We start from the raw sequence: 72089 nt of genomic DNA on the forward strand, positions 1-72089 counted from the left end.
GAAGAACCACAAAGATACATTTGTTCTGTACCTAATTTACTTTAACCTTCCTACCCACAATACTTCAGGAGCTTTATACTTTAAAAGCACTTTCTACCACCCCTCTTCTACTTTAAATAGCTTTTGAAGATCCTCAAACAATTTTGGGGCGCACCATAAAAAGACAGATCACTTCATATCACGTTTGAATATACTTAATGAAAAATACAGAAGCAAGTTTGTCGATATTTCTGAGAACTAAGCACAGTATTTCTCTGCTTTAAAACCTAAATCTTGCTGTTAATTTCTAGATACAACATAGCAGCACATGCTTTTAATTTTAACTTCTAAAACCAGATCAGGTAACTCTCATACTAGAACATTGAACCTGCAGCGTTCCTGAGGCAGGGAAGGGAAGGCTAAGAATGGCATAGAAAGGGACAGAACTTTAGGTGACTAGTCAGAGAAACAGATACGCTGTTGTAAAACTGCTATCCACTTACTCCTGGAGTGTGTTACTGATAATAGTCAGTATCAACTCCTTCACAAGAAGGAAAAGATGAATAACAGACAATTAGAACTACTGTACAGCTACAGGTTTTGTTGGAAATGTCTGCATTAGGGTATAAAATTAAGAGGTAAAAAAAATCTACCTATAATGTGAGCATTGGTGTGGAGTAGAAAGACAAGTAACAAGTGGCGCCATAAACAAGCTCAAAAAACCCGTATGATTTGCCTTCTCCTAAAGCTTGATGATAAGGCCAATAATTCTTTAAATATAAAAATGAGCCTAAGTGTAGATTTAATCCAACATTAAGGAATAAATCTTGCTTGAATAAAGAAGCCATGCAATGTAAATAAACAAAGCTAAGTGCCTGTTAGTTGAGTAATACTAATAAACCTCCATTTTGGAATGCCTTCTAACCAATCCATCAGTATAACTATTTTTACATTGGAGCTTTTTACATAGTTTTTATTTAGACTGCAAGAGTAACCACAGACCCCAGTTAAGGCCTTACCATGCTAGATGCTATTCAGCAATGCAGACATGCACAATTCCTACCCTGAGAAGCACTGACTATTAAAAAAAAGTCCTTTAAAGAAATACGGTGCTTTCATTGTCATGATTACTTTAGTATTTCTCTATACTGCAAAATTGTTTTAAAAAAATCCACAACAGAAAATAAAACAGGCTGGTATTAAAAAAATCCTATTCTAAAAAAAATCTGTATTTTTATAACCCAATCTCCATCAACCCCAAGACTGAAAAAAAAAAAAAAAAAAGACTAGGCTTTGGACCTAGGATTATTTAAAATTTCCCATTAAACTCTTCCAGCATTTATGCCATTTTCACCAAAGCTCCCTATACTAGCTTCGTATTCCATGCAAACTGATTAAAAATAAGCATATGAGTCTTATTAATATTACACAGTACAACCCTGCAGAAGTGTTGCTGGGTATGTACAGTGTATATCAAAATCTGGTATTCTGCTTTAATAGTATCTATCATCACTTATAAGCCTGTATTATTTTTACTATTATACATGAAGGCAGCTGATACAGAAAATAGAGCTGTGACAGCATGAAAAAAACTTCATTCAAATAAGAATAATTTCTTCTGATAGCATTTTTCCTGGTGGACAAACAGTGACTAATATAATACTTCAACATCATCCATATTACCTTAAAAAGATACCTCTTAAAATTCCACCTTTCAGGAAAGAATATGGGTTCCAGTTATCACAGGGGGGGAAAAAGAGGAAACTGGTAACATGCTAATTTAAACAAAAAACAGTATCAGAATTCCACAAAATTTTGTGCATCTTAATTTGGAAGTACAACAGAGCTTGTTTCTTGAGAGCTTTCTAGAATTCTGTGTCTAGAGAGTCTAACACTCTTGCTCGACAGCTCCAGAAACACTGATGGCCAACAGGACTGAAGAAGATGGCCTTCAGGGAACGCATCTGAAGCGGCCACCCTTAGGCTGAGAGCAACCGGGGGAGCAGAAGGAAGAAGCAAGAATTCCCAGCTGCCTGTCCTTTCTTAGTGCCATTCTTCCTCGCTCCTCCACCAAGCCTGGGGGCTCCCCCGCCTCAGCAGTAGCAGGTTTCATCGCTGGCAGAGTCCCTGGAGCCACTGAGCACCCTGGTGTACTCCAAGTGCTGCACAGCTGAGTAGGGTCTGTTTGGGGCAATTGACCTTTTGACTGGATTAGACAAACTGCACGGTCAGATGCAGTTCGTACTGAGCAGCTGAGTAGCAAGAGGCGGCGTGGCCGGCTCTTCTCGCCAGCGCTGGCAAGTCCAATAACTAAATAACTACCCTTCAAGTTCTGCGATTAATAGGTATCCAGAACTTATCCATTTCACTGGACAGTAAATTTCAGGCTATTTTTTTAGTCACAGAACTAATTACATAACAGAGGAACAAGTCGATGGTAACAGAAACTAGCCAGATTTGGAAACGGAGTTTTAAATATTTCTATAATAGTGATTTTCAAAGAGCCAGGCATTTGTCCTGGAAGTCCTGTTCTAACAGCGTCTTCCAGTGTGCTATATTCTGTCTTGGGGAACTTTTCTGGGGCCTTTTTTTTTATAGTAGTGTTTAGTTATGGCAGAAATGCTGACATTTCTTCCAGTAGCAATGTTGTCCCTGAAGAAAATAAAAGCTTCACTGACAAAGGTGGAAATCAAAGCTGAAAACACAATAGCATTCAGACTTTTGCCAAGAATTACTTGCTAGCACTAAGGGCCTGACCTCACCCAGGCGGTAATACCTTCCTTCCTGGAGCCTTGCAGAATGTTCCAGAAACTCTGGAACTTGAGTGGAACAATGTGCTGCTGCCGTTCAGCCTTACATCAGGCACGGTGCTGCTGAACGCCAAGAAATTTCACTCAGTGCTTGTCTGCTACCTGCACTTTTTGATAAAAGGTGTTCATTACTCAAGGGAGCACAAGGGCATGTGCATACGCTGGTTTTGTCCACCAAAACAGCTTTACTGGCTGTCCCACCATCATCTTTTTGTTTTGTACTTTAGTTTTATCTTTAGTGCCAATTTTCTCAGCAGTGATTACAGTGCTCTGCATAGAAACAAGCGGAGATTATACAGGCGGAGAAATGAAAGAAGCTGGATTTGAAGTAGTGAAATCCACAAAAAGTAGAAGCAAGCAGAACACAAACCTGTTGAATGTGGACAAAGTTAGGTTTTACAGCAGTGCCCATTATAGGGAAGTTTTCTCTAACGCAGATACAATTATTGTGCATGTCATTCATATTACAAGAAATACTGAGTAATTGTGAGAAAACATTCCCTACCAAGAAATATTTTAGGGCACTAGAATTTCATATGGAAGCTTTCTATCATAAAATGTTATTTTAAAATGTTGGTTCTTGCTTTGGATTTTTGCGCTTAAGTCTTTCGGAACTCTCACTTGTATAATTTCAGACTTCAGCTCTGCTTATGATGCAGATGGAAACCTACCTGTGTGCAGATGAATGCTGTGACATTTCTGTGAAGTGGCCAGAGTTGCAGGTGGCATATGGCAAGAATCTGCAGTATTTGCACTGATGGAACATGCAGGTGACGTAGTGCCCTCAGATACAGGGGACAGATTGTCAAAATTGCATTTAAAGCAACGTGCATGCAGAAGACCAGGAAAAAACATGCAACAGTGAAAACCTATTTACAACCATTTCAAACTCATTCACAGCATTTCCAATGAATATAACTGGTTCTTGCCAACTGCCACTTAAATACCACTTCATCTATACCATTTCATGCACACAGACCAGGTTTGGGGGGGTTCTGTTCTGCAGCAAGTTGCAGTGCCGAGCAGAAGCCAGGGCAGGAAGCGATTATGGCTAAAGAGCCGATGCTGATTGGAAGTGTGTGATGCTGCAGAGGAAATGTAAGACCGTAGAACCTCAGCTAGTCTGGACATAGATTTCAAAACCAGGGCACATTAAGATGTAAACAGACAATAGGACTGGGGCCCACCTTTCTCCTAACAATCAGGTCATTAGCAGTAGGAGTGTGCAGAATGATTTCCATGATTAAACTGCAAGTGCAAAATGCATGAAAGTGCATGCTCATCAACGCTGAGCGGAAACGGCCTTGCTTTTTGCCATGTTTCTTCTCCTGCTTGTTCTAATTCATCCTGGATACAAGAGTCAAGCGTAAGGGCAGCTTATGTCTAGCAAGTGCAAAGAGGCCTTTGAAAAGGCTTAAGATTCTTCTGTGTAACTATACTGGGGAAGCATTGTGAAGAATTGTGCTTCTGATTTTCAAGGTTGCTTCCCCGAAAAGTCATCAGCTCGCATTCAATTAAAATTGCCAGGATCTGAGTGGAAAGTGTCTCTGATGAGAAATGGAACAGAATTCAAATATTTGGTAGAGTTAGCTATTGTTATAATGTAAGTGATGATTGTTATATGGGTGAAGGGGACAGCTTCCTTTTTATTTTGAGTGTTATCTAACTTCTGATTCCACCATTTTTTAGAAGTCCGGTCAGTGTAGAAAGCAGTAAGAAAGACAAACTTCAACCTGGGAGCCCTTACTTTTTTTTTTTTGGTAAGATGTGTATGATGCTCTACATTCACATTGTGTATGTCAGCAGTTTTGCTTTTCTGCAAAGTGCACGTGCCAGTAGAATTGCTCATAGCTGAAAGGGAATTGCCAGGCTACCCTACTGCTAATGCCATGCTTCAACACACAGATGTACCCAGGGCAATGCCCTTCATCACCCTGGGCCTTTGAGCAGCTGAGCGTTATTGATGAAAGCACTGAAGTTTCCCTGCACTCTTCCATGTACCATCTGAGCCATAGTAACTTATTAAAGTGAAAAAATTCTAGAATGACAAAGGTTCTACTACAGCACCAAGAAAGGCTTAATCAGTGAAGATAGTCTAGACATAAGGACGTTTAGGTAAATTGCAAAAGCCAGTGATCCATCGTTTTACCCCTGCACTTCTGGTGCATACTTTTCTCTTGTTTGCTCCTGTCTGTATGCCCGTAACATCTACACATCTTGTCTTCCATGTGCAAAATGAAAGCTGGTCTTTCTCACAGTGGCTTGGGCCCCTCCTATGACAGATGGCAAAATACAGGTGCAGGATTTTGTTGCAGGGATGAAGCTGGAATGTAATACAGCCAGTCATTTATAAGGCGAAGATTAAATTCAGCCCATGTTCAAAGTAATTTCTTCCTTGCCCCAAAATAGATGAGTCAAAAAATCCCCCAAGTATGTCCTTTTCTTGATGGGAGAAAGCTCAGTGCCATTGTGGATGCCAAGAAACAAACCAGGTTTTAAATCCCAGCTTCTCTGAGATATTGATGTATTTCTGAGAAGCACCCCTGCAACTCCTGAAAATTAGAGGGCAGCACAAAACAATTAGAGTTTATGAACAGTAAATACAAAGACACATTGTTGATTAGATTGGTCTGAAGAATTATGTGGAAAAGGGAGCTGGAATGGGCCTGTGTGATTTAGGATTCCTTGGTAAATAATGTGGCTACCTAGTTGCTGTGAAAGGACTGTTAGCTTTGTACAGGGTTATTTTTGCCTTGATGCTCCAGAAATAGGTAAGCATGATGCTGTTTCACGAAGAGCCATTAAATAGGAGCATTTGAGCTGGGTAATAACTGTCTATTCATTCCTGCAACAGGGAACGCAGTTTTATGCACAGGATTTTGATAATACAGCCGGAGGTTAAAAGTGAACTTTCTCTAAGGCTATGGCCAATTGCCACTTCACCAGCAAGAAGGCGACTGGCAGTAGTATTCGTGTAGATGCCACGGGTGTTTATAGATGTGAAGGAAGCTTGCTTTTTTGTTTGTTTGTAAAGGTGCCTAGAGCTCCATTCTACATGAAGGTATTGCTGTAGACATCTGGGGGTGGGCCTGTGAGGTGGGAGCAGAACTTGTACTCAGTTTCTACAAATAGAACAGAATTTGCAAGGAAGATAAAAAGTGAATATTGTCCTTGTTGTTTGTGATACACAGCTGTGCTCAAAAGGCCCAACTAGTGTGTGGTCCAGATTATCCTGAATAAAACATGGACTGTGCTGCTTGTCTTCCTAACAGTCACTGTCCTTGCTGTGCTTATAGCAGTGATTAATAGTAATAACTAATCATTAATAATTCATCATAGTTAATAGGTAGCACAATGATCAGCTATCACAGTAACCTCAGTTAAAGTAGCGCTTATGCTTAGGGAAAGGTGGTACTATCAATGAAAAGCAATTTGCAAGTTCAAGGTTGACTGTGTCAAGAAATACAATTATAAAATCAACTTGATTTGCAGGTGCAAAGAGCCAACTACATCTGCTACTGGCAATATGTAACCAGCAGGTGAGAGGAGGCATAAATCAACCCGATGGTACAGTAAAAGCTGAAAAACTGGTTGCCCACCCCTTGTCCTAGGGGCCTTCTCTAGGTACCCTGATACCTCCCAGCACCTGCACCTTGTGCTGCCATGCTGCTGGCTGTCACGTAGAGGAGCTCTGTTTGATGGTGGTTTCCATAGTCTTCTCAAACTAGCTGTGCTAGGAAAAGGCATGCAAAGACGTTATAATTATAAGCAGATTAAGAAGTTGTCTTTCACACTGCTATTTCTTTAAGCATCCTGTGATGTTAACCTGTTTTAGAAGTGAAAAGAAATCAGTTAGCCAACAGCAATGTTAAGTTAACAGACACTGGTATGAGGAGAGATTGGGACAGCCAAAGGTCATCTTGCCAATTTCTTGGGGGGTTATGGGTAAATAACGGGTACAAGTGACACAGTGTGAGAAATCTGACCCACATGAATGCTGGAAGGTGTTGAGGCACTGAGGAGTTAAGTCTTGGGTTATGTGACAAAAGCTGTTCTGCTTGCCTTCACAAAAGAGACAGGGAGACCGTGGTGCAGGTGGGGTGGGACACGGAATAATACCCTGCTCCAGCTGACCCAGGCCCATCAGAGGAGCTGCCAGCTCTTCAGAGGCCCATCTGCACCAGCTCAGGAGAGCAGAGAGGCCCAAGGGTGGGCGGGAACCCAAATTAAGGACTCAGAGGAAGGGGCTTGTCAAATCCAGTAGGCTGCTAGAGAGATCCACGCTGTGTGTACCTGTATCTATAGGTATCTCTGTCTGCAGACACATCTACACGCACGTATCTTTGTATACAGAGCTATACGTGTTTCTGCACTGTCACATCCTCAACAGCCTGCTGGATTTAGCAGTAGAATGCCTGACACTGTGGTCTGGAGCTGAAGGTGTGATGGATAGGAAAGAAACCAAAGCTCATGTTAGAGAAAAAGCTCCGCTAATAGGCATAGTTGAAGAGATGTGGTTTGGTAGTGGGAAACATCTCTTGGCATGCTGTTTGCTCAAAGTCTCATACATTTCTGCCTTGCTTAAGAAAGGCATCCTTTATCTGAAATCCTTGCTCTGGAGTGCAAGGAACACTGGCAGTGGGGTGCAGGAAGAAGCTGAAATTCCCTTGGTCACATGCAATTTGCCTGCACTGTTTGTGTTGTACAGACAAAATGAAAAAAAACCCAAAACAACCAACCCTCAGCATGCACTCACTGTGTGCGAATAGTGTGTCGTCAAGTACTACGACGCTAGGTAACTGGTCCAGACGCTTAGACAGAAATTATGCAAGATAGACACCTGCACAGAAGATCAGTTCCCTGTTTTATAGAACAGGATACAGCTCTGCTTCAGCATAGTGAGCTCGGGTATTGCCAGATGTGTTAGCAGCACGTCCTGGTTTCAGCTGGGATGGCGTTAATTATCTTCTTAGGAGCTAGCGCAGTGCTGTCTTTTGGCTTTGGTGTGAGGCACTGCAGTTCCTCAGGCCTCGCTAGCAAAAAGGCTGGAGGGGCGCAAGGGCTGGGGAGGGGAGACTGCCAGGTCCGCTGACCCGAACCAACCGAAGAGGTATTCCATGCCATGGGATGGCACGCCTGCTCTCTGTGTACCTGGGGGCTGGCTGGGCAGGGGGCTTGTTGCCTGGGGACTGGCTGGGCATCAGCCAGTGGGTGGCCAGCAGTTGCGTTGTGCACCACGTGCTCCTTTCTTCCTTTCCCTCTCCCTTTTCATTATAACTATTATTGTCACTGTTGTTGCTATTCTTCCATTTTTATTCTGTTTCAATTATTAAATTGTTCTTACCTCAGCCTTTGAGTTTTGCGTTCCTTTCCAGCTCTCCCCATCCCTCTGGCTGAGGGGGGAGCGATCGAGCGGCTGCGTGGCACTGGGTTACCAGCCGGGGTTAAACCACGACACTGCACCACTTGCAGGGTAGTGGGGGCTGTTTCCAACAAGCAGCAAGGAACAGCCACCCACATTTGAGAGCAGGTTTCTCACTGGCAACCAGAAAACAGACACGTCATCACTGCAGTGAATGACTGGACTGGGCTTTCCCTTGCTGCTGTGCTCGATGTTAACGCTGGTTTGCCCAGCAGCCAGTAACCTCCGCTTCTCGCTGGGAGCCAGCAGTAAAGCAGCATTTACCACTGGCTTTTCTAGGCACACAGAACGTGCAGCTGCTTTGTTTTTAGTCACAAGTGCTTTATCTCTATACCCAGGGAAGTGTGGCGAGGGGTACCTCTGAGGTAAAGGCAGGATGAAAACAGGACACAGGCGGTCAGCGTGCTTATGGGGTACCAGAGTTATGTTCCCTCTGCAGAGCATCAGTGGAGCACAGTGGCAGCGATCAGCAATGAATTATAAGCAAAAGCCTGGATGTTTCAGAGGTCAGGACTCACTGGGAAGACATACTAGTGCTGCAGCAGCACTACTCAACCACTACTCTGCCAATGAGTAACTGAAAAACTAATGTTTTGTAGCAACAATTCAACATGGTATTTTGAAGACAGCAAAACCTGGGAAACTCCTGACACATTTGCTCATGAGGAAAAAGCAACTGGCATAATAAGATTTTCTGAAACAGAGTTGTTTATTCCATACAACTGATTGCAAAGATCTGCAACCTGCTTGTAGCTACTGACCCCAAAGGGTTTCTAATGTACCTGAGCAAAGAAATCAAGAAACACGCTTGCTTTCTTCTTTGGAAAGAGATCAGGAAGTTCCTGAACCTGAACTTGACTGTTCGGGCACAAGCCAGAGAAAGCCTTGCTAAAGTCAAGGTAAGCAACACGCACTGCTCTTCCTCTGTCCACTCAGTTACTCACACATCACTAGAAAGGTACCAGGTCAGTGCGGCATGATTTCACCCTTTGCAAACCCATGCTGACTCCTCCCTACCAAATTCTTGTCCCCAGCATCTTTGGAAACGGCTCCCAGAGTACGTGCTCCGCCACCTTCCCAGGCAGCGCGGTGAGGCTGCAGTTCCCAGCTCCTCGGTCTTGCCCTTCTTGAAGATGGGACAGACATTCCCTGTCTTCCAGGCCTCAGAGCCTCCCCCAAGTGCCATGCCCTCTCCTGCTTCATCAGGAGTGTCCCCACAGTGACACTGGGGATGGACTTTTGGGTGCAGGAATTGCCTGGACTTCTCTGTACCCCCCTCACACCTCATCGTAACTGCTATCAATGCCGGTTATGGCAGATGCCAACACCAAATTTCTGTTCTGCTGCTCCACCAGCCAAGAGCTCTCCCCTCTCACTAAGAGCTGGCAGCAGAGAGCGGTGAGGAAACTTGAGCACAGGTCACGTCTGAGTTTATCACAGTGACTGACAACACAACGTGAATGTCAAGATGTTCTGTCCCTGCTTCCTCTGTGGAGAGACACTAGAAAGTAGCAAAAGCTGAACTTCTCTTTGACCACTCTAGTGCAGGCTGGAGAAATTTCGTTACACCTTTTTCCTTTGCAGGGGATCAAAACCTGTGGGATTTCCCAGCGTTTCACGGCCACCAGAAGCTCACCTGCTACCTTCTGCCCAAACCACAAGGAGGATTGCTCTAAAATACAGGGAAAGTCTGGGAACTGATCATGAGTACCGCAACACCAGCCTGCGGTCTTAACACAATTGTGGAAAAGGACATACACACATGCTGGTCTTTTGCCTGGCCTCCAGGACAGGCTGAAGGTGCAGCGGTGAACAGAGCTGAAAGGAGCAGAGCGCTCTGGAGAGCTGTACGGTTAGGGAAAGGGGTAGAAAGCGATGTCAAGAAGGGGAACGATAAAACAAAGACATATATTAGATGACAAAGTTTATTAAATTTCAAGCTGAAACAGAATATCTGGAATTAAATACGGTATATTAACTTCACAAATATGTATTCATATAAAAAGGAACAGCGTCACAGCAACATTCATTGCTTTCCTCACTGCCTGTTAACTCAAGTCCTTGAATTAGTGGGTAAAACCCCCAAATTTTTCCAGTCTTAATTGATCTCGGGACAACCATTCTTCCTTTCCCAGAACTGGGACTTTGTTCTGTCATCTTCTGATCACTACTGACTTCTGTGGACAGGAAATGACAATGTAGATCTTCAGTAACAGGTAACTCCCTGAAATAAGTAAACCTGCTTCTTTTATTGACACAAATGTCCCAGAACACTGGCTACCATCTGGGCTACAGCCACCACATCATCAGCTGCTAGCAGCAACAAAAAGATTGGCTGTCCTATCATACAAGGTTTGGAAAGTACTGAGGAGACTGGAAGTTAATATTTTAACATTCATTTTTCCCACACATGAAGTGTTTCAGGTACAGCACAGCTGCTGATGTAGTAACTGGGAATGTCTACAGCTGCAGCGACCTTTAATACGAACCCCAAGATGAATACCGTGAGGGGCCATGGGCACAAACTGAAACACAGAGGGTCGGGGCTGAACATCAAGAAATGCTTCTTTCCGATCAGGGTGACTGGGCACTGGCACAGGCTGCCCACGGAGGCTCCATCCTGGGAGATGCTCAAAAGCCAGCATGGTCCTGGGCAACCAGCTCTGGGTGCTCTTCCCTGAGCAGGGGAGCTAGAACGGATGACCTCCAGAGGTCCCTTCCAACCTCACCCATTCTGTGGTTCTGTGATCCAAAACAAACATACCAAACCCACCACATAACTCTCTTGGCACTGCTACACACTCACAGTAATGGTAAACCTAAGGCGCATAAGGTGACAGCAACGTAAAGTGCCCCGTCCTCCAGCATGACCACTGGTAAAGATTTCACTTTATCGGCAGAAACAGTCACGGCATCTGGACTGAAGCAGCAGGCTCAAATCACATCAAACGATGTCCTAAGCATTAAAGTAACACTGGAAACATTAAAAACACATAGGGCGAAAGGATTAAGCAGAACAAAGGGAATGCTTTCGTTAAAACACAGAACATCAGTGGAGAAAAAATAATGCATCTACCTTAATAAGAAACATTCTGACAATTCTGTCACGCTCAAGAATCAAGGTGAGTCATTCTGCTAGTCAGAAAAAAACAGGTGTGCTTCTTAGGGTGAGTGCAAAATAAAACACCTATGCATCAATAAACCAACAGGCAAGTGCAATGTGCTTGACATTCATTTAATAGAATTCACATTTGGACTGCAATAAACACATTTTCACATCTGAACTGTGGGATGAGAAACTATAGACGCGCTATGTAAACAAAATCCTTTCCGGAGCTTTTTTCCCAGCATTTTGTTCAAATCAGGTAATTTTTGGTTAAAACATCGCGGTACTCCTGTACTGCCCTGCAAAGGGGATCCTGGTCAACGTGGGTACTTTTTGAAGATCCATCGGAAAATACCATGGGAGAAGCTCCAGCAGATCCAGCTTCAAGTTCAGCAGTGGCTAGGGAGAAGAGAAACAAGATTCCGGTGTTGCTTTTACACTAGACAGGGCCAAATCAGTCACTATGAAAACATCATGGATAACTGGAGAGACTATAATCCAGAAAGAGATTTAAAAACTTCCAAGGGATCGTAACAATCAAAGGGCTAGGCACAAAGGAAGAAACAATCTTTTTCCACATTTGCTTACCAGTCAACAGTATTTCTAAAGCCAGTGAAAGAAATTCTATAGGCTACACAGCGAACGTCTTCAGGGAATCCACAAATGACTCCTGCTTACACCAGTGCTAAACTGAGCCCCCCTGCAGATCTCTCGAACCTCCAGTATCTGTTTTCCTTGAATGTTCAAAGCAGTGATTTATTGGAACTCTACTCCTAAAAACCAGCTTCTGCCTTCTCTGTGACAAACTTAAAAAGAATCCGCCGGTGAAAACGCAAACACCTTTGCAGTGCAGTCAGGCCAGGACAAGTCTCCTAGCCTGGCACTTTCTTTGAGGGGCGTCTTTGTAACTCACCCTGGCAAAACCCTCTTTCCTCCACAAAAACACATACTCAATGACAGCAAGCCCACCTTTCCTGTTCTTCTCCAGCCACGTTTTTCAGACAAGGTCCTGAAACCAAACGCACTCTATGACACCTAGCAGATGCACAGTCAGGTTCAAAATGCACATGGATGAAATGCAATGGCTTTGTGTCCATTCGGACACAGGGAACGAGCTGTGAAGCTACAGCTGAACACTCTCTGTATTACTAAAAGCATGCAGGAACAGAAGGAAATTCTCACAGGGGCTACCTGCTTTGAAATAGCACCAGTCACTGCAAAGCAAAGCAGTGACTCTGGAGGAACGACTACCCTGAAACAGGTGGAATTCCTCTTTCGACACCTGGCCTCATATTATAGAGCATGTTTCATGCTATGTGTTAAAAGCATTCAACTCATCTTATGTTTGCCTAAGTGCTACTAAATCATTTTTTCCTAAAGAAAGGGTATCTTTCATCACTGATTATATTTTTCTTGCTTATTCAAAAAAGACTGCAACATAAGCTACAAATACAAGCAATGAATAAGAAACAGCAAAAAACCAAGGTCCAACAGCAGAGAATGTGCAGGGTATGATTTAGTGCGGAATGCAACTGATGCACATGGAAGAAGCAGTGATGGCTGAAGTCTATAAACATCTTCTCTCAGGGCTTCTTTTACGTTTGACGTTTGTGCTCAAGGATTCACTCTAGAAAAATGTGACTTCAGCTTAAACCAAGTGCACCCGTGTAGAGGAAGTGGGTTAGTTTTCTCTGCACTTGTCTTTTTCAGGCAACTGCATAACATTCTACACAATCTTTTGGTAAGCTGGAATTTTTCACATTCAAGTCTAAACTGGAAAGCTAGCAGAAAAACCTCCCTGTGCTTAGCACAGGAACTTCACAGCTTTCAAGCCATTATGTTCAAGAGTAGGAACACTCCTCTTTTTCCTTAAAAATGCCCCTAACATAGTGACACATTACCTTGTTTAAGTTCTTTAGCGATTTTTTCATCTAGTTCCTGCCGTACCTAGAATTATACAGAAAATACAGTTAATATTTTAACAGTTACGTTTTTCTAATATTAAACTTCTAAAACATTCTTAAAATCCACACATAATGAGAGAAAACCTAAAAATATAATTCCAAATAGACACATCTTGGTTTGGGGTTTGATTTCTACTGAAGAGAAACTTTTGGTCAGTCGGGCTGCACCTGCCTCATTGCTCAGCAACGTTAACAAAACAATTTATAACTCACCAGCTGGATTATTACTGGGCATTTAACAAAATACACAGGAAGAAAGCAAGAAAGCCTAGCGCAGTTATTGCAGTGAAGGTATGGCTGAAGTTTATCATCAAACACACGAACAGAATGTCAGCTACATGCCGAGATAGTTACAAATGCCACCCACAGGGACAAATCAGCCAGTTGAGGCTGGCTTCTGCAACTTCACAGAGAGAAGAGCTGCACCAGCAGCTGCTGCAGGATTGACATACACCATTTGTATAGAAAAAAGCGTGTGCCAGTATTCTTCTTTTCTCCACCTTAAGATGGGAAATTGAAAGAGCTCCTACAGATGATGCCAAAACTTCTTTATTGTTATTGCAAATACCACGACACACATTTATAAAAACATAAAAGCACACACAATTTTTTCTTGCAAACTGTGTACTAAGAAAAACAACCGCAGCTACAGCTTCTACGCAGCGAGTGCTGTGGGGTTTATTATGTAGCTGGAATCAGCCTGGATCACTACAAAGGAGCACTTACGCCTCTTCTCCCCTAGAAAGTGGGTATTGTTACCAATTAAGTTATTCTCACTTATGATTCTGCCTTCAGAAGCCTTCACAAGAAGGAACCACACCTCTTAATTTAAGAGTCACAGTCCAAGCGCTATATGCTGCTGTTTACATTTGATGATACCTGCTACTCCTACATTTTTTCCATCAAATTTGTGACACGCAGAAGTGAATTTCAAAACAGATATCATACAGCTTCCAGGGCTACGATGGCCATAAAGATGCTGCAGGGCTTGGACCTCGTGAGCTATATGGAGAGGCTGAGAGCTGCAACTGTTTCTTTACTGGAGAACAGGAAAACTCAGAGGGACCTTATCTATGTGTATAAATACCTGGTGGGGGGAGTACAGAAGATGGAGCCAGACTCTTCTCAGCGGTGCCAAGCAAAAGAACAGGAGGAATAGGCACAAATCCAGATAGAGGAAATTTTAACACAAGGATTTTTACAATTATTATTTTTAAAAAAATTGTAAGCATAGACAGACACTGGAACAAGTTGCCAGAAAAGGTTGTGGAGTGTCCATCCTTGGAGATGTATAACACCTGGCTGACAGAACAGTGAGAAAACCTGCTGTGGCTGACCCTGCTTTGAGCAGGGGTGACGTTGGACTAGATCATCTCTAGAGGCCCCTTCCCCTCACTCATTCTGCGACTCTCTTGATTTTAGTACTGAATTCCTGGGGGAAGGAGCATTTATTTTATGAAATGAGCAGACCCACCTAGCAGCATAACAACAACAACAAGAACGGAAACACTGCACAGGGTACTCAACAGCACAGAGAGAGCAAGAGCCTCAGGAAGGAAACCACTCTGCTTACCCTCACAAGAGGAGCAGTAACAGGCAGTAACTGCAAGGGTCAAAGGAGCGGGGCTGTAAACCAGCGAAGCGGAGGGAAGGGCTCTCTCTCCAGGAACACAGGGATAGCTGGGACCACATTCACCAGATCCTGCAGGAGAAGCACCACTCTGTGATACTTCATTGAAATACTCTGTGCCAACAGAGCTGCATGAACAATGGAAAAGGACCCCCCAAATCTCTAATTGTTTTCAAGCAGGTACAAGCAGAAGCAAAATTCCGGGGAGAAAGGACCCCCTAACTCCTGAGACGAGACACAGGTAACAGAAAAAAGCAGGAAAACTAATGCCTAGACCAAAATACGGCCCAAACCCAGGACCAAGCCCAAGCAAAGTCGTAGTAGTTAGTGGTGTTAGAAGAAACCACCTTCCCTGGTTTCCTGAGTCTTCACAATGACTAGAAGGTCCACAGGACCCTCCGCAACATGTACGAATCAATCAAGAGAAGAAAAAGGTCTTGTTTTCCTCTTATTCATTCCATCAATGTCTTTGTGATTCTCATCCATGTCTGAGGGAAGAGAAATAGGTGGAAATAAAGCCAACACACTGATTTCTGAAAAGGGAATGAATGAAGAGCCAGGCAAAATACACCTCCGAGGACCTTAACTTGCCTCCACTTTTCTCCTTCCCCCCAACCCCCTGGGAAAGGCATCACAGCTGAGTGTCCCAAACCTCCTGAGCAGGTACTTCTCACCTCACTGCACATCTCTTCAGGCGGTAACACACCAGGTGTTCATTTGCAGCAGGCACCTTCTCAACAGTTCTTTTTCAGAAAGTGGTGTTGACTTACTACTTATCCACACAGGCTGCTTTAGCACAGAGTAAGCTGGATCCTGTAAGACTCCGTGAAATGATGCTCCGAGTCTGGAGTACCAGTACTGTTCTGAAGTTGAGTTCCTAGACACAACTGCTGCGACCACCAAGAACTTTTTGTATATCAGAAGTGGCAAGGAGGGTAAACCAGCCTACTCCTAGAGCTCAAAGTTCCATTATAACAGATTAAATCCATAGACTATCATCTCACAGATGGTTAACTACCACAGAAGCCATTGCATTACATCTCACAGATGGTTAACTACCACAGAAGCCATTGCATTACAAATACATAAAGCAGAGAAGTCCCCTGCAGCAGTCATTCTTTCACTTGGACAAACTAAAGTTCAAAATATGCGCAGTGTTAGGAAAATGTGAATACATCAGTAAGTTTTAATCAAAACCTAACAGCATAAACAGACAACATTTCCAGTATAAAATACCATCCCAACATTAAACAATGCTGGCTGCAAACCTTGCCATGTATCTGGCTGCAGAGAAGAGAGGCGGACAGATTTTTGATGAAGGAGCTGAAGAAGAAAGAAAAACGGCCTGAAGTTCACAGGTCTTCAGTGAGAAACAAGAACGTGGCCTACATGTAAATGAAGCAAGTAAAAAAGCTAACAACAAAGACTGCTACAAGAGTGCAGAAAGCCAAATCAGAAATGGAACAGAAATTGGAAGATGAAGTAGGAAGCAGACATTTCCCTTCCCACATTAAACTGGTTTCATTTATCCACTGATTCACCCTGGTTGCAGAGTTCACTGTTCTTGTCTGTCAAGACACCCATGTTCATTTTCACCAGCCTTTGGCACAGCTCTGAGGATTTAAGCTTGACATTTGTTAAACCTAACAACAGGACTCCAGTCCCAAAACCTCCTTGCAGCACTTGCAGGAGACATTCCTTGCCTTAGTCTATGGACTAAGGGAGCAGGTCTGAAATACTGAATTGCTAGTTGCTACGGTCACTGTCTAATTACATGCACAGAATTTGTCAAGTACTTGTAATTTATTTCACATTACTGAAGCTCTAATACAAATAAAAAACACCAAAAAAACCCGAAGACATTGCATGTGATTGGGATTCTACTGGTTAATAAGCTTGTGCCAATATGAACTTTTTTTGTATTTTTAAAGATACTTTTGCACTTCAAGGTTATTCATTTCTGTAGCGTATATATTTGATAAAGGGGAAGGGGCTATACTGTAATGGAACACATTTCTTTATGCTTTTTTAAGAATAACACGCTCATTTTTTGCTGAACTTGTGATATGACCATCTTCAACATGTACGGCTCTATGTGTAATCACTGATAGTCATGCTTAATGTTTAGGAAAACGGTGCAATCTTTCAAGCCTTTAAACACCAAATTCCTTAGTTAAGTCTAAAGAAGAAACTGTGTCCACTTGCTACTGGAGCACTTCTTCCTCTTGTCAGCATCATTTACCAGGTTTTTTTCCAACAGCTGCAGGACCAATGAATGAATACCATCATTTTGAATAATAGCAGTGTGAACTATTTTCACCTCTTTGCCCCTGAAGCTATTTCAAAGCTTCTGCACAAACGAAATTCACACAAACATCTTCCCCTTCAGAATGGCTGGCATGTTCCCTACTTCCAATAGCCCTTCTCACCTTGAGGAAGCTACTACAAGGAACACCAAATCTGCAGAGAGCTTTGACTAAAAAAAAGAAGCCTCAAAGGACTGCCTGAGGCACACTGCAATTTCAGCTTCTTAACTCCCTGTCATTTAGAGCTTCAGTGGCAGAAACATGTGTCATCTCCAGCCAAGGCAGCACTGCGCATCCTGAATTTAAAGGCAAGGCAAATTCTGTAGAAGGGAACCAGGTTAGTGGGAAAACAAAGCTGAGGCATAACTGAAGTAAACAGTGAAGAAAAGGCTTAGAGTCAGAGAAATTCTTCTGTTTTGAAACAGTCTGGTGAACAGACAGAATACTAGGCAGCACAACCAGCAAAGCATTTCAAAATAGACTAAAACTATAATCTCTGATTTCTTCCCTCATGCTCCAACTTGCCTCCTGAATGGCACGGGACTCCTGCGGAAATGACAGCACAGACTGTGCATCTGGTGATTTTGCACTTGGAAACTGATTGAGATTTGCCACCCATTATTGTATGCAGAGGGATACATGCAGTTTTTCCCTTTTGTTACTTCCTGACTTCAAAGTCTTACGTTCCAATTCAATCCTCTTTTCTCAGATGCATGTTATGCACATGACATACTGCACCCGACTGAGAACAATTCAGCCCGCAGTTCTAAGTGAAATACTCACCTAGTCCTCTAGCAACTACTGCACCTCTGAGAACTCAGTTCCTTTCTTCTGAAGGACTCCAGAGAAGACCAGGTTTTAAGACTTCCCTGAATACACTGAATGTCAGGTGACTTCAGGCTACAGGCAGTGCCACTACAATTAGTCTCAGTTGTTCCCTAACTGGTGATAACAGGAAGAAATATCATAAAGAGATGTGCAGCTGGATTTAGTAACAGGGAGGTTATTCTTTTTTTCCTGTTTCTTCTTCAAAAAAAGAAACCACAACTGTTAAACCCTTTTCTTTTAAACTAGGACAGCTTTTTTCCTAGAAGTGGGATGGTTTCCTCCTTTGCCTTTTTCTTCTTGTAACATCTCGCTCCCATCTCTCTCTCTTTTTCCCCTGCCCTCACGTGCTCCCTGCTCCCTGTCCCTCTTGTTCCCTTGTCCTGGCTTTCTCCTTACTTCAGTTTTGTAGTGGATCCCTGAATTTTGCCTCCTTTCTGCTGCTTGCGTGCAGAATAATCCCTGCAGGTGGTACAGTACTAATTGCCTCCCATGTTCTTTATGCAGCGTTATGTCCACCCCTCTGACACAAAAAACACATTCGCAACGATACAGAAAAGTTCATCTCTTAACTGCCGCTGCTACGCATTACCTACACACCGCTTTGTCCATTTTTGTTTTGTTGTTTGGTTTGTTTTTTTCTTTTTCTTAAGCCAGGCACAGTATGCAGACACGTTATTTAAATGGATTCTTTCCAGTGTAGGTGGGACCACCGAACCAGGGTAAGGCTTAAAAGTGAGCGAATGCTTCTCACATCCATTCAACAACAGAATATGCGAGGGACAGACACTGACTGAACAGGCAAGCTTGCCCATGCCTCAGTCCTATGCTAGGTGGGAAACGGATTACAACGACTGACATCTGGTTTCCAAGTCTCATATCACGTTTACGTGATATTACGTCTGTGAGGGATGTGCTATCATGCTGACTGCTAATTACAGGGCATACTTTGACCAGAGGTACGCAGAGGTTGCAGCTTTTGTACAAAATCAGAAAGCTCTGTAGACTTCCTGAGGAGCAGTTACATATAACACCACATAGCAGGACCCACAAAATCAAATGCCTCCTATGCACAGCATACGTCCCGCACTCAAGTGAGAAGTTACGTGTCCTGTTCATACCATCCTAGTTTTGAAGCATCCCTTTGTTGGTATTGTACTAAAACAAGTTCCGGTGAAGAAACTGCTAGCATGAACATCAGTGAAGGAGGAAAAGGTGTCTCAAAGAAAGATGTCTGATGGGATTTTGCACTCATCATAAAGTTAGCTGTTTTAAAAAAGGTCATCCACAGAATGGCTTGGGTTGGAAGGGACCTTAAAGATCATCCAGTTCCAAGCCCCCTGCCATGGGCAGGGACACCTTCCACTAGACCGGGTTGCTCCAAGCCCCACCCAGCCTGGCCTTGAGCACTGCCAGGGATGGGGCATCGGCACTAAATTTTACTGAAGAGCTTCTTTGGCAGCTTCCTATGCCACAGTATTCTTCATCACAGTTTCTCTTGGAAAAGAATGTTGTTACGCAGTCCGTCATTTAGATCTCAGTATTTTTTGGTCTTTGAGCACTTCTGGAAATTTGTATAACCCTGATGACCAAAAGTCTTCGTTTCTACCACCTAGTTGTGTACTGTTTTGATGAGCAATTTGGTTTAGCATATTAGAGCATATGGTTTGGAACTAGAAATGGATTCTAACTTTAGACTGAAAAGCACAACCTTGCTTACAGATACTCTTCAACACTAGTTGAGAACAGTATTTAAAAACGCTTACCTTAGCCACATAGGCTTCAACTCTGTTTCTTGACGGTAACGTATTCATGGTCGGGGTTAGGAAGCTTCCTGCTAGATTTAGACTTCTATTCAGTGCCGGATTGTTGCTAATATGTCCCAGTTCAGTTGAATACAGAACTGGACCACTGACAGCGCTGCTTGCAGTTAAAGGTTTGCTTCTATGGCACTCCGGAAGGAGCTTAGCGTTGGCTTCTGCTAGTCTCTCATTAGCTCTGAAACATTCAGAAGCATACAAAGAATTATCTTTGGTAATAACACTTCCGCAAAGTTACCCTCCAGGTCTTTGATTATTATCTGACTTCTGAAAGTGGAAGGGATTAAGAGAGTCCAAAAAAATCTCCATAACTGGATCTGTTTTTTTTTTGGAGAGCCTATTTCTAAGTAGTCACTCTACCTGCAAGAAGCAGCAAGAGTTAACCAATACCTTGGACTTCTCAGCATTAAGGCCTCAAAGCAGTCTGTGCACACCGTGTGTTTACATAGCTCTTCCTGAAAGGTACATCACCTGCATAAGAACTCTGGGCTACCCTTCCTTTCCCAAAGAAAGCTGAAACCTATGACATGCGGCTAAAATGGAAGCCAAAAGATTTTTGTTGTTCTTCTTCATAGCATCAAATGCCGTTCTCTGAAGGGCCTATCCTTATTCAAGCAGTAAAGGACATGACATTATCTTTTCTGCCATACTTAGAGTAAGAAGAGGAGATTAGAGACTGGCAAAAAGGCTGCCTGTTAAACTCAACTTCAAAAATACCCTATTAACGCCCATGATCGGTGGTGTTACTGCTGGAACACTGAAGAGAAATGAAGATAGTTCCAATGAACAGGGGGGAGCCTTAAGGTACTTTCATCACAAATATGCTATCTTATGCATAATGCTGACCAGATGTAGAAAAGGTATTTAATGAAGAAAACTGCTTGAGGAAAAAGTAGTATCTTATTATCACCCCAAAAGAGCAGGGACTTACCTTTCCAGTTTTTTTGCTAGGCATCTTCCATTTTTAACTTCCTCCAGATACAGGTCTTTATATTTTTCCGCTTCTGCCTGTGCAGATTCTTTTTGAAAAATACTGTCTTGTTGGGTATTTTTTATCCTGTCCAATTCACGTTCGAGGTCTCCAATTCTGTGTTCTAGCTGGTTTGTCAGCAAAGCATGACGACTGGCTCTGACTTGTTCTAATCTGTCCTGGGAGGCTGCCTGCATCTGAAGTAGATAGACACTTTCAACCACTGCAAAGAAAAAGAGAACTCTCCTCGCCAGTCAATTGTGTGCACCCAATTTCAAGGGCCCAGCTCTATTCAGCAAGGCAACTGTGCCTCCTCACTGCCATCAGCGACCAGGGCAGAACCCTGGAACTACCACACCAAATGATTCTTTTCATTCAGAAAGAACCCCCATCTTAGCACTATTACTCATCAAAGCTACTGATGGAAGAACACTATCTCTGTAGGACAGGGCATAGCATTCCTCAAAGAAATCATGGAGATGCCGCACCCCCAGCCCCCACCCTGCAGCTTTGGCGACTTCTTTTCTGAGCGTTGCCCCTTGTGCAATGACTAAGGAAGATGTGTATGGCTGGCTGTGACAACTCTAAGTTGCAATACCCATTCAAGGATAAAAAATGACAACAAGACCTAAACAATGAGAACAGACCAGTGGACAGTGATACCCCTCCAAGAACTGCAAAATGAAAACCTACCTTGGGCAAGTTTTTGATTCAGGGCCTGCAGGCACACTGCACACCCATGAAAGCATCTTGCCCAACCATATTCCCTTCTCCCACTGCCCTTCAGGAAAAACAGAAGTACAGCGTAATACATGGAATCAGGCACCACCACCACCCCTAAAAATGACAACCAAAACAGAAGTCTATAACAGACACACACAAGAAATTAACTTACCTGCAAAAACAGATTGACTTCTTGCAGTTTTTGCCTTATTTCTTGTGCAGCTCGTTCTTCCACCTCTCTTTTGTATTGTTCTATTTGGCTGCGATCCACCATGTTAGTCTCCATATGGTGTTTGAGATTAGCCACCTCTTCTTTCAGCTGGCTTTTGCTCTTTTCCAGTTTTTCATGGCTCCCACGCATGGTGGACAACTCCTCTCGCAAATCATGATTTTGTGCTTCTAGCTGCATGCCTTTTTTAGACTCTATCTCCAGCTGCTGGGAAAGTTCATCAACCTGTAGACAGAAAAGGGGAAAAAAACAGGAAACTCAGAGGGATCTAAAATTAGTCAAATCTGTGAAAATTGGTAAAGGAGTTGGCCATCAACACTGTATTTACCATCTGCTGATTCAGTGTTAAAACAAAAGCGAAACCAGGCTCTTCTTTTAAAACAAGAACAGCTTTCACATCATTTCTGACAGCATTCCTCAGGTTCCCATCCTTCCTCAGTTCTGCAGTGGGTCACAGACCAAGAGGTACCAAACCAGCGGCATTACACCCGCAGGGCTAGGCTGAAAAGCACTAGGGCTATTCTTCTGCGAGATGTTCATACGATCATAGGAAATCAAACACACCCATACCCAGTTACATCACCGCCACATTCTGGTTTCATCAGAAAAAACCCCCATGTATCATGCTTCAGAGGAACTGTCACATGCTGTCACACGGTCAAAGCTTCATCACAGAACTGACAAGACAAGAAACGGATACCCTTTCCTTCCATTACGCTAATAGATCTGGAAATAGTGGTTCAGAACACCGCTTTTGCAGCACTGGTGGCAGAAGACAGTCTCTTTAGGTCAAAGCTACAGTTTGTTTTCAAAAGATTTCCAGGAAATATCAGACTTCCCATGGGTCCCAATGGTCAACTACAGCTTCTATCCCCTTCTTTCCCCCTCCAGAAACATCCATCGTCTATACCTATTAACCATAAAACATGATATCCCATCATCTTTTGTTTTTAAAAAAGTGGGGGAAATCAGCAGAGTCAACACTTGAAAGAGTCTCTAAAATACGTAGAAACTTTACACTTATTTAAAATTGCCCAAACGTAATTCCGTTCCCTGTCATTCAAAATAGCTCTTCCAACAGGAACACAAATATGCTGCTAACCTGTGAACTAAAAATGAGCCACTCTCAAGGCAGTTGACTCATTCTACAATAGTATCTTCTAAAAAGGAGCATAACTTTGAAACACAGCTACTTTAGCAACAAATAAGCGGAGAAGCAGATAAAAGGTTCCGTGCTACCAAACAGCCAGAGCAACCTCAAAAGCGTTTCTGGGTCTCCATGACAAGGGAAAGACGGACTGAGTCAGCTACTAGTAAGCAATAAGTTACTGCATTCATTTTTTCTGCATCACCTCACACTGCATCGTGCCCTGGGAAGCAAAGACACCATTCCGAAAAGCAAACCCCCACCTGCCTCCTGCTCAACTCGTGCCCGAGACAGGCTTCAGGGGGTGACCTTGGGCAAGGCCAACTGCACAGAGTTGTTCCGAGTGACGGTGGCATTACTCCCCTCTCTTCCGAGAGGGAATGCATCCGTCGGAGCCCGACGATGCTGCCACGGCCTCAAGCTGCAGCCAGGCCTGTGCTGGGCCTTCACTGCTCTCAGCCCTGGCCCTCACCCATGGACGGACGTTCCAGTAGGACTGCAGACCTGCCCATCCCTATGGACCGGCCTGGTGATCTGCACTCTTGGAGGACTCTGCTTACTGTCCCCAGAACTGTCCCCAGAACTGTCCCCAGAACTCTTCTGCTCTTCTTGGTGAGGGCCTGTGGGGCTGATCCCTGGCCCGTGTGGTCACAGACCCTGCCAGCCTTGCTGCGGCTCTTGCTTTGCCCTTCCTCTGCAGGACAGCCTACCCCTGATGCGCCCTCGCAGATACTGCTGTGTACGTAACACTTCCATCTTTACCCCTAAGAGCTACATCAGTATTACAGTCGCCTACTACTGTGACCATAGAAGGAACATCAAAAACCAGCCAAATAATTTCAGAAATACAGCCAAGAAAACAAAAGTCAAAGTCAACAACATGAAAAGAAGTACGAAGAAAGAACAGAGGTTCCAAAAGAAAAACCACCACCACCAAAATAACCCAAACAAAGCAAAGCTCACCTTTGCTCTTAATCTGTCAGCTTCATTGACCATTTCAGAATACCCGTTCTTCATTTCTCCCTGCAAATTCAGCTGGGACAGTCCCCCTCTCTCCTCATACACCCTTAGTTTCTTCGTAGCCCTGCACAGCAGCCTCTTCAACCTGCACAGCAAATTAGTCACAAAAACAATGAAGCAAAGAAACAAAACTGGACTTTTTCACATACTCTCATGTAAACAGCACAGACATGGCTTGCTTCATCTTTAACATGCTTGACACACCAGGAATTACCAGGAAAAACCAGTATTCCTGTGCCACATATGCTTGGAGAGTCCAGATTTCACCTGAAAAGAGGAATGAAAGACTCCCTTTTTCCCCGGAGAACTGCAGGGCAACCTGCATCTGCAGTTGTTTTGGCAGCTATTGAAAACTAGGGGCTGGTGTACAGAAGTACCTTGCAAGAACTAACGCGAGGCTGGCATCTGCTCACAGTTAGGTACACCTATTTTTTACATTACAGTTCAATAAAACATGACTTCTACGCAGGGATACCTCTTCACCACGCTAAAAAGCCGTACCTCTTACAGTCTTTCTGCAGATCGAGGTTTCTTTTCATTTCTTGGTCCAGACGTAGTTCAACTGCGTGTTTCAACTCTACCAGCTTCTTCACTTCCTTTCTTTCACTCTCACACTTTCAAAAGAGAAAAGAAAGATGTATCACACACACAGAGCACAGGAAAAATACCTACGTACAGTCTGTGCATCTGGCGCTCTCCACAGAGAAGCTGCTGGACATCTCTATCTGTTAGCCACGTTCCACAGAATGCCACAGGACAGAATTCCTGAGGATATTCCATCCCTTCAGGTTTCACATCAAACAGACCAATACGTAACTACAGAAACAGATGCCCTCGCTGAAGCAAAGGCCATCCTCTTCTAGACAAAAAGGTGGAAAAGATGCTGGAGAACACTTTTGGCAGTGCCTCTGCTCACAGTAGGGATTACGTAGGTATGCACTTCATGGGACAACACTGACCCATCTAAAGCTTTCATGGGATCTTCCACCAACCAGCAGGCAGGGGCTTCTAGAGGAATCTGATCTTTTGGAGTTCTTCAACATTTTATGAACTAAGTAAGAAGAATCACCTTTCTTGACCAAAGCTTAGACTTGGATACCTTTTTTCTGCTCTCTGCTTAGATCTGAGGACTAACATCCCGTTTGCCAAAACCTTCCGCAATTCCGAGAGAAACATAACAAACCAGAACAAATCAGTATTCTTTGGTCCCATGCACATAACATACCAGGTACACTGTAGAAACAAAATAATTTCAAGAACGGACAAACTTTAAATTGTTCTTTCTAAGCATATCCTTTACCTCTCTTTCTACTTTGTCAGTCTCGTATTCGAAGACTTGTTCCCTTAAATCAGTACACTTGGCATTTAAATCCTTGTTTTGCTCTTCTATGAGATAAATTTGCTTTTCCCTATCAGCTCTGAGTTTGTTCAGAGTATCATTAAACCGGTCCTGCACATCATTCACTACTTCTTCTTTCATGATCCTCTTGCTCTGTGTATCTTCCAGCTGCTGACGCAGTAAAAGGTTTTCACCCTGGAGCTGGGCCAATCGCTCCTGCAAGGACTCCTGTTTTATTACAAGTTCGCTTACTGGATCTTTCTCAAGTTGTTGAGCACGATCACATTCCTTTGCCTGACGCTGGGCTTGACTTAATTCTTTTTGTGTCATTTCTACAAGCAAAGTTTTTTCTCTGAGGGTTTGCTCCAACTGGTGAAGCTCATTTTCTAGCCTATTAGCTTTGCTTTCAGCTTTACACAGCTGCTGAGACAAGCTCTTGTTGGCTTCTTGTGTGTCGGAGAGGTCATGATGGAGCTTGTCTTGCAAGCGATGCCATTCATCACGTTCTCTGTGAAATCTTTGTTCAGCATCCTTTTCTGATGACCGATGACGTTCAAGTTCTTGAACAGCAGCATTCAGGCGGGAATGAAATTATTTGATTTCTGTCTCTAGTCTGTCTTTACTTTCGTTTGTCTGCTCAAGTTTGGAAGTCAGCACTGCAGATTCTGTCTTTAGTAAGTCCAGCTGTGCATTGTACTGAAGAACCGTTTGTGTTAATGCTTCCTTGTTCAGTTTAAGTTCCTTTTTGAGAGCTTCATTTTTTTCTTTCAAGGTCTTATTTTCCTCTAAAGATTTTCCTTCTTCCTCCTGGTGCCTAAGTCTTACTTGATTGATTTCTAGCCTTAGCACAGCAATCTCATCTTGTAGTAACTGATTCTTGTACAACAGATCCTTTTCTCTCTCAGTGTTGGATTCCTGAATGACAGGGAACATGAATAAAGAGCCAATTGGGAAATGAATCTACAAAAAAAACTTCAGCAATAAATTGCATTTTAACATTTCTAATACTGAAGCATGACTTCAAAGATGAAGTTTCAGGCAATAAGCTACTCTGTGAACCCACGCACATGTACAATGTACGTACACAACGGAAGTGCAACATATCCTTAAAACCTAAATGAACATCCCAAATACACAATACCCCCTTAAATCTACAACCAAATAATAAAATTATTTAAAACATCTCAAGTGTAAAGCTTTTAAAATGACAGTGCTTTCTTGTATGTGCATGCCTTTATAATATTGCCTTTAAGGTTGAATTAGTTGTGCTACAGATCTGGTAAAAACAAGGCTAGAAAGGGTATTTTCCTTCTCAAATGTCTTCTGAACACTTATCCTTTTGTGTTACTGGAAGTTAGCTATGAAACTCAATCACCCCCGGAATGCAATAGTCCTGTATATTTCCTCTTTATGATATGTATAACTTTTTTCGACTTAAACACATTCATCCTACATTTATTGGGCAGCACAGCCAAGAACAAACAAGGCTGCCAAGCACTGCACATTCTTAGGAAATTCAGTAAACTCTTTTCAAGATCTCTTTGAATACAGTGTTTATGGTTGCTTTTTCTCCTCCAGTTACTCTAACTCCTACAGAGAGTTGAATTCATTGTTGATATTCGATCATAAAATTTCAGTATGTGGAGGTGGAAAAGAAAGGCATACTTGAAGTAAGTAAGTTCAATAAGGGAATAACTAAAAAAAAAAAAAAGCAATGGAAACACAAACACTGTCAAACAACTTTTTCCTGGCCAACCTTGACATAGGTAGCTAGGTGTCTCATTGCTAGAAACCCTAAAAAGTGATAATAAAATGTCTGTGAAATGACAAATAACAGATAGGTTAAGAAACGGGGTAAATAGTGTGTTCTATTAGTTTCCGACTTGCACAAGTAATTCAGGTACATACAGGAGTGATGCTGCTTTCCAGAACTTTTAAAGACATAAGAGAAAACAGGAAAGGTATTTACACAGTTAAGTTACACCGGTAAACAGTAAATAAACCATCAAGAAACACGGGAAGTTATATAAGATTTATTATGACTTTAAAACAAATATGGTGAAATCTGACTTATTCGAAAAAAAATATCTGCTTACCTCTGAATTTTTTCCTATAGATCTTCTTGTCTCTTCTTCTAGTTCCATTTGTCTCCCAAGGTGGTTGTTCAAAATTCCTTCTTGAAGGGCTCTGGCCCTCTTTTCCTGAGAGCGCTGTGTCTGTGTTTCATCATGTTCCTCTTCAACCTACAGTAATACAACTGCTTGCATCTCGAGAAAAATCAGAGCTAGCAATACATCTTCCCACTCTCCCCAGAATACCTGAAAAGATTTTTGATTCCCCACAGCTATGATAATCCACCTATAAAGAATAAATTTTAATTTTCTTCTGAAAATTTAAGAAGAAGAAATACAGGATGTTTTGTAGTAATTTCGAAAAAAGTCAGGCTTTGCCTGAAATACAAATGAAACCTAAATTCTGAAAAAGAAAAAGAGGATGAATAAACTGCAAAGCCAAAAAAAAACAACAAAACAAAACAACAACAGACCAATTGTGAACTAACTGTTCTCTACTGCCCTCAAAATTTGGCAATAGTTATCCAATGCCTCTTCCATGAACAAAGCACCTCCTTCTCTAGGCATACTGGAATACAAGTGAAAAGAAGCAGAAAAGAAAGTGTTTAATTCATTATTTAATATACCTGTTTCAAGAGCTTTCTCAGTGTTCTTATCTCCATTTCTAAATTCCTTGAGTGTAACTCAAGTTTCTGTTTCTCCTCCCTTTCTTTACAATATTGATCGTCTTTCCTTTGCAGTTTTTCTCTCATTTTCTCACAGAGCACTTCTACTCTGAGTCTCTTTGCTTCTTCTTGTTTCAAAGAACACCTGGGATTTAACAGAGTATTTGAGAAACAAAAGCACTGATACAAAAGTAGATGTTCCACATGATGAACTTGCAGAGACAACTCAAACCATAAAAAAACTTAAACGTTTCCAGATTCCATATTTTTACTGTACTTTTCAACTTTTTGAAGAATTCTAACTTCATTCCATTGTCCACGGTATCAGTTGTACAAAATACGGAAATAAACCATTGATTGATTTACCAGTTTTTTTGTAAGGTTACACAGGGAAATGCACACTAGTGTGTACACTTCCATCATAAAAAAATAAATCCTCTTCATATTAAAGCCATTATGTTGAAAAAGGAGTTTGTTGTCTCATCGGATCAAAGCATCATAAACTTTTACTATGGTTAACATACATTTTCTTAGTATACTGAGCCTACATATTACGGATTCAGTGACTAGAAGTAATACTGCTGAATCAGCACGCCACTTACCTATGGCAACAATTTTTCAGCAAGCCTTCTGTAAGGCTGCCCACAGACAGAACAAGCAGTTTCTGTTTACTCGAGAAGGATGTCAGTGTTCAAAACCAGATTCAGAAATGCATGGGGTTTAAGCTGAATACGATTAAAAACAGTTTTAAACCTCAGTTGGATCTACCTCTGGGAGAAACTACAGCAATTTCATTTTGAAGCTGACTTACAAGGAAAGCCTTATGGAAGGTCAGCTTCTTTACCAACTGAAACAATCAGCAATGAGCACTGACATGGTAAAAAACGGTCCATGGTGTGCCCACGGTACCCAAACAAGAAAGCAGCTTTGTATTTGGTCATTATTTTGACTATTTTTTCCCATATATTCACAACAGTGAACAAGAAAAAAAAATAATCAAGTGTCAACGTAAGGAAAGAACTGCCAATTGAAAGCCTGCTTTAGAAATTCTGCAAGACAAGAATCAACCACCACTAAAATTACTTGAAAGACTGACAGAAACATTTGTATTTGAATGGCGTATATTGCAAGGAGAAAGCTTTACATGTAATTTCTAGTGTAATTTCGCAAAAAGTGTAACTTTTGAAAGTATAAATTTAACGCTGCTTGGAGAATTCACTTAGAATGAAAATACTACTTCTTTATACTTGACAGATGTTTGAGGATTTTGAACACCTGCTGAAGTCAAACCCAGGCCAAGCTGGGACCGGCCTCGTCTTCCTCGTACCCCCCTCCCCCGCGCTGGGAGGCCCAACTCCCCCAGGCCCAGCTCCCGCAGCCTCCCCTCACAGGGCTGGTGCTCCTGCCCCCGGGCCAGCCCGGCATCTCCCTGCCGACCTCACACGGACTGGGCAAGATCTCCTGGGCTGGGCGGGCAAACACCGGGCCCCGGGCTCGAGACACAGCTCAGCAAGCCCTGCGGAGGGGTGGGCACTCACTGCCCCCAGTGCCCTGGCACTGCTGCCCTCCATACAGCCCAGGCCGCTGCGGGCCGCCCCAGCTGCCAGCTCACGGTGTCTCCTGCTGAGCTCGCTCTCTGCCTGGGCCGCTCCCCAGCCACGCCGTCCCACCGGGGATCACCACAAGGAGATCTCCCCTCCCAGGCCAGGGCTCTGCAGTTGTCCTTGCTGAACTGCCTACGGTGCCTGCTGGCCACCCCTGTCTGACGTGATGTCAGCAGCGATGAGAAACCTCACGCCTCCGGGTCTAGCTCAGGAGTGTGGGGAAAGGGGCAATCCCAAACTTGACCTTTCCAACAAACAAACAGGTAAGCAAACAAATGCTCTAAGCTCTGGTTTGACTTGCACTGGGTGGAGTTACCAGAAACCCTAGTATTATAGGCCAACAGAAGCCGCAAGGACAAAATGAAAAAAAAATAAATCCAACCATCTCTCAAATCTCTCTTATAAGTCTGATTTCCCCATACACACTCTCTTGTTCTCTTCTCTTGCTAGAAAACAAAGTTAGAACAACATCCAGAACATCGTACATGGAGCTGATATCCGGACGTTTTTCCCCTCTCACATTATGTACCTCATAGCATAACTGGCCCACGGGATTCAAAATACCCAAACCCAAAAGACTGGAAACTTCTCATCCTGTTGCCTGCACCATCAGAGTCTTTTGGAATAAAACCACTGACAAGATAATACATTATCAGACCACAATTTACATACTTAAGGCTTTGGGTATCACTTTTCCATTCTGCTTCTTGGTGAGCCAATATGGATTTCAAATCTTGAGTCTTCTCCGCTCTGAACCGTGACTCCCTCTTTTCATCTCCCAATTCTCTTACTTCGAGTGAGAGAGCTGTATACTGATTTGTCCCACGTTCTAGTCTCTGTTCATATTCAAGAAGTATGTTTTGCAGTTTCAACAAAGTAGCAGAACCTGGTTTGAGACAGAAAAGACACAAAGCTGCACAAATACTGCCCAATGTATAAGCTGTTCAATGCTTTGCTGCATTAGGTGCAGGTGGCAGGTCTCGGTAGTGGGAAGGTCCCTGTGAGAAGGAGCCAGGGGTCGTCCCGTGCTGGACATGGATGGTTTCGATGGACCCACCGCAGGGCACAGCTGAGCCTCTCAGCCGTGCTGGCAGCTCCTCAGGAAAAACAAACGTAGGAAAGGGCGAAACCACCACACGGGCAGAGAAGGGGAAAAGCATGTGAAAACCAGCCCCGCAAACGAACACCCAGGTCAGCGAAGGAGGAGGGAGAGGTGCTGCTCCAGGTGCCAGAGCAGAGATTCCCCTGCAGCCCCTGAGAGAACCATGCTGGAGCAGATACCCACAGCGCAGTGCTGCGGAGGACCCCGTGCCAGAGCAGGCGGATCCTTCCCGAAGGACCTGCGACCCATGGAGGGCCCAGGCTGGAGGAGTTTTTCCCCAAAGGACTGCAGCCTGGGGGAGGACTCACACTGGAGCAGGGAAAAGGGACGAGGAAGGAGCAGCAGAGAGAAACTGCTACGTCCCGACTGCAGACCGCAGCCTCCCTGTGCTGCCTGGGGAGGAGCGCAGCAGAGCTTGAGCAGGGGGGGTGCCGACGTGTCCTTCTCAGGTTTTGGGTCTTTGTTTCTCACTATCCAAATGTATTTTAATCGGTGGAGTCTGTTTGGCCAGTGACAGTCACTGGGAAGTGACAGCCCTGCCTTCACACTGACCCACAAGCTTTTTCACCCCGTTTTGTCAAGGAGGGGCAGTGGCAGCACTGGGCGGGGAGTTTGGCCTTCGGCCAAGGTTAACACTTGCCTGATGAAATTTTAGCATAGTTTAAGAGCCCTAGTAAGCGATGCTTATGTTTATATAATGCCGTGTGCATATATGCAAGCATCTTATGACAGTTGAAATTTGTTATATATATGTACTTATTATTTTTAAGCAAAGCCATTATTTTGCTGTACTCTTTGTCATTAGCTGTTGAGGGGTGTGCTGGTTGTGGCTGGGATAGTGTTAATTTTCTTCACAGTCGCTGGTACGGGGCCATGTTTTACAGTTGTGCCGCAGACAGGGTTGGTAGCACGGGGATGTGTTCCTTATGGCCCAGCAGCGCTCACATAGAGCCAAGACCTTTTCTGCTCCTCACCCCACCCCACCAGCCAGCAGGCTGGGGGTACGCAAGGAGCCGGGCCGGGACACAGCTGGGACAGCTGACCCCAGCTGACCCAAGGGATGTGCCATGCCACGCGGCATCATGCTCAGCATATAAAGCTGGGGGAGGACGAAGGAAGGGAGGGACATCCAGAGTGATGGCACTTTGTCTTCCCAAGTATTTGTTATGCGTGACGGAGCCCTGCTGTCCTGGAGATGGCTGAACACCCGCCTGCCCATGGGACGTGCTGGATGAATTCCTTGCTTTGCTTTGCTTGCGTGCGTGGCTTTTGCTATTAAACTGTTTTCATGCCGACCCATGAGTTTTCTCACTTTTCCCTTTCTGATGCTCTCCCCCACCCCACTGGGGTGGAACAAGTGAGTGGCTGTGTGGTGCTTAGGTGTTTAGGTGTGCCTGGGCTTAAACCACATCAAGGGGATATAAAGAAGAAAAAGCTCTTGCTGACTTTTGATGACCGCATTAGAAGGAGCTGAACTGTACTTTGCAAGAAACTGCTTCTCCAGCTCTGACTAGACAGAGAACCAATGATAACGTAAGGCACTTGGCTGGTAATACAGGCAACATCTCAGGTCAGGTGACAGTTTCACAGCTTTTGAGGGGGATCTCTAATCATAAAGAGATACTATATCGAAATATGAAACTAAAATACTTAGGAATGCATACAAAGAAACCATGTTTTAAGGGGAACTTGTAACAGCTGAAGACGGTGACTTGAAAACATACCTGTATGATCCACACGAAGCTGTTCTAACAGCAGCATAGCCTCCTTGTAGGTTGAAGTTCGTAATTCCACATCCTCTGAAGTTGGGTCAGATGAGCAAGTTAAACCAGGGTCATCAGTTACTTCCATTGGTATGCTGACCTACAAAAAATACAGTACTTTCTGTAATTCCACTGTCTAGTATTACAGACCATTCCAAATGCATGAATGATTCATTCTCTCCTTCACAGCCCACAGATTTGTCTCAAATACAATAAAGCTGCATACCAGCAGCAATTTGTACATCTGGTTGATCACTACATAAACACTGCTCCCATCTAAGTGATTAAAAGTTGATAGAAACTGTTTATCAAGAACTTCGTTTTACAGTACCTTGTTCTTTTCACTCCTGGTTGTTGCTGCAGGTCTAGAAAACAGAAATATATTTCAGTACTGAAATGCTTACTTTGCATTATGAATAATACCTACAGTTGCTTTGAAAACTTAATTGCAGAACTGAATTAAACTAAAATCTGGTATAGTAACTTTGCTAGATATAGTTCAAGACTGAAACAATTATTGTGTGCTATTAATGTCTACTGGAAGGCTAATTTTTCCGCAAGATATTAAGCAAATAGTTGAAATAACTGTTCCCTAAACTTCACGCAAAGTGACAGAAATCTTACAGCTACAGACATGTAGCTATACGCTTACGTGCATTCCCTGTTTAATACCAGGGGTTTAGCTCTCTTCAGTACCGAGAATCCTTCTCCTACAGGTCAAAGAACTGTAATTTTGGATTCTCTGGTGTCCTGGGTCTGGCTGGGATGCAGTTTATTTTCTTCACAGCAGCCCACACAGGGCTGTGTGTTAGATTTCTGACCAAAACAGTGTTGATAACACACCAGATTTTTAGCTAGGGCTGAACAGTGTCAACAACTTCTCTTTCTCACTTTGCCACAACCCACACAAGTAAGTTCAGGGTGGGCAAGAAGTCAGGAGGGTACACAGCTGCAAGAGAAAAGGTGGAGCGGGGAGCAGGGCAAAAAATCCTGCGATACCTGCAGTGAAAGAGTGATGTTGCTTTTCTGTAAGTCTCTCCTCGCCCTTTTTAAACACATAAAATACTTCTATGCCTGTGCACACACTCATGTAATTAATCAGAATTTGTGCACAGTGACCTTATTAACTTGGCCAGCATGCTCAAAGCACTCTAAACAAAAGCGAAGTGTTTGTCAACACAAAGTGCACCAGGTAGTGTGGTCACAAGAAAGAACAAGAATCTTCATATGCATCAGGTTTACAAAAAGCCTCAACACACAACAAAACCTCAAACTTGCCTCTAGCTCTTAGGTCAATTTACATCATTAAGTAAGTTTTGTTTTCAGCATTCCTTTTATGCATACCTTCCTTCATCCTCAGATGTTTCACTGGAAGTGCTATCATCCCGTACTTGACCATGATTGCCACTGGAAGAGCTCATCTGCTGATGAGCCTTCTGCTTTGAAGGCTGCCTTCTACTTTTCTTTGCAACTTTGGCATTCAGGGCAATTTTACTGCATTACACAGAAAGGGGAAAAAAAATAAATCACCAAGTGAGTAGGCTTACAAAAAATATTTCTGTGAAACAGACATAAGATGATGTCCAGAAACGACTGAGACAAAAAATATCTACTATAAAAACACAGACTTGACTGCAAAGATCGTGGAAGATACCCAAGTACTTAAAAAACCTGCCCCTAGGAGTGAGGGGGACACGTGGAATCTGAGCTAGAGCCAGGTTAAGCTGGAATACCTATAATATCCATGTTACAGAGAGCATCTAGAGCAGAGATTCCTTTGAAGGACAGACAGGAAAAAACTCCTGCTTTAGGTTTACATAAAAATACGTGTGCCTTCTTTAGACTTTTGAGATTCGTTTGGTAATACCATCTTTTCCCCTCTCCCGACAAAGGGCATATTAACTTAATGAAAAGGAAAACACCAACTGCACGGAGATCACTAAAATCACCTAGAAAAGGGAGTAGTAGCAAACCCCAAGTTCCTACTTTTCTTTTCTAGGTGGCCATTTCCTACAAAAATAACTGCTTTTTCCAGTCTTCAGTTCTGGTTTTGAAGATGCATTTTGCCTCAGTATTGACAAGGAAATCACAGGAATTTGGGTGGGGGTTTTATTTTTTATTTCCTTTTCTTTTTTTAGAGCAGGCAATAGATTTGAATATCGTGAGCGTTGTGTTTTCTAAAAAGACATTTTCTTCACTTTTTGAGAAGCAGTGGACTACTCACTATGGCTTTCACCACTGAGGAAACTACTTCACCTACCACAGTATTAGAAAACCTAAGACACTTACATAGTACTACAAATAAGAACTAGAGATTATTTCCTTAGCTTACCATTTCATTGGCATTTTAATCAATTTTGAGCTCTCCTCAGATGAAAAATTCTTTTTGTCTTTTTCTTCTATAGTGTTTTCATTCTCCATTTTCAAACAGTCATTCTTCCTTACAGTAATCTTTTGTTTCATTTGCCGATTAGTGATGTTGTCTGATGGTATATTTAATTTACCAAGACATTTCCTGTTTCGCCACCGCCTGCACTTTTGAAATTATTCGTTTGCTTTTTTCCTTCTCAACCTATAAAAAGAAAGTTAAGCTTCATGTATTTCTTAGTATTTCTAAAAGACAGAAACACCACATCCAAGATTGATTAATTCAGGGTTTACCCCTGAAATAATATAACATTAGAGAAGCCTTTTCACAAAATTACACTACAAAGAGTATCATGTCATTGAAAGTGCTTTGAATTCACTCATGATTAAAGATAACAAGAATACAGCCCTTCAAAAGAAAACAATAGTGCCTCTTAAAACATGAGAACAACAAAAAAGTGAAAGCATTACTGATGGACAAAGAGTTAGGAGGACTGCACAATGTCAGTTGTAACACCACCAGAAAAGAATATCAAGTGGAACTGTGCTGGGCTCCTGCTCCCTGAACAAGGGGAGAAAAGAAAAAAAAAGATCCCAAACCCACAAACACAACTGGTTTCACAGGAAAGAGGAATTTTAGTGAAAGGCAATGAAGACACACCACGCAGATATCACAGCACATGAATTATTAGTCAAGACCCTGTTCAGAAGCTATTTTCATTCTTTGATTCAGAATCAGAACCGATAGAGTTCTGTGGATTTCTTCTTAAGGCAATGTAGTGATAACTACTTGCACTGGAACCGAGTGCCACCTGCTGTTAAACTGGAGCAATAATGCATTCCGTTTTCCAAAAATGGGGAAAAAGACAGCTCTCCACTGCTGTCTTTGTTCACAAGTAACATTTCCATTAGAACAAACCCCAACTTGTAGGAAGCATCCTCCTTTAATGATGAATAGCTAAAGTGAACAGGACCGTTGATCCAGAGCGAGATTAAAGAATAAAGAGTAGCAGGTGAACTACCTCTTCTGGCAGCTGTACCTTCTTTCTCCAAAGCCAGGAATACTATTTGCAGCATTCCTACCTTACCCGTAAATCTTCCCATATCTTGGTTTAGTTCTTCATCAAGATTCCTTTTCAGCATGACGTATGATTGCTGAGCATTTGCAAAAAGACTTTCCATTTCTGCTTCTCCTGTTTTGTTGTCGATAAAGCAGTCCCTGGGAAAGTCATCACTAAATCCAGAGTCTTTTCCAAGTTCCCTCTCTGTTACAAAAAGTGCATTTTCACCACGTGGAGAAACTGTCTTATTGTAGGAATAATATTAGAAATGTCATCCAAAAGACTGGGTTTTAAGCTGTATCTCAGGGATTATTCAGGACCTCCCACTACGTTTCTACTACTTCCATTTGCTAGAGGCACCTTTGTATCATTGATATTATTTGTGCAATCTCCTTCACCTGTACTCCAGGTATCTTCCATGTTTGCATTTCAGTTATCTTGATCAGGAAGGACACCAAGACTCGGATTACAGTTTCCATTTTGGGTACTTTTCCACCTAGCATAAGTTTAATGTCTCCAAATTCACCTTTACTTTCTAAGCTGTTACTTGATTCTGTTGCATGAGATGAAACAGCATGAGAACTCTTCAGCTCAGCACTGAAGCCATCTTCTGACATTTCTTCCACAAGGGAAGGAGTTTTCCCAGTTTCATTAATTTCACCAAGCAGCTGCTTTAGTTCTGCTGTAACGTTTTTAAAACTTGTTTTCAATTCCCTCTTCTCATTTTCAACCCACATTCTTGCATCTCTTTCTTTCCAAGGTTTTGGACTTAGAACTGCTTGTCAGCACTGTGCAATTCCTCATTTTCTGCTGTGAAATTTCTGATGTGAAAATTTCTGCCTTATCAGTGTGATTTTCATGTGCTGTTTTTTCTATCAAGTTGATAGTTTCTAAAATATATTTATCCTTAAGTAAACAGGTACAGACAGAAAGATTATCAAGAAAAATTACTACAGTTAATCTATGCAATTGCTGTTGCAAACTCATCCTATAATAGAAATAAGGCATTTTGAAAGCCTTTTTCATTACAAAAATCAAGGGACACTAAATGAAAGGTTCACTGCACACCATCTTCTTAACAAGAGAAGGACTCAGAGACAGCAGTTTCTTGGGTTAGGTTTGCCTAGGCATTAGGGTTGCTTTTACCTTTTAGCCTGCTTGCTTGCTGTAACTGCTGGCATTTGTCACAGAGCATGTTTATTTTTCATGTTTTATTGCTTTAATACCGTTTTTCATTAAAACTGCCAACATTTTTCTCACCCACCCTCCTCCCTCCATCGCGCTCTACCGTCTGGCATTGTACAGTCCCCGGCCACCTAAGCTAACCCAACGGGAATGAACATGACAAGCTTCTTACCGTTCACCACACGGAGAACTGGCTAAGGGAGGATTATTTCTTCACCCAAGCTTCAGAAATAATAAATTCCACTCCAAGGTGCAAAGGAAAGGATTTATTAGGGAGACCTGCCTGCTCCTGCCCTCATCCCAGGAATCAGGAACCCAAGCTCGCAGGAAAACCGCACCATGCCTTAACCCTACCCAGCCCCCTCAAGTCCCTGTCCCCACGCTCTGTTTCTCAACAGCTCCGACTGCTTCTGCCCCGTGTCACAGTCCTGCCCACACGCCCCTTCCCCTCGTGGTGCCTTCTGAACAGGGCCTGCAGCCTTGGTGTCCCAGCGGGCTGAGACCGTCACGCTCCTCTCTTGTCAGCCAGGCCCTGTTCTCCCGCGGCAAAGACCCCTCCGCTCACAAGAGGGAAGGAGCACCTCAGCCAGACACCACCTGTCTCACCCTCCCCCTTCCCAAGCTCACTGGCCAACTACTACCACCTTGCAACAGGCTTAAGTCCTGCGCTTTGCCTGCTAGAATTAGGCACGTCCCTCTCTCGTGATGCCCGGCTGTGGGGTGGAAATCATTTGCTACGCTGTCCCTTCGGGTGTTCCAGAGGACGCCAGACCCCGCTGTGCAGCCCTGCCCCGCATGCCCAACACAAGCAGGACGCCTGCCTTATTCCCCTCTAGGATACCCTCTGAGAAAACCCTTTTCAAACACTTCACGTGGCCAAACAAGAGCACATTTTGCAGAGGCTGGGGAAGCCTCAGAAAGGTCACCACATTTCAAGGCGTTCTCTTTGACCTTTGTCTTACGAAAGAGGAAGACCGGCGTGTTTCATCAAACAGATCAGCACATTATAGACAAATCTCCCTCTTCACTTGAACGTGCATTTTGCACAGGCAATAAAACCCACATTTGGCTGCACTGTTTCTCAGAAGTGCACAAGAGGAAAAACACCGCTCAAAATTTAAGCAAACCAACTGAAAACAAATCAGTGTAACAGCAAGCATCCGACATAGTGACAAGGATTTTACCCCACCATAAGAAGACTGTATCCAACTTTACTTCAGACTGTAAACACAGCCTTCACCTACAGGACGTCCCTTCTGCATTATTCACCGACCGGTACGTTTTCTTTACCTTAGTGTATAATACAGCCTACTGAATCAGACTGCAATCCAAAATACTTGGGTTTACATACCTGCACCCCATAATATTCAATGCCACCATTCATGTCTTCTTTTTCAGCTGATGATGACATATGAAAGGTAGATCCCGAGTTCTCACCTGCAGTGAAAAACCACACATTTTTATAAACAGCATGACTTCATATTACTTATTTACACCTAGAGTGCATCTTGAATCACCCTACTTGTGACAAAAATCTTAACACAAAATAAAAAAAATACTACATTCAGGACTGACCATTTAGTAAAGGAGAAATCCTTCAGATGGGAGTTCTACGCCAACAGCAAAAACTTCCCTGCCATTCTACACTCCAGATGCTCAAGAGACAGCGTCACAAACTACAGGCAGAAGCCCTTCACAACAAACCCTGAACTTTCAGTCACATTTTAGCTCCTAGGCAAAGCGTAACAGTAAGGTATCAAAAATTAAGACGGGGGGAAAAGTGCTTGGCCAGATCATAGCTTTCTTCTGCTACGTTATCATCCAAGAATGTCCAGGTGTTCAGACAGGTCAGCCCTAAACCACATACACTTTCAGCACTATGCACAAGAACCCGAACCCAAAGAGATACAAACACATCCAAAGGGCACACGTAACGCAAACAAGGTAACTTCCTTTACAACTTGCCAGCAAGCACCGTGACAGCTGGTGTTAATTAACAAATACTAAGCACTTCATTGCTATAGCGCACACCCACACCATGAGTGCATTCCTAAGGCAGACATCGATAAAAGCTCACTTCAGCCTATACGTGTTTACAGACAAACATTTAGTCCACCAGGAAGTTACCAGTGTTGTGCTCCCCTGAAACAATCCGTGAGCGCGCTCCGTGTCTGTCTGCAGCTGGAAGCAACACACCAGGTGATCCTTCTTCCGGACTTTCAGAATCCGTCTGTAGAGCATAAAACACGGGCATGAGCATCGGTACAAATTCTCAACTCATTTCTACACAAAATGTTCCTGCTAAGCCAACTTGCACAGCATGCAATCACAAAAGCCTTTGATCAGCCCCTTGGAAAGGGCACGTCAAGACACAGTATATTGGAAAATCACAGCAGACTTGTGTGTTTTCAGATCTTAGGCAAAAACCTCACAACTCATCTAAACTAGTCTGTCACGCTGGCAAACTGCACAGCCGCAAGGGAGAATTAACACGGTAACTCGAGCTGTGGGTTGCGAACCCGTAACTGCAGGTCTGGGGGGGACCCAACTTTCAGACTGAACTGGTACCCGATACTCAAATTTGTGCTGATGTTCCCCAGGCACACGTCCTGCAGTGGGAAGCGAACACATTGCTACTCCCAGTTGCAAGGGTTGAACAAAGACAAGCAAGACAAAGCTTACAGAAACCAAGGCTACAAAAAAAACCAAAAACAACACAGCAGCATTTTAGCCTTGTATTTTTAAGAAGCGGGTGGGGAAGAGTTCCTTCTTCCTCACAAGAAAAGTCAGAGGGCGTAAGCTACAGACTCTGCTCGTTTTCTTCTAACCCATTCCCACAGACAGGAAGAACTAAAAGGGCAAACACAGCCAGCACGTGTGGTATCTCTGTTGAACATTACTTTCAAAAAGGGCCAAAACGGTAGAAAGGCTCTTTCCCAAAGCAGCTCATCATCTAGGCTGCAGACCCTAAGGGCAACCACTGAACACGTCAGCGGAATAGAGTTGTGTGGTGAAAAAGCAACAATCCCGCCAGCCCCGCTGAGGAGCTCAGACTATTTTAAGCAGCAAGAAACTTCACTGCCGCAATACTGTACCAGAAACCCAACTCCAAGGGCCAGCTGCCATGAGACCCAAATCATTAGCTCGACCTACCTTCATCCCAAGCCTCGCTGAACAGCTAGCACACAGCACAAGTATTTCAAGGGCCCCCAGTTACAAACATACAGCAGAACCAGGAGAAGGGGAAATAAGCCTCAGCCGCGGCAGGGCCCAAGCTCCGAGTGCTTCTGGATCTCGCTCCCCACCCCCGCCCCACTGGGAACCCCGGTGTCCTTCACGGGAAATACCTCAGAATCCCAGGGAGATTCAGCATCTTCCTCTTCCTCTGCTCCCACCGCAGTCAGGGCACCTACAAAGGCAGTAAGAGGTGAGACACTGAGCCCTTCTATTTCACTCTGCTTTTCCCCAGCACCCCTGCACCCAAAAGATGCACAGCGGCTCTGTTGCTGAGGACAAACTAAGGAGTGAGTGTTGAATTCAAGGGTTTCTTCACACCCAGCACACAACATCATGGTACTTCCTTTGGATTGCCACCTCTCCAGCAGAAGATGGCTATGCACAACAGCTGACACAGCTACAAGCAGCACTGAAGACGTGTTTGGGTCACACTCAGGAAAAGGCTCCAGCACGCTGCAGCCCTGTGGCATACAGAGTTTAGGTCACCTGTTCTCCAGTCCACAGCTCCAGAAATTGCCACTGACTACCACCATCCACTGTACAAGAAGTACCATAGAAACACCACCCGACACATCTTCACGCTAAAATCACAAGAAACAATGCTCCTTTTGTAGCACTACCAGAAAAGACCTTCCTTGACTAGCAGTTTTTACCCTGCACCTTCCCAGAAGGTAGACACCTAAGCATTGCCATTGAAAGGAGGAGAGGCTCACAGCCCAAAATCTCACCCCAAACACACAACTTGTCTCTATCTCAGGGGGCTAACATCCGAATCTCTTCTCTACTAGGCACACGCAAGGCTCAGTCTCAGTAGGTTCCTGGCCAGATTAAACTATCTTCATTTCTCTCTTTTAAGCTAGTCCGTTAGGTAAAACTGATTCAGGATTCGCTCTTGTGGAGACATGCACACAAAAAATGGGAAAGGAGCTAGAGACCAGTGAGGGCACCCGTCCTAGCAGAGGGGAACTGCTGGTTCCAGCCTCAGCTAGGACTACTCACACTGTGCCAAATGCAGGCTTATGGTAAAATGCACCGACAGAAGAGCATGTATAGGCACAACACCTGGAATACAGCAGGTTCTGCCAGGCCCGCTCTGTAGCATTTGATCAGCAGCTACACACGCTCTGGTAACATCTACCACACCACTCTACTCTCTGGAGACAGACAGTGGAAAGTGTGCCTTCTCCTCCTGCTCCAAGACCTGAGGTGAGTACCAGAGTGCTCAGCCCTGACTGACATGGCAATGCTTTCAAGCACACTCAAGCGTGGCACTGGAGAGACTTTCTACGTTTTAAAACTGGACAAGGTGAGGCACTGGAACAGAACAGCTTTCTCTCAGATCGACTCAAATCTTTCCCAGGCTTCAGCCAAGAGCAATCACAACTTTTCAGTCTGACAGTACGGGCCAGAAAGGGGAATACCACTGTCACACCCAAGACTCTCTAATCCTCCTCTTTTTCAACTGTGCATTTTGTTCTGATCGCTTCAGGGAGAACACAGCAACAAAACCAAGAATGACACGTGCTCCATGTAGCATCATTTGGAATCCAAGGCCACAATTTGTTCTTCAGGAACGAACGAAAAGGAACAAAAGCTACTTTCCTCCTTGCCAATGCCCACTAGGGTTCACAGGCAAGGGAAAAACTTACTGTTTCAGAAGTCAATCACCATTTCAGTTCATTTACTGTGCATTAATATTTATAGAGGAAGAACTGGGATCAGTATTCACTAACTCACTTCTCTCACCAGTGTTGTCTTTGGAAGCACTGTGGACTTGATGGCTATCATTACAAATAGAGTTTTTCACACCCTCAACAACTGCAGTTTGTAGCCCTTCACCAGTGTCTTCCTTTTCCTGCTCCTTCTCCTCTTCTTCCTGTTCAGGTGATTTTTCCTAAAAGAGATTGACCAAACAGCTGGAAATAGCAGAAACAAGCACCTTCTTAGCCACCCATTGACAACTTTAAAAATGCTTCTCCTGTGTAAGACAACAGGGAAACTTTGTTGAGCTTTGTTTTACAAGGCCTTCAGTTTTTCCATGGGAATCTCTGAGGAGACAGCAATGACATTAGCCCTAAGTCATTAGCCCTGGCTCTGCAAAGCTCCAGAGAAGCAATTCTTCATGTCAGCCTAACTCTAGCTTTCATTTCAGTTACATTGTTTTGGAACATGCTCCTTTTCCTCTACTTTGCTCCAGGAAAATCACTAACTTCCTGCTCTCAATCTTACTCAAACTTTTTCGTTCCTCATTTTCAGCCATCACACCAGGCATTTTACTAAATGGCAATAAATCTTGACAGATAAAAACTGTACATACAACTGAGAAAAAAATTAATTTATTTCAGAAAAACTATACTGCCTATTTGTTTTCCTGCAAAACCACTGCAACCAATAAAAAAATATTGAAAATACTGCCCAATATTATTCTTATACCTAAGAAACTGCTTTGGTTAGGAGTAAAGGCATTTTCTATTATAAAAAAAGGATGATCAAAAGATGGATATACGTGAAATATCAACAGAAATCCAGTTTACCTTTTCGTTCTTACCTTTATTCCCCTTAGAAAATACCTTTGTGATTGAATCATCCTTATATAACTTACTTTGGTGCCTGAGTGAAATGCTGCTCTTACATTTTCTTCATGCCTATTCAAGCACAAGTGTTCACTTTCTTGTTTCGGTGCTTCACAGACTTTATTATCTACTTCACATTGCTCTTCTTCTGTATCTTCATCATCCACATGTTCAAGACAGACAGAGTTTGGTCTTTGACTTTCAAGCCTTGGGTTTTTTCCTGCTGACAAAGAACTATTATCACTTTCAAAGCCATTACTGAAGCTTGACTTTTTCTCCTTAAGACCACAACTATCTGAGAGAAGCCGAGGTGTCTCTTTTTTCCAGTTTGTCATCTTAGATTCTGCAAAAAGGGAGTCATCATTTCTGTGAAACTTCGCCTGAATCATGCTTTTCTTGTTCCAACTTTCTGGTTTATCTTGCAAATTATTTAGATTTTGACAGACAGTTTGCTTTGGTACTGACTTGCAAGATACTTCATTATTCACCGTCTTCGGAGACATGGCAGTTATGTCAAAACAACAAAAGGAGTTATGTAAATGGCAACAGGTATGTTACCAGATTAATGGAGTAATCTGGGAATGTCTGGAAAAGGAACCAAGTCAAGGATGGGCAGGATGGAGGAAGGACTTGGCCAGGGACAAAGGCTTAGGAGGGGATTAATACCTTCATTTTAACAGCATGACTTATTTTTTCTGAAATGCCTAAGTGCTGTGTTTTCAAAATGCTACTTTTCTCATTTACTATAGGAAAAGAATTGTTTAAAAAACTACTTAGCAAATCTACTTTTATATATTAGTATACTATGCAATCTTTTCCAAATAGCTTACTGTTTTTCCTGAACTGCTGGGAAACATTCATTAACAATGTCAAATTTGGCTTCTGCAGCTTCTGTAAATAAATGATTATTTTCTTTTAGAACACTAACGACAACAACAAATCCTTTGGTCACATCAAACCTTGAACACTAAATGTAATCAGGCTGTCCTTTTGATAGTGGTCAGGTGCTGGCTCCATCCTATACTTCTAACTACAAAAACACTCCTCACATATGCAATTCAGTGAGTATTTCACCCCCAAAATACCATGCAGGCACCCTTCTGAAAATTGTTTCCAAAACTATGGTTACATGCATAGCAGTTTTAAAAATCTGGGTTTAATATTTGTAGTACTTCAGTAAAATTCAGTTATATTTAAGATCGCAGCTTCTGGATGATTACTTGCAATTGTGCACAAGGGAAGTAACTGTTAAGAACCCTAGGTTTAATGCATTAATTAGTCCCTGCAAGTACACTTACCAGAATATCCTGAAATTTCAAAAACATGCCAAAAAATGCATAATTTATATTTAAATCAGTGCAAGAAAATGAAATCATGTTAAAACTAAACATGCTTGCACCTCCAGTATTACAGAGTAGGCTGAACTAGAACACTGGTTCCTCATTGCTGCAGAATCCCAGAGCAACAGAACAGATGTTCCAGACATCACTGCAGAAGTTAATAATTCTTCAGAACACTAGCAAAAAAAGCAGGCCTGAGAGCTTGTAGCTGACAAAAAGAATACTACCTAAGCATTCAAAAAAAAAGAAGAGGGAAAACATGCAGTGTGAGATTACGTGCAAGCACAGAATGCCATCTCAATAGAAGAAAAAACATGACCCATTTGAGTTACTCATCCACTGAGCACTCTTGAGTAACCTGATGAGGAGGAAAGGAGAACTAAGTGATGAAGGATTTCAGTACATCTTCGCTAAAAAGTGCCCTTTATCGGTTAGGATTCTATCTAAAAATTTACAGGAAACATTAACAGTGTTTGGGGAAGAACAGAACAGGTTATATTAGTAACTTATAAACTTAAAATCTGACTCAAATGACCAAGAACAAATAAAACTGTGGTGATTTATCTCGTCGCCTATTGCTCTTTTGCCTCAAACCACAAATCTGCTGCATGATCTGCCACAGCTACAAGGTCTTTTAGGAAAAACTCACAGCAGAAGAAAGGCTGGCAGGTCAGAGAGTGCTTCTAAGGAGAAAACAATATTGGCTAGAACTGTAGTTTCTTTCAATCCCCCAGAAAACTTGCCTTCAGATCACTTATTTCTATAGGACATTTACTGTAAATACACCATACCTTGGGAGTAAAATCGAGTTCTTCCTCAGAAGTATGCCAACTGACATCACTCCCCTCTTTCTCCAAGCTTCTTAAAAAGTAAAGCAAAATGAGTACTGTGTCTCTCCAGTCATTCCTCAGGTATGTGCTGGGTATGTTTAAAGTCTTACCTGATTGAGTCTCCTTGCGACAAGTCATCTATTGCTGTGCAAACACGAATTGACATGTTGAAATTAGATTTGGCATGCTAAAAATTAACCAGCACATACAAACATTTAACCTGGACAACTCTACATGTCATAACAGAATGAAACTTTGGGGAGTCAACTTAACGTAAGACAGCATGAATGAATGCATGCATTTCCAAACAACTGCTTTTTCAAGTCACACTGAATTGACAAAACAAAAAAGACCAGAGTTTTATCTCCTTTGAACTTTTATACCCAAAAGTTAAGAACTACCTCTAAACTAAAAAAAGCCAGCATAGCATGAATATGCTGTGTTAATAAACAGTTAACAAAATACTGGTGCTTTAGCAAGACAGTAAATAAATGAACTGCTGAAGTACTCCTACTGCACACACAAGCACACACTGTTGACAGAGATTTTACTGGTTTATATACTATACTAGCTGGTGCTCTACCCACTTACAGGTTATCCTGAAAAGGTAAAAAACATCAAAAAGCATAACCAAGATCTAAAGCTTATCCTCACATAGAAGAATCCCCAGCAGTTCTCTACACTGCACCAAAAAGGGTATTCAACAGGCAAAACAGGCGTAACCAGGGCACTCTATACTACGCTCCAAGCTTTCATCCATGTTAAGACAGCAACTTGCACACAGGATCACAGGATAAATCAGGTCACAAGGGACCTCGGCAAGTCTCTCAGCCAACCGCCTCCTCAAAGCAGACTCAGCTCTGAGGTCAGATGAGGCTGCACAGGGCTTTAGCCAGTCTGATCTTGAACCATTCAAGGAGACTGCACAACCTCTCTGTTTTACTGTTCTCACCATGGTGAAGCTGCCCACATTCCGTTAGAAATTCTCTTGTTTCCATTTATGCCTCTTGTACCTTTGCTTCATGTGACACACCACTGGGAGGCACCTGTCTCTGTCTTCTCCATACACGTACTGGAAGCTGCTGCTGCTGGGTCCCCTTCAAAGTCATCTCTTCTCTACACTGAACAAGCCCAGTTCCCCCAGTCTCTCCCCAAAAGGCAAGTAGTCCTGCTCCTGGCAAAGTTTGATGGCCCTCCACTGAACTCGCTCACGGATGAAAGACCACTCTCTCTTGCACTGGGGGCTCAAAATTATACCCAGGGAGCTGGACACAACCCAGGGACTGCCAGGTAGCAGCGTACAATCCCCTTCCTCAGTCCCCTGGCTATGCTGCTCTTCATACAGCCCAGGGCACCGTTAACCTTCTCAGCCGGCAGGGCACCCTGCTGGCTCATTCTCAGCTCGCTTTCTGCCAAGACCCTCTGGCTATTCCCAGCAAAGCAGCTCTCCAGCCAGGCAGCTCCAGCACGTGCTGTAGCAAATGGTTGTTCCTTTCCATGTGCAGGACTTGGCATCTGCCCTTGCTGAATTCTGTTAAGACAGGCCTGACAGTCCATTTACCCAGCTTGTCAAGATCCCTCCGAATGGCAGCGTGGCCCAGATGCACATGTTGCAAACTCAACGATAGCGCACTCTAGCACACCACTGATGTACTAAAGAAACCTGAACTCTAGGAATCCAGCCTGAAGAGTGCGAAAACCTCTCAATTACCAACAACTAAGATGAAATAAAAGGCCTCTTCAATTCCCAGGACAGAAAGGAAAAAATCAAATAGAGCCTCCACATCGTATCTATTTCAGCATTCCTCAAGTCCTCGATAATTAGTTCTCGTTAACTATCATCACAAAATGAAGTTGCTTATAAATAGGAGATTGGTGGCCTTCCATAAAGTTGTATGATGACAGCCAAACCTTAGACAAAATGTCTTAGACAAAATCATTAGAAGGAAAAGAAAACAAAGGGCATATCATGTTGAGTAAGTTATCTGAACTTTTGCTTTCCATGGATAGTAACTTTAAGCAATGATCAAAACCAGTTCCCATTCTCCTTTAAAAAGCAAGAGAGAAAGTTTATGAGCTAGTTTTCAGACAGATCTTGATGCCCTACTGTAGAAATGGGATCTAGAAAAGTAGTATCTAGGGATCACTTGTTTCTACTTTAATTGAAGTCCATTTTCATTGTGGAGTAACAGAAGAGCATATATATTTTTTTTAATATTATTTACTATCACTAATGACACAAAGCAATCACTCGATTCAGTAATAAAGGACCCGTGCAAAACACGCAAACAAAAAGTGCCCAAACCCTGCTCTCAAACCTGATTTATAAAACCAAAACCATCAGAATAGAGACCTCTAAGATAATAAACATCACAGGTGTGTTAGTATTTGTACATCACACAACATGTTCCATAGTTGAAATGCTACTGTATAGAATACCTTTCTTTGTTTTTCCTGTTCTTGATGTCTGGCTAGGAGATTGTGGCATTCCTATATCCATTTAGGGAAAGGCGTGTCAAGGACAGACCAAACAAGGGCACCAGAATAAATGTGAATTCCCAGAAATTTGGAAAACCTAACCAGTACATTAACAAAGCTATAGCAATGGGAGAATGTACTGTGACCATCAGCCTACTCTACAGTTACAAGAAGTAGAAGCCAAACCTATCACAACCTACAGAACTCTACTCTTAAGGGACAGTGTCAAACAGTGTAACTTAATTTACTTGCTCCATTGTAGAATACCTATATTCCAATATTTTGAAACACTGAAACAGATTCTTGGCAGTTTACTGTACTGCCAACTTTGAACTTCTCTCAGCTTGAATAGTCCTTGCCCAGCACTGACTGCCGATGCAATTCCTTCATATTTGTAGAGTGTTTTATACGTACGGCACACTTAAAATCCCTCCGTCTAAGCATCCCAAAAATCTGTAGGTGCCAACAAACTTTGGAGATACACTAGCCAGTTGTGTCAGATGGTGCCTGATGCAAACACAGCCCCCTCCTACCTCAGTTTGAAGGTAAAAGCCCTGCATATATTGATTTGACCATGCTGAACTGTTCACATAGAGAAGCTACGCCACCAGCCAGAACGCAGGCTTGACAAGCAGTCAGAGTGAATACCCTGTTCCCCCAGGGCTATAGGGCAGGCCACAACTGGACCAAAACGGGTGCACTGACTGGTGTGAGTGTCATGCATGTGTGCTTGTGTGTGTACGCGTGTCTATGTGTTGTGGAACAGAAGCTTTAGAATATAAATCACCATCCACCTGCTCTACCCATCCTACTTAGTAAAATTTTATTTTTTATATCAATGAATGGTGTGGTTCTGTTATTGCAGCTACCCAACACCAAATGTCTGTGTGACAAGGCCATAACATTTGCCTCAGAGCAACAGGGAGTCCCGCTTATATTGATGTTACCACAAATACATGGAATGGATGTGGCAAGAGGACTCCTATCAAAAATACACATGTAAGAGTTAAAAAAAGGACCTCAAGACTGTTTCTCATTCCTTCTCCATTTCTCAGTTTTCTTAAAAGGCGATACAGCAGATATAAAGCACACTGAAGCACTCGTTTCTTTTCCAAGAGCTCTATGATGAAAAACCAATGGTTTCTGTAGGAACAATACACCAATATGCAGTGCAGCAGCTAAAAAAAGCTGCCACTGAAGACATACTAGAAATCTGAACCCTTGCTTTTAGAAAAAATACATAATTACTTTTTGCCAAAGAAATTCCAACTTCAAATCTGAGAAGTCTGTCATTCGATATGCTAGAGGTGGAAGCCATTCATTTGGAGGTTTTTGCAAGTCTGTCTGTAATCAACAAAAAGGTTCATGTTCTGACAAAAAGTAAACACTCAAATAAGCATGAGCCAACTTCTTAAATATACTGACTTGCTCACTAGAGGCGAATATTTTGAACAATGTTCAACAAGTGCAAAAGTAGCAGCAAAAGGAGGAAGGACTACATTGAAAATCCCAGAAAAACAGGAATGAAGAGCAAGATTAAAACAAAGAATTCAAAGTGGGTATTCCTGCGTTGTCTCACGATCAGTTGAGCTTCTCCTCTAACAGGGGCTTCAAAGCTTTTACTGCAGCCTGTCAAAGGGACTCATGATGCAGGACCTGCGCTTTGTGTGTGCAAGCAAGAGACTGCAGAATCAATGCCACCAAGTGTTCCTTGCATGCTACTAATCCCTCTCACTCAACAGGCCGGGGTCATTTTCCAGGAGACTCAGCACAAGGAGAAAAAGATTCGTACTACTCAAGAAAAACAAGCCCTACTATAAACAGTTTGAGACCACAGCGCACTCTTTCTCCTCCCAAGTCCTTAACCCACATAAATATTCTCTTCACACTTACTATGCCTCTTCAAGTGAGGATTTCCCGTAACATTGTGGACTTATGCTAGTAGTATTACTGTCTTCAAGGAACTGAGAAAATTACTTGGTTCAAGAACCCATATTTCCCTGAGGGCATATTAATTTTGGAATCACACAACAGTATTATTCTGCAAGCCACATATTTTAAAATAACCCAGGCCTGTCAGTCATCACAATGTGGTACCACGGCAATGATCTATGTGCACAGGAGGCAGCCACAGAGTGCCGTTTGGGTAAAAGCAACATTTTGTTGATTAAACTACCTGTACCAAGCCCTTTCCAAAAATAAAATAAAATATAAAAACCTCCGCATCTTCCTTCAGTCTATCAAGAAACTTTACACATCACTGACTAGATCAAAATAACTAGTCCTAAGTCAAAGGAACAAAGTTTGGCTCTAAATTAAATTCCCCTATCTGGGAAAAGTGAACTCGGAAAAATATCTCATGTTTTGCTCATATTTCACAACATATTTAAAAAAGGAGTAATAAACTGTGTTTGAACACTGTCTGCTGCCCATTTGCCACAAAGTTCTGATGTAACACCCTTAAAAAAACCAGAAAGGATAGAACTTCCCACTGTAGGGCCTGAGTAAAGTACAAGAAGTTCGATCTATATTAAAAGATTAGTTTTCTAAGATTCCTCTAGGGCTATATGAGCTCATAAGCATAGACTGGATCTTAAAAATTAAGGAGTTGGGTTTTTTTTTTATTTTAAAATGAACTCACTGAAGGAGCTAATTTTTTGATAACAAGGCAATTCAATTGTTTTTCTGGATCTTCAATTGTTTTTCTGGATCACAAGTTAATATGGACTTTTTAACGTTTATTTCATAAAATTACTGGAAGTAGAAGTGTTATTTATTTTTACTGGAATCAAACTATGTCCATGAAGATACAGTACACACAGAAGTTGCATTATTGTTTCTAACAAAGTGACTTTTCCAAGACGATTTTTCCTAAGTATGTCTCTACAGCACCTACACAGAAACAATCGTAACTGATGCTGAGAAATAAGACAACTCACTAAAGGCAGCTTAGTGCAGGTGAAACTATTAATATTAAAACACCACTGCACAAACTCAGTGGATATCAACAAGACATGTACAGTCCTGCTAACTCATCTGTTGCTTCCCAACTACAGGAAGATGAACAACTACTCAGGATGAACCTACTGCTTTTGCAATTCATTTTCACAATCTGAATGGCCATCTACAGGTACAAGTACACACCCCAAAACCACTCTCACCTAGTTCCTTCCCTGTCCCCCTTCTCTCTCTGTATGAAAACCTATACAGATGGGCAATCTGGCAGGCAGAACGCAACAACCCGGTAAGTGGCCCCGTAGCACACAAACCGCAGCTGCCTTCACGCCTGACAAGAAGCACCTCCAACCAGCAACAAATCAGCATATTCACAAAGCTTCTTGCGCTACCCCACCTGATGCCTCCACTAAAGTCAACGGCAAACACAGTGAGCGCTGACAACACAAACCCCCTAAAGAAAAGGCCACAGTGATTTTCCTCGTGAGCTCCTGCGTGATTAAAGATCCTACCTCCTCTGTCCACAGCAGGTGCACCCAACGTCAAGCCAGCAGCTCTGGCCCGGTGAGGAATGCCAGGTACTGTGTCGCCTTGTGCACCACCTTCGTCTCTGCCTCCCCGGAATGCGTATGCCACCAGTTGTTTACAAAGACTATATAGGGAAAGAGAAGAAACGTATTTGGTAAAAACAACGACATACTTGCTTATACAGTTTAATAGAACAGTTAACAGCCAGTTATCCACCCTACACGTATTCATAACCGTATGAATTCATATACTTGTATGCATTCACTGAGAGTAATACACACAGAACTTACTGCACGACTACTACCTACTTCAATATTCACTACAGTCATGTTCACTCTAGAGGTGCATATCCACACCTATGAAGCTCCAGCTCGGCACAGTATTTTCAGCCGAGCTGTTAAGCACACATAACCACCTTAGAGAAGGGATACGCACAGGTACAAAGCTATCCATAAGAGGGGTGAAACTGCTTAAGACTTTAACAAAAGGGATTTGTTAGATCTCTGAAACAAAAGGCTGGTAGTTCCTGCTCATTGTAGTGGAAGTCAGTAAGGACAATGGTGCTGGTCTGAGGAGAGGACTGACATGCATTTCAGTTTGCCACGTTCTACCTCTGGGTAACTGTAGGATACAGACATGTTTTAGAGCTTGTACTGGGCAGGTGCAAGTTTAGCATCAAAACTTGAAATCTAACAGACAATTCGGGGCGGAAATTTTCTTCAACATCCAGATTAATACTAGACACAGGGAACGATACGTATCAGAAGACGTCACTGAGCACAGCTTCAGGACAGCTTTCAACACACCATTAAACCTTGCTGCTGATACCAAAAACATTCAAAAGCCACACTGACAACTGACAACCTATTCTAACAATAAAGTCAAAAATTTACCTAGAATATCCATGAGTAACAGCATAATCCTCAGCTGTCCATCCGTTAGTGTCTTTATGGAAAAGATCAGCACCATATCGAAGAAGAACTTTTATTAAATTAAGCTGTCCACCAGATGCTGCAGTCATAAGTGGGGTTCTGAAACACCAAAAATATGTTATGGTGTAGATCATTTGACACAGACAGTGTAATTATTTTTATTCCTATTTGCTCTCAAAAACTACTTTCCTCATTACTGAATGAGCAAAAGAAAAAGCAGTTTTCATTAAATATTAAGAGCAACCATAAAATGCAAGAGGGAGTCAAAACAACCAAACCTTCAATCTTCAGACAAAGCTTCCACATAGACAACACTCACATACAAACTATGCCACTATGCAGGAGATGTTTTTTCAAATTGAGGCAGTGCTGCTGAGCTACCAGCATGTTTCCTGCCAGAAGGGCCACCACAGACAATGCCTTCTTGTAATCCTCAACGAGGAAAGCACCCACTGAGGTATGACAACAGCCAAGCGCAGATGGGCTTTCACAAGTCACACAGAAATAGCTGCTATGTGGCTCCCCAGGTTTTTTTCGGAGCTCACTCTCATCCCTCTGATTAATCCAACCTAAAGAATACTAAAGAGACCCATGAAGAGTTTTGACAAACCACTCACCTTTCACAGTGATCTCGAGCATGCACATCAGCTCCTTTCTGCAGAAGAAACTCTGCTATATCTTCATGATGTTCAGAGATAGCAAGAATAAGTGGAGTGTTTCCCTCCTGAAAGGGCAGATAAATAAATTTAAAAATAAAAGTAAAAAAAAAAAACCTACAAGAGAAATACTAATACAACTTTTTGAAAGAACTTCTTCAACAAATACAAAAATTTACCTTATTCCGAGCATCAATATTGGCATTATGCTCAAGTAACAGCCCCGCTACGGTTGTATTAGGAGATCGGACAGCAAGGTGAAGGGCAGTGTTGCCATCAGCATCTGCCAGGTGTGGGTTGGCACCGTGCTCCAGCAGAATAGCTACACATTCTTCTTGCTGGCACTGTACTGCCTGGGAACAACACGCAAAAAAGGAAGAACTGCCAGCACTCTGTTACAATTGCCGCAGCTTCCCAATGCTGGAAAATAAGAGCACCTTCAAAGCTGAGCTAACATATGCCTATTCCACGCTGATTACCAGATGCATGCTTCTATGCAGAGCTGTGTAAAGAATCCTACCAGCCACCTCTCATTTAATGCACAGTTGACAAGCCCCACTTGAAAGAGCATAACATATTCCACATACCTTCATCAGTGGCGATCTGTTATCACTGTCAGTAAGATTTAGTTTACACTTGTTTTCTACGAGATATGTAACAACATTCACACGGCCATTCGCAGAAGCGAGATGCAGAGGTGTCCTAAAAATTAAACATATTAAATTAGCACAAATAGACAACTAGAGAAATAATTTCAGGCTCTGATAAATTGATATGACCACAAGTTTCACTTTGCACAAAGCAAGCTTAAGAAATGATTTCTCATTCTGTTACCAGTAACAGCAGTTGCGCACCACGCACCCGAGACTGGCCAGCAAAACCCCTCCGCAGCATCTGCTTAGTAAGGTGCCATTTCCTTCACTCTAGAACTTAATCTGCACAGATTCCTGTGCCCAGGTGGTGGTCACTGCCTCCAGCAGGACTACACCTGTGGCACAGCAAAAAAGACCAAAGCTTGGGAATCTGAGAACTATGGCAAGCAACCCTCTAAGTTCTATAATTATTCATGTGCCAGAAGTGTATCAGAGATGTAGATGGGCTTTATATAAAGAGTATTAGCGTTTCCCTGCACTTTGGGGATTTCTGCTTTTTCTCTAGCTTGCTTACTACTGCAACAAAACCAAGTACTCACTTGCACCAAAGTGCCCCCCATCACATGCAGCAAACCAGACAGCAGAACACTGTAATCCTGAGTACAGGAAAGTAATACCTGATCCTTCAGATATGTATAACTACGATAGTCATAATAAGCCTACTACAGAGGAAGTCCTCTCCAGGGAGGGAATACTGTGTTTCCATAATACATGACCAGCATAAGAAAATAAAATTCTTTTCTTCAAGTTAAAGCCTTGCCAGAGGGAAAAAAAACCACACAAAAAAACACCCAAAAAAACCCCTCCTTCAAACCACAGAACATCTTAGGTCTGATGTCAATTAACCAGCCTACTTATACTGAAAGAAATTGCCCAGAAAGTCCTTGCATGTGTTTCCCCCTAAATCAGAGGCACAAATCAGCACAAGCTTCACTCTGCGCAAAAGCAAAGCACCTCCTGCTCTGCAGGACACCTGTCCCAACAGAGCAGAAGACAAGCTAGAAAACAGCTGGGACCTTCCTCCCTTGAAGGTGATGTAGTAACAATCCCACAGTTCCTCAAGAACCGAGGGGAACACCAGCACTGGTTCTGAACCACATCACTGCAGGTAGGTCCTTCTCTGTATTTAGGAAAGCTCAACTAGCCTTGCAATTGTTTTGGTACCTTGCTGAGACAGGAGCACAACAGCTCCCTGGCTGAGGGGGAATGGAAAGGGAGAGGTACACAAATGCAGTGGCAGGTGATGCAGAAACACAGTAATCTGTAACGCAGATACTTGTTACAGGGCAGCTGACATCCTCCTCCACTGCAACAAAGATGAGGATGAGAGAAATACAGAAAACTTCAAAGAATTTGTAATGTCTTGCTACAGACAGGGAACAGACTGGAGCACTGACAGAGGAGTAGCTCAAGAGCAACTACCACCACTTTTTGAGAAATTTCCATGGAAACATGCAGGATTCTTCATCTCTGAAGAAATGACTGACTGAGATTATCTGAAAGCTAACCAGGACCGGTTATGAAGGAGTCCACAATCATCTGAAAGCTGCTACTACCAACCACTAGGAAGCATGACAGACGTGAAGTAGTCACTATCAGCTCTGCAAACAGAAAAGCCTTCAGAAAACTTGTGGACTTGTTGCTGTCCTCCTCAACCAAGCCTCTCAGTCTGTCAACAGGAGACGGCTCTGCTTGGAGCAAGGCCTGCTGTGCTCCACAGAAGATCCACTTCAGGGAACAGGCTGGCAGAGAACACCAGTGTTCAGGGTTGCCTGTCCCTGCAAGAGGCCTCCAGTAACACCAAAGTTCTTACGCCACCCAGCCCTGGGGACACTGCCCAGATTCTGTTCCTGCTCCTGCTGCTGCTGCTGATCACCTACAGAGTAGAAGAGAACTGCTGATGCCTGAGCAGCCACGAAACAACCCCACTGGGAAACAGCAGGTTGGCAGTACACACTTTGAATGGCCCTTGAGCCGACAACCCAGCAGCTACAAGCCAAGCAATGAAAAGCGCTGGAGTTCAGTCTGACAGGCAGCTGACACGGTAAATCTCCCTTAGCAATGAGCTCTGACCCAAGATCCATGACTAGCTGGCATTGTGCCTGCAGTGCTTCCAACTCTGTGCTGACTTCTGCCCGTCTCTGTCAGTGAGGCTGAAGGTTTTGCTATACCACCTCTGAAAGCTGCCTGCTCCTAACTGATGCTGTATCAAGCACACTTTCGGGAGGTCTTATGGGCTACAGGACCCACTTTATGGAAGGAACCTGTTGGTGTGATCCTTGCCATGCTCCTGGTGCAGGATTTTGCTTTTGGAAATCCTGAGCAGCAAAACTGAGATATTCATACAACCAATGCACACATTTTTGCCATTACTTTGCATTATTTCCTATTCTTCACCTCTATTTCCAATGATACCAAGTCTTCCAACACGAAGCCCTGAAACACAACTGCATCTGGTGGTCACTCACAACACATATCACACCCACAAGCACTAAGAGGGCACAGGTGGCCTTGCAACCCCCATGGCTGGTACAGAGTGCAGTGGCTGCAGCAAGTAGGCAGGCTCTGTCCACTGAATTGCTCTCAGCCTCGCTTTTCAGCACTGGGCATTATCATGGCAAAACCACCACAGTGCTCATCATAGTATGCTGCCTTTTCTTTCTTCCCTCCCTCTCCCCCCCCCCCCCCCCCCCCCCGGCTTGGTTTTTTTACAGTTTGTGACTGTATTTGTCCTGTTATAACACTGATAATTGCCTGGCACACAGAAGGAAACCCTTCAGAGGAAAAAAAGCTTTCTAGACAAGATGAACTTGAAACACAAAAACTAGCGAAATTTCATACCAGGGTCTGCTAAGAGCTAGTGACTGACTGCTGACTGAATCAGTAAGCAGTAAGAAGAAAAAGAGAAAAACGTTCCAAACTATTTCCATAAATGCCATCGGGCACCGTGACTCTGGCAGCTGAATTATGCACAAAAGTGCACTCAAGCCACCTTAAATGGCATCCCCCACCTCCAGCTGCATAAACAAATACTGGCTGGCAACACTCAGGCACACAGCCCACATGCTGACTGACTGCATTCTTCATTGCCTTCCTACAAATCTAGACAGTTTCAGGTGTTTTCAGGGCAATAAGCTAGCTGGCTGGCAAAAGTCCAGTCTTCAGAAAAGACAGCCCAGGATGCTGAAGTACTCTGATTAAACCAGCATATCCTCTGAATGTCATGGATGTTTTGACTCAGTCTTTTCAGAAAAGGCATTAACAGCTCGACACATCCAAGACCCAAAAACTTCAGCTGATTCCCTTATGCTTACAGCGGACCATGAGGAGCTGTGCTGCAGCCCAGGGCTTCTCCCTAAGATATAACTGCCAAGTACTTGCTGTGCTTGACTCAAAAGCACACATCATAACACCTGCCAGAAGCGGCAGCTTCCTCTGCATGGCACTGCCCAGATCTTCCAAACCAAGGCACTAATTAGCTCTACCAAGGCCACAGAGCAAACAGCAAAGTAACTGCCACCTAAAATCAGACTGATGTTGCTTTGGCTGCAACATCACAGTCACAAAAGGCACATCAGGCAACCGTCCACACAGCACCAATACACAGCAAATCTACCCTATCCTAAACGCAGTGCTTACCCCTCTTTTACTCCCAGCTGAGGCAGTGCAGCTTGCTCAGCTCAACTACTAACCCCACACGCTGAGGCCTCCGAGGTGCATGCACTCTGCCTTCCAAGCATGCCTGGAGAATGGCCCTGAGGCTCCTTCTGCAACCCGCTCTGGCCAGGCTGCTGCCGGCCCCCTGCCGCTCCTGTGCCCCCAGGCAAGGCAACACCCCCGGGAATGAGGGCACGGAGGGGGCCGGGGCAAGATGGGGGATGCTCGGCCGACTCCAAGGGCTCCTGGCAGCACAGGCCTGGCTCCCCGCCCAGGCTGAGGCTCCCCGCAGCGATGCTGCCGTTGGCTCCCAGCGCCCTTGAGCTGCCGGCGGCTGCAGCTGCACCTGCGGGTGCCGGCGCTGCCCGCAACCCCCCCACACGCCGCCCCAGCACCGCCCGGCGCTGCTGCCCCCCGCCGCTTACCGCTCCGCCGTGTCCCGCTCGTCGATGCCGTATTTCTTCAGTCTCTGCCGCACCTGACCCAGGTCGCCACGGGCGGCCGCACGGTGCAGCTTGCCCAGGTCCTTCAGCCGGAGCTCGTAGGCACCGGTGGGGAAGGGCTTGGCGGAGCTGCCGGACGCTGCCGGCCGCCCCTTCTTCTTCCTCCCGAACCCGAAAAACCTCTTCATCCCGCGGCACGGTCCCGCCTCAGGGAAGAGATGGCGGGAGGCACGCGGCGGGCTGCGGCAGGCCCCGGGCAGGGCCGGGGGATGGGGGGTCCCGGGCAGGGCATCGGGGGTCTCGGGGGTCCCAGGGGTCCCGGGCAGGGCCGGGGGATGGGGGGTCCCGGGGCTGGGCATTGGGGGATCGGGGGGCCCCCGGGGCAGGGGGATCGGGGGGTCGGGGGGCCCCCGAGGCAGGGGGATCGGGGGGGCCCCCGGGGCAGGGGGATCGGGGGGTCGGGGGGGCCCCGGGGCAGGGGGATCGGGGGGTGGGGGAGGCCCGGGGGCAGGGGGATCGGGGGGTCGGGGGGGCCCCGGGGCAGGGGGATCGGGGGGTCGGGGGGCCCCCGGGACAGGGGGATCGGGGATCGGGGGGCCCCCGGGGCAGGGGGATCGGGGGGCCCCGGGGCAGGGACGGAGGATCGGGGCCCCGGGCAGCGGCCCGGTACGGCTGTCTACGGAGCGAACCACCAGAGGGCGGGAAGCCGAGCGCACAGGCTGCTCCTCAGCGCGGCAGCGGCGGACAGCACCTCCCTCAGCGGCGAGCGCGGCGGTTAAACGGCCGGCGGGCTCTGCTGGCGGGGGCGGGGTCTGCTCCGGCGCGTGTCGCAGCGCGAGTGACGTCACTTCCTGCCCCGCGGTGCCCGGCCGCGGCGCTGCCGAGCGGGGCCGGGGGCAGCGAGAGGCCCGGCGGGTGGCGGCGGCGCTGCGCCCCCCGCAGAGCACTCGGGCAGCTGTCGGGAAGCTCGGGGGGGTGCCGGCGTACCGGGCAGCAGCAGCTCCCCGCTGGCCCCCGGCGGGGCCCGCGCTGCGAGCACGCTGGGGGGCTCGGTCTAGTTGGTTTTAAAAGAAAATGGCTCAAACTGGGAAAGCGCTTGTCGTTCAGGGCAAGGGCATCTCGTCAGGGAGTTATGGCCAAAACAGCTCTGCGAGCAATTCACCTCCTAGTTTGTTGAGCAGTCCTGCTTGTGTGCCATCGTTAGCCCTGGGCAAATGGATGCCAAAGGAACGAACAGCAAGGGTTAATATAGCGGGAGGGGGGCGGGGGGGGGGGGGGGCTGTAAGCATCATCTAGTTACCTGCCTTGCCAGGACAGGGTCAGAAAGTTACTTTCCAGTAAATGTGGCTGAGCTGGCACTGCCACAAAAGAACACAAACGCGCACTGAGGGTATGGAAACGTGGTCCAGAAATCAAAAGACAGGTCGTGCCTTTGGTATAGATTAGGAGGATGGTTCCCAACTTCTGTACTGCTGTGGTGATGCCGCTAGGTAGTTCAGCGTGGTGAAACCTTATTATAAGTACCATATGGTTTTGGGGTGATGTCACAGGCCAGTATACCCTAGATGGTTTGACTCATGGAACACCTTGCCAGCACACTACTTCCTATTAGAAACTGCCTCTTGCCAATGAGTTTGTGAAACATGGGAGAGATGGCAAAGAAAACCTCAATCAGAGAGAGGGACACACTTCACTGTGATTAGCGCTGAAAATATTGATTACAACAGGACAGGAATCTAGTACCACTTTTTAGGGAGGAGATTCAGCCCTTTGAAACACCTTCTTTTCCTTCATCGCTAATAATGGTACAGCTCCTAAAACCTTCCTTTTCCTTTCTGGAATGAGTCTTCACAGCTTTATCAAGCCTGTTCGCTCTGGCAGTGTTCTCGCTGACCAAAGTGGATGATGTACAGTCACTTTCCTTAGTTGATGCTCAGTGTATTAGCAGCATTCCGTTATTGCAGACGTGATCTCTAGAAGGAAGAGCTATAATAATTATAATAATAATAATTTTAAAAAGACAGAAAAAAGACTTTTGCTGAAAACACAGACAAGTAAATTCAGGTTGCAAAACTCGAATTCTATGAGTTTTGGGAAATGGCTATGAGCAGCAGCCATTTCAAGAGTACCTCTGTAATCAGTCGGACCATTTAATGGGGGAATGGAGAGCAAAATGCATTTTTTAATTGAGTGTATTTGTTTTCTTCCAGACATTAGAAGAAAGGCAGGATTTTATTTACAAGGTGGCAATACACAGTAAACACAATCCATCTCTGCTCTTTCCAGGAGGAAGTATTTCTTCTCCAGTGTTTTTTCAAGTGCACGCATGCTCAGCCACAAAAACTTGGGTTTTTTACAGGTCACTCCCCAGCCAAGACCAGGAGACTCTACAGTTCCTGTGAAATATTAAATGTTTCAGAATGGTATTAAACCCCCCCCCCCCGATTACCCAGTTTTAGTTGGCAGGGACTTGGTAGCTGGCTGGGCTGAAATTCAGTTTCAGGCTTTGAAGATAAGAGGGTGCTGATGGGTCCTGTGGATATAGTATTATGGGCACAACGGGCACTATTTGTTTATTATTAGCCAGAAAGGATGCAAAACTAAAAACTAGAATCTATCACCCAGAGCAACCTCAAAAGCACTTCTGGGAACTCTGCTTCTGGGTCTCCATGACAAGAGAAAGACGGACTGAGTCAGCTACTAGTAAGCAATAAGTTCCTGCATTCATTTTTTCTGCATCACCTCACACTGCATTGTGCCTTGGGAAGCAAAGACACCATTCCGAAAAGCAAACCTCCAACTGCCTCCTGCTCAACTTGTGCCTAAGACAGGCTTCAGGGGGTGACCTTGGGCAAGGCCAACTTCATAGAGTTGTTCCGAGTGTGGTGGCGTTACTCCCCTCTCTTCCGAGAGGGAGTAACTGGGAACTCTTCCCAACAGAGCCACTCCAGAACTTACACAAAGATACCCATCTAGCTTTTATTTGCATCCTCCATGACCCCCAAATGATAAGGTACTCGCAGCCTGAATGGCAGGGATAACAGAAAACAATGAGTATGTAAGAACCTGACCAGAAGGTGCATGTGGTTCTCCTGGGTATTGGCTCGGTGCCCAGAGAATTTTCTGGGCTCACCTGTTCCAACAGTTCAGCCTTTTCCTCGTCAAGATGAGCAACGCGCTCTTCCAAGGTGGGATCGTGACTTCAAGTGCTCCTCCCACGTGCTGTGCAAGTCCTTGGATGTCAGAGCCAGCATGTTCTGCTTCTGCATCTCTGAAAGCAACAGTAGCAGAAGAAAAAGTAAGGTGGCCGGAAAAGACAAGAGCGCAGGAGAATGCAGTAACTTACACAGAAACAGGCCTAAGCTCTCCTCTCCCCATCCAAGACCTATGGCCAAGGTTGATGTGGAGTGTAAAACACACCTTAGGAACCATAACGAAGAACAGCAGCTGGAGCTGGTGGGAAGAAGGAATACTCTAGAAGTGACAGGATGAGGCTGCAACTTTGGGGAACAAGATGACATGTCCACGCACACACAAAATCACCCTACAGCTTTCCTGCAAAGCTCCTCTGGTTCCCTCTATACTTCAGTTTTCATAAGAACACTGCAAAAGGTGGTGCAAAAGTACAACATTTGTTCCTACTTTCAACAGCTACCGTCAGATTTCTTGATATAGTTACAGACATTAAGGACATTAGTTTTCAACTTTTTTTCCAACTCCTTTTGCAAGCGCAGCTTATCTCTCTCCAGGTCACTGCGGTAGCATGTAGTAACTTCAAGTGAAGCTTCTGGCATAGATTGCTTTTTAAGTGCATCAGCAAGCTCCTGCTGCAGTTGTCCAACAAAACAGTTAAATGAGCATGAAGAAAGTTCTAAGAACATGAAATACACCTTTAACTTATCTTATTATACAATTATACAATTAGACCTGTCTTTAGATTGAACCCAAAGGTATGAAATTTTGCCTGCCACCAGCAGGCATCTGCACAGATGATGAACCTCTCATCATCTTTCTCAGCTGAGCACCTTCAACTATCAGCAGCTGTTCATGCGGATTTCTGTTTCCTAACACATAAAAAAGGCTCAAGTATTGTTCTTCCTTGAACAATAAACAAGCACACACTGCAATCAGGTATTTTTTTCTAACAAAACCCAAAGAAATCTGTTGTGATCTAAGAGCCATAGTTTGACTGCAAATATTACTCTGGTGACTGAAGGCAGGACTTTGTATTAGATTGTTCTTTGTTCTGTTTCTTCACTATACAAGTACAATTAAATGAATACAAATATCTGAAAGCTCTTTTGAGATACGCTTTAAGAGTATGTTGAATCACATCCTCTTGTAGTCTTCTTACTCAGCTCGTTTTAGAATAACAACTGCCTTTATACTGATAGATTAGGTTTACAAAATTCTGGATAGCTTATATATATATGTATACATATATATATATACACACACAGTCTTCAAAAGGAGCCTGTTATTTTGGTAGTAAGAATACAAAGCAAGTCACAGATTAAAATGATTGACAGTACTGCTGGAGTGTGGCTACATATCATAAAAGAGAAGGGAAAGCTTAAGGTCACTTGTTGCCTTTTCAGGCACGCGGTGACCTGGTTCAGGAACGGCACGGCGGCCGACCCCTGGCCGCGCAGTCCATCAGCTCACAGACACCAATGTGGTGGATGGCAAATGGCGTTTATTGCTGAACGACGTGACACTATATAGCCTAGGTTTACAATGTCACTTCCGTCTGCTTACATCATAAATTAAAAGCTGTTGGCTATCTGGAGGGGGGCCCTGTGTTTCCGTACAGCGCGAGATCTTCCGGCCGCCAGGCCCTACCTAGCAACATTTCCCCCCCCCCCCCCCCCCATGCTTAACTAAACAGGCTAAAATAGTAAAAATATTTCTAAAAAAGAGTATAAAGATAAGGCACACTGAGCAACTGGCACTTAGGAAGCGACTGGGGGTAATGGAGTGTAGCTTGGGATACTTGGGGAGAGCCAGGGAAAATCGGGGGAAATACTGATCAAGTACATTTTTAAAGCAGTTGTTGGTGTTCTACAAACATGATGTTGACCCTTTCTAGCCGGCTCTGGACAAAGGACACTAGCTTGTTTAATATACAGGGTCCGAAGATCAGTATCAGCAGGATTATTGCAATCGGACCTACCAAGGTGGATATCAGGGTGGCTAGCCACGGAGATTGGTTAAACCATGATTCAAACCACCCTTGTTGGGCTTCCCTGTCTCTTTTTCTTTGAGCCAATCTCTCTCTTAATTTGGCCATCGAGTCCCTAACTACTCCGGTGTGGTCCGCATAGAAGCAACATTCCTCTTTCAAGGCGGCACAAAGGCCTCCTTGTTGCATAAACAGGAGGTCTAATCCCCGCCTATTCTGCAAAACAACCTCTGATAGCGAGGAGAGGGATTGTTCCAAAAAGGTAATGGATTTCTCGATTCTTTGTAGGTCTTCATCGATGGCAGCTTGTAGTTGAGACAGGCCTCGTCGTTGGGTCACTAGGGAGGTCACTCCCGTGGCCATGCCGGCTGCTCCTAAACCAAGCAGCGTTGCTATTGTTACAGCTGTCAGTACTTCTCTTTTTTGAAGCCTGCTATTGGCTTCTCCCCAGTAGCGGTACATTTCTTCTTCTGGATGGTATAGGATCCTAGGAACAACCAGAATTTGTACACAAAAATCAGCAGAATCATCAAAGATTTTGAGGGACACACAGGGGGTTACTCCTGATCGATGGCAGATCCACATTCCGGGTGCGGATGGGATCGCCCATTTATGGGTCTTGTCAACCGCAACGGTTCTTGCGCAGACAGCACTATCCCAGCTTGCTAGGGCAACATTACCAATACATACGCCCAGGCCCCTGACTTGGTTCAAGGTAACTCCTTTCCATGGTGTATCCCACCTACACTGGGTTGGATTGCTGTCTGATGAATGGTCAAAGGAAACATCAAGGGCAATGCCCTCGTAAAAAGGGGGATAGACGTCATAACATAACCAACAGGAATTCATGAGATCTGGGTTTGACTGATTTAGCGACCAAAAGGTGGCATCTAACACGCTAAAAAATGACTTGTCGGGTAACTGGTGAGAGTTCATGTTAGGTTGGCTTGAGGGAACTATCTGCTTGGTTAGTAAGGGATCGGCTGGGGTGAGCATGGCAGTCTGCAAGTTTTCTTTTCTTTGCTGTCTATCGCTTTTGATCACGACGTTGGGGCCAATTGCTGTTCCGCTTTTTACTTCCTGTTTTTTAATAAAAAACAGTCCCCCCCTATCTGTGCCGGGTTGCCAGTATCTAACGCCCCAAGTTTTGCCGATGGTCCGTCCTAGGTCGTTTTCATTGGTTACGTTTAAGAAAATATATTGGCAGTCACATTTCCCTCGGCATACTGTCCTTCCCATCCCACTTGGTCTCCTAGGGGTGCAGCCTATTGGTCCCCAACTGGCCTTAAGAAACGGGTCTGGTTTCGCTACCTTCCAGCCAGATGCGATGGTTTCACAGCCCCAGCGAGAACAGTAATACTGATAAGGGACGTTACAGTAAGATTTGCCGGGGTTAGAGCTGGGACACATATAGTACATTATAGTGTTCGAACAGGGGGTTGAGAGGATTAGATCACAGAGATATACTTGAAAACTAGGGGATCCCGCGGTAACTATCCTTTGCAGTATCTTTTGGTCTTCCCATCTTGCCAGTACCCATTCCCACGGCTGATGTTCATACAAGCCGCTAGACGGCGTTATGAACCCCAAAATTGAGATCACACAAAAACATCTCAGCCCCGCCTTGCGGGAGCTGTTTCGCCGTTGTCTGGACTCCGCCGGTGCAGAGCTCTCAGATGCGGACAGGCCGCTTGTCGACTCGTCATCTTCTCTTGACACCAGGGTATACTGGTTACGGGGGTGTCCGATGATCCGGTCCTGCAGATAAAAACTCACAGTTTTCATTAGTTTTATTCTGGAGGTCTGGTTTGATAGATTTAAGTGGACACCATTTGATTCTGCTATCTTTTCTGACCGCAGCATACCCTCGCCCTGTCAGAACTAATTTCCACCCTTGTTCCCACTCTCCTAGCTCATTTCTGATCATGACGTACGGGCCTTCTTCTAGCGCTCGAGTGGCCCAGTGCTTCTGGGCAGGGCTATTCACCTCGTCTCCCCTGGAGAACTGGTTTAAAGCTAACAGGGCTGTTGCTAATAAGCGTGCCTGGTCCCTTGAGGGAATGACGTTGGTAAAACCTTCTGGTTTTGCTAATACCTCTAATTTAGATTTCAGAGTTTGATTTGCCCGTTCGACTATGGCTTGTCCTGTACTATTATACGGGATACCGTGTATCAGAGTAATACCCCATTTCAGAGCGAATGCCTGGACTGATTTAGACACAAAATTCGGGCCGTTGTCCGTTTTGATTTGATTAGGGATGCCAAGCCACGCCATGGCTGTTAGCCAATGTTGGATGGTTGCCTTAGCGTCGGTCTTAAGGTGTTGGGTCGCTACGATCACCCCGCTATATGTGTCTACAGTTACTGCTAGCCATGCTCGAGGTTTTAGCAATTGGCAGAGCGTAAAATCTGTCTGCCACACCTCGGAGGCTTTAAGACCTCTGGGGTTGACTCCGCTAGACCACAATGGTGCTTTTTGACAGTGGGGACATGTAGCTACTATATGCTTCGCGTCAGTGGCCGAGATCCCACATCTCTTTGCTAACGCTTTAGCTCCAGTGTGGAGGGACTCATGTAATTGGTGGGCATCTTTCAGTGTCCACACCCCTTTTGCAGCGGCATCTGCTTTGTCGTTGCCGATTTGGAAGAACCCTTTGATTGGGTTATGGCTATTGACATGGATAACCGATACAGTGCCCTTTCGGGAAAAAAGTGCTTCTTCTAGCATCAGAGCTATTGTGGATGTTGACACGCCGGGCCCTGACATGGCTAAGCAAATCTTGGCCACAAACATTGGATCAGTTACTATGTTGAGATGTTCTGTTGGGAACAGACCGCATGCCAGCACTACAGCTGCTGCTTCCAGCTGTTGGACGGAGATCGCACGATCGGTCATTTTGACACAGTGCCATTCTCCTCCCGACTGCCATACTGCTGCCGTGGTTGAGGTCGCTGAGGATGCGTCTGTGAAGACCGTTGGTCCCTGTTGGGGCCGGTCCGTGATTTTCCGCGGGAGGTCGACGTCGACAATAGCTAGCATTTGAGTCCAGGGGGGCTTTGTGGCATACCGGACTTCCCCCCCAAATCCGGTGAGGGCTATAGCTAGATATTCTGACATTGCCACTGATTGTGTTGGGAGCTGTTTGCGAAAGGGTAGGTATATTCTGGCTGGCTCAATGCCCAGATGTCTTAGGGCAAGTTTCCTGCCTTTCATGATGAGGTTACCAAGGCACTCGACTCCTGGAGAGAAAGCGCGTGACGTTTTTCCCAGGACTACCCATTGTATTGGCTGAGCTTTTTCAGGAGGGCCTTGGGCCAGCGCTCCTACTCCCCCCCCTACCGTGAAGTGCACATACAGGTAGAGTGGCATAGCTGGGTTCCACCTGGCGAGCGTGTTTGATGACACCTGTTGTTCGATAAAGTCGAGAGAGTTTACTGCCTCTGTCGTCAGAGTTTTTTGTTCCCATGGGTGTTTCCCTTTCAAGAGATCGTACAGGGGGGCCATGATTTCGGGAGGGATCAGGACAACATTGCGGAGCCATTGCAAAGACCCCACTAACTGCTGCATATCATGGAGTGTTTTAACGGTTCGACGGATTTTTATTTGAGGAGGTGTTATATAAGTACTTGTGATTCCCATTCCCAAGAAACTGACACAGGGTCCTCTTTTGATTTTTGCACTCGCGATTTCAAACCCGTTTGTCTCGAGGGTTTCTGAAATTATTGTCACCAGGTGGTCTACCTGATTGCCTGATGGTGCGGCAATCAGGATATCATCCATATATTGAATGATAGTCGCAGTCGGGTCACTGCGCCGTACCGGTGCCAGTGCTCGATCTACTGTGATTTGACAGATAGTGGGTGAATTGATCATTCCTTGGGGCAGCACTTTCCACTGGAAGCGCAAGTTAGGGCGTTGGCTGTTTGGAAACACTACAGAAAAAGCAAACCGCTCTTTGTCCGCCTCATGCAGAGGTATTGAGAAAAAACAATCTTTAATATCAAGGACAGCACAAGGTTGTCCCTCCGGAACCATGGAGTTCATGGGCAACAGTGTTTGAACGGGACCCATTGGTTGGATTTTTTTGTTTACCTCGCGCAGGTCGTGGGGGAGACGAAACCCCTCGCCTGCTCGTTTGGGTATTACAAAGACTGGGGTGTTCAATGGACTAGTGGAAGGCTCTATATGACCTCGTTGCAGTTCGCGGTCAACTAACTCAAGAAGGGCATCCATTCGAGGCTTTGACAGGGGCCACTGCTCAACCCAGACTGGGTCGGACGATTTCCATGTCAGTCTGATCGGCGGAAGTGGGTGTACGGCAGTGGCCCTTACTGTAAATTTGTCACTCTGGCTTTTAATAAGGCTAGGGCATCCCTTCCCAACAGGGGTGGGACTCCTGACATGACGTATGGAAAGAGGGTAATGGTCTTTTCTGGTCCCTTTTCTGTGTGGAGCGTGATTGCAACCAAGTGAGCACTTTTCCGAGCTCGGGTTAATCCCCCGACTCCGCCCACCGTGGAGGCATCTTCCAATTTCCAAGGTGGGGGCCAGCTCGTTTCAGGAATGACTGTAACATCTGCTCCGGTGTCAATTAAAAAGGGGATACTGATGGTGGTACCATTTATGGAATTATGGAGGGAACAAATCCCCCACACCACTGGCAGGTTGTCACACCTTACTGCCAGGGCCACCCAGGGGTCTCGCCCCCACCAGGCGGGCCCTGCTGTCCCTGGGACGGAGTTGGCTGGGCCATAAAGTTGGTTGCTTCCTGCGGGGGCAACGGGTTCGGGAGTGACCCCCCCTGTCTGGGGTTGGTGTAATGGGGCCGCCTGACATCCCAAGTGGGAGAGGGCTGTGTGCGGCCCAGGGGCCCCCTCCCCTTCCCGTTTCCCTGCTTTTTAAGTCTGCATTCCTTCGCGAGGTGCCCTCTCTTTCCACAGGCCCAACATGGTCCTTTAGATCGGTTTTGCGGGAGGAGTGCCATTGGCGGGTCTCCTGATTGGGGGCAATTAATCATCGCATGGCCTGGTTGGCCACATTTGGGGCATATCATCACATTAGCCAGTGCACGAACGGCCACTTGGATTGGGGCTAGGTGTTCCTCGCTCACTACATGTTTAATCATGTCTGCGAGACTTGACCCAGGTGGCAGCGATCGCAGGATTTCCTTGGTTTTTAGATTAGACTGTTGCCGCAAACAGTCTGCGACAACTGAGCCTTTTGCCTCTGGGGGCAGGGTCGAGGAATCGACTGCTGCTTGGAGGCGATCTACAAACTGTGTAAAACTCTCACTTTCTTTTTGTTGTATTGTGGACCATGGCGATGGCTTGGCAATAACTCTAGAGGTTGTGCGAATAGCCTCTCTAGCCACACGGGTGGTTGCCATAACTTCATGGGCCCGCAGGCCCTGGGCTTGTGCTTGGGGGGTAATCATTGTTGGGTCTGTACCCATCAACCGCTGTAGACTGGAGCCGTGTAGCGGATGATCCGCTCCGGTTACTCGGGCTAACTGCCTCGCACAGTTCTCTTCCCATTCTTGTTTAAACACAATCATCCCTGCCCTGTCAAAAATCAACCTACAGGTCTGTTTTATATCGAACGGGAGCAAATCATCTCCCCCAAAAACTCCATCTATGAGGGTGGAGACCATGGCCGAATTGAGTCCTTTGTCTGCGATTGCTTTAACAATCGCTTGTATATCCTTAGGGTTTAAGGGCGAATGAACCCTCTGTCCCCCGTCCGTCACTCGGACCGGGAATGCTAGTGTGTCTGTTGGGGCCCAATCGGCACATGCAATTTGTATTTTTCTCCAATCAGTGAGAGTAAATTCTGTCCTCTTATGTTTTTCTTTTTCCGTGAGTGGTGATATTTTGGTCTTTGTATTTGCAAGCCAAGTCTCCCAAGCAGAGTCTGAGTCGGAGTCAGAGTCCGACTGACTGCTCTCTTCCGGGTGTTGGTGGTATGTGGTCGGGCTTCAGCCCCTCCCCTTTCTTGTGTAATTGGGCGGTTCTTTCCCTTTTTGCCCGCCCTGCCTTCCGCCTGGGGAGGCGCCTGCCTTATAAGGACGGTTTTGGGGAGGGTCATTCTGATTAGCTTTCCGCCCCTCGCTCGTGATCTTTTCCCTTTTTTGGTCATGCCAATCACTCTTTTCCTTCCCATTCTCCTCCCCCTCCCCTCTGTGTGCGCTTGTTAACTCTAGCGCTCCCTCCCTGCTCCTGCCGGGGGTGGTCTCGCCCCGCCCTTCTTCTTGCTGCTCGGCGACATCTTGGGGCACATATGGTGGTGGTTCAATCCGTGTATTTTCAGCCTCGGCTTTCGCCTCAGCACCCCTGGCCTCTGCCGCCAGTTTGCCCCAAAAGGAGTTCGCCGAGGAGTCTGTGGGCGAGCTGAAGATGTTAGAGTCTTTCGGACGCTGAGTGGGCGCGTCACTTTTCTGTCGGCTTTGAGGGTCCACGGAACCCTCCTCAGCCGGGGGGCGTGAGGTTTGCGTAGCCGCCCCAATTCCCACCCGCGGGGTGGTTAACAGACAATCCCTGGCAGCTTTCCAGGTCTCCTGGTCGTGTCTAGCTTTTTGGAGAGCCTGGACGACTTTCCCCCACGCTTTCAGATTTTTCCCACTACCAGTAGACATCGTTTCATCGCATAAAGCGCGGGAACATTTGTCCCACACATCTGGGTGGAGTATATCCACCGGCTGGTCAATGACCCCCAGCTCCAAAAGTCTCGCAACTGCGAGAGTAAAATCTTTGGGCTTACAGTCAATACCCCACTGCTTATGCAGCTGTAATACGACCTTCGCAAGAGCTTCCATCCTCTTGGCTGGTCCGGGAGCGTCCTCCCCGCCGGGCTGGTCCTGCCGCTCCGGCCGCCGTTCACCCGACTCCAGGTGATTTTCCCGGGTTTCAGCACCACTTGTTGCCTTTTCAGGCACGCGGTGACCTGGTTCAGGAACGGCACGGCGGCCGACCCCTGGCCGCGCAGTCCATCAGCTCACAGACACCAATGTGGTGGATGGCAAATGGCGTTTATTGCTGAACGACGTGACACTATATAGCCTAGGTTTACAATGTCACTTCCGTCTGCTTACATCATAATTTAAAAGCTGTTGGCTATCTGGAGGGGGGCCCTGTGTTTCCGTACAGCGCGAGATCTTCCGGCCGCCAGGCCCTACCTAGCAACAGTCACTGTCTGACATGAACTTTGAGGAACAGGCAGGCCCCTCAGAATCCTCAAAACACATACATAAATTAACAGCTGGACATTACTAATACTCTTCAATCTAGATAGCAACTAAAAGAGAAACTGTAGAAGAATGGCTGCAGAAGCGTGGCCTTAGAATCTCTGAAGATCTGCACAATCCAGGCCTGGTATTAGAATAGGCCTGTAATCAGAACTGTGCTGAAGTTGCTGTGCTGAAGTTAACAAGAAAGGTAGCCTTGAGCTATTCTTGAATCCTGAGACCAAGTAATTATGTTGTGCCAACAGGCCGTGGCTGTAACAAGCTACAGCTGCTGGGAAAGCAGGTGCAGGGCCAAGAAAGAGAGGGAGCGGTATGGGAAAATAGGGAGTAACAAACTACAAGGCTGAAGCACAGCAACACAATTAGCTACATGGATAGAATGCTTATTTTAGTCATGATAATTAGGGGTGTGAGAGCCACACGCATTTAGAGACTACTAACCAATTCTATTTCTGCTTTACGAATATGCATGTGTATCGGTTCTGTACAAGTAGTGTTAGAAACTAATAAAGTTGAGCAAGATGCATAACTCATATTGAGCGTCTTCTTGACTCCGGCGAACCCTTCTTCCAACAAGAAACTATTTTTTCCCCTCTGTAGAAGCTTCATATAAATCCAACCCCAACCACTTCACTTGTCTGCATCTTCATTTCTCAGCCCTCGTGTATTGGACGGTTCCTGCTTTTATACCATTCTCATTCATGTCATCAGTGCAATACTTATATAAAACCCATCAAATACAAAAACTATTCTATAGGGCATATGTCTTAGGGTTAAGACTTAAGGTTAAATCTTAAGGTTTAAGTCTTAGGGATAAGTCTTAGGGTTGAGTTTTAGGGTGAAGTCCTAGGGTTAAGTTTTAAGGTTAAGACAGGGTTAAGTCTTAGGGTTATGTCTTAAGGTTAAAGTCTTAAGATTAAATATCAGGGTTAAGTCTTAGGGTAAAGTCTCAAGTATAAGGCTCAATGTTAAGCCTCAGGGATATGTCTTAAGGTTCAGTCTTAGAGTTAAGTCTTAAGTCTTAGGGTTAAGACTCAGGGTTATGTCTTAGGGTTAAGTCTTAGGGATAAGTATTAAGTTTAATTCTTAGGGTTCAGTCTTAGGGTTAAGTTTTAAGGTTAAGTCTTAGGGTTAAGTATTAAATTTAAATCTTAGGGTTAATTCTTAGGGTTAAGTCTTAAGTATAAGTCTTAGGGTTAAGTCTTAAAGTTAAGACTTAAGTCTTAGAGTTATGTCTTAGGGTTAAGTCTTAAGGATAAGACTTATAGTTAAGTCTTTAAGGTTATGTCTTAGCGTTAAGTCTTAGGGTGTTGTCTTAAGGTTAAGTATTAATATTAAGTCTTAGGGTTAAAGTCTTAAGATTTAATCTCAGGGTTAAGTCTTATGGTTAAGTCATAAGTTTAAGTCTTAATTTTAAGTCTTAGGGATAAATCTCTAGGGTTAAGTCTCAAGGTTAATCTCAGGGTTAAGAATAAGGGTTAAGTTTTAAGTCTTAGGGTTTAGTCTTAGGGTTCAGTCTTAGGGTTTAGTCTTAGGGTTTAGTCTCACGGTTAAGTCTCAGGGTTAAATCTCAGGTTTAAGTCTTTTAGGGTTGGGTTGGGGTTAGGGTTAGGGTTAGGGTTAGGGTTAGGGTTAGGGTTAGGGTTAGGGTTAGGGTTAGGGTTAGGGTTAGGGTGAGTGTGAGGGTGAGTGTGAGGATCAGTGTGAGTGTGAGTGTGAGTGTGAGTGTGAGTGTGAGTGTGAGTGTGAGTGTGAGTGTGAGGGTGAGGGTGACGGTAAGTGTGAGTGTGACGGTAAGTGTGAGTGTGAGTGTGAGGGTGAGGGTGAGGGTTAGGGTTAGGGTTAGGGTTAGGGTTAGGGTTAGGGTTAGGGTTAGGGTTAGGGTTAGGGTTAGGGTTAGGGTTAGGGTTAGGGTTAGGGTTAGGGTTAGGGTTAGGGTTAGGGTTAGGGTTAGGGTTAGGGTTAGGGTTAGGGTTAGGGTTAGGGTTAGGGTTAGGGTTAGGGTTAGGGTTAGGGTTAGGGTTAGGGTTAGGGTTAGGGTTAGGGTTAGGGTTAGGGTTAGGGTTAGGGTTAGGGTTAGGGTTAGGGTTAGGGTTAGGGTTAGGGTTAGGGTTAGGGTTAGGGTTAGGGTTAGGGTTAGGGTTAGGGTTAGGGTTAGGGTTAGGGTTAGGGTTAGGGTTAGGGTTAGGGTTAGGGTTAGGGTTAGGGTTAGGGTTAGGGTTAGGGTTAGGGTTAGGGTTAGGGTTAGGGTTAGGGTTAGGGTTAGGGTTAGGGT

General features: G+C 44.6%; 1 protein-coding gene across 1 annotated transcript; it reads right to left on the reverse strand.

Moving 5' to 3' along the window:
- Positions 1-11436: 11436 nt before the first annotated feature.
- LOC308058120 (uncharacterized protein) lies at positions 11437-57821 on the reverse strand. Its single transcript, XM_080412113.1, is given in 31 exon segments — positions 11437-11716; positions 13219-13264; positions 19809-20040; positions 20794-21029; positions 21728-22009; positions 23895-24036; positions 24453-24565; positions 25252-25881; positions 25885-26205; positions 27387-27533; positions 27989-28172; positions 30304-30517; positions 32458-32596; positions 32828-32861; positions 33841-33990; positions 34829-35011; positions 36238-36353; positions 36357-36391; positions 36394-36697; positions 36700-36738; positions 36741-36941; positions 38461-38546; positions 39237-39339; positions 42895-43465; positions 45200-45276; positions 50712-51174; positions 51944-52081; positions 52600-52706; positions 52818-52991; positions 53226-53340; positions 57374-57821. Coding segments are annotated over 31 exon segments (6108 nt in total). The 5' UTR covers positions 57751-57821; the 3' UTR covers positions 11437-11567.
- Between the last annotated feature and the right edge of the window lie 14268 nt (positions 57822-72089).

This window comes from Falco punctatus, assembly GCF_963210335.1.
Source record: "Falco punctatus genome assembly, contig: scaffold_54, whole genome shotgun sequence".
In the NCBI taxonomy this organism is placed as follows: domain Eukaryota; kingdom Metazoa; phylum Chordata; class Aves; order Falconiformes; family Falconidae; genus Falco; species Falco punctatus.